The following is a 72,089-nucleotide window of genomic DNA, read 5'->3' as shown; positions in this document are numbered from 1 at the left end:
ATAATTCCAAATCAAAATACTGTACACAGTGATACCAAGTTGATTCTACTAAAATGTTAATGCAGGAATTATTAATTTTCCAGTAAACAAGATTTATAAATAAAAACTAAACCTGACATAAAAGAAAACCTGAATAGGGGTCAACATTGCATTGTTCTAGAATTATCTAAGTTATAACTAGAAATTTGTAACATAAATCATAATAAAGCATTTGACAATCATCAGATCAAAAGGTATAGCTAGATAAATTACACAAATGTCCTTAACTCAAAATAATAATCCTAATTTTCTTCCTTCGGTAAAAAAAATGATTTGTTTACAAAACTGTCACTGATTCTGGACACGATCAGCAACTAGATACAATTTTACATTACCCATATCATATTGTAACATCGCCCTCTTAGTATGATGGCTGGTTAATTGGATTTGGCTGGCGTTATCTAGGGAATGACCTCCCTCGATTTTATAGCCCGGTGGGAGTGGAAAGATAGAATATTAACAGAAAACTGAGCAAGACTATTGGGAAGAAATGGTGCAATATAAGCCCCCTTAGACAAGAAAAAAATACCAAAATTAATCTATAACAATTAATATCAGCAATTCCAATTCAGCTTACGTTATGTCAAAAGAATTTAATAGCAGTGTCTAATTTGGATTTATTTCATCAGAATAACAAGTGGCGAAAAGAGCGCAATGTCCTCGACTGACTGCATCACCTTCCTCCCTTGACCGTGTATCAACGTCTTCCTATTTCCTCGAGCCTTCCTATTCTCTACGCTTCCCGCCTTCCTGGACGTCCTAAGTCCTTATTCTGAAATCGTCACTTCTTTCTTTGGACTTCCGTATTCGGACTCTCCCGTCTCTCCCCAGAAAGCTGCTTCTCCTCGAAGGACAAAAACCCCTAAATCTCAATATGTATTACTTTCTATACGTACATAAAATTCCCTCACATACGTTACTCAGAAGCATAAATAACTATCCGAGCACTGCATAAATTGTGAACTAATCCGATAGAACATCACCTTAGCGTCACAGCGACTGGCCATAAATTAACACCTGAGAGATATATCTAACATTACCGTATCTCTTTATCTATGCTACCACATGCTCGATTGTTATTGCATAACATTCCCAAAATTCTAGCTCATAGAAATCCCTAACTTATAAGATTATTTAAGCATTAGAAAATCGGATATAAATATGTGATTTTCGTTAACTCACGATAATCAGTATCGTCCTAACCGACAAAGGAAATTATTTCATATAACCCTCCTACACATATGAAAACTTGGATAGCATGCAATCATCAATTCTATTAATGAACTAGTAACTGTAAAAATAAAGAGATAAATTGCATATCAACTATAGCATGAACAGCATTCCGTGAAATTGAATAAACGATACATAATATGGATCCTAGTCATATCAAACACATTTGCCTAAAAGAAACAATCAAAATAGAAAATTACGTGAAAAATTTAAATTGCGTACATTAATGCTGCTCTCTTTCAGAAATTGTGCGTCCTAGCAGTAAACCCTGTCTTCTTTTACAAGACAGCCACCTGGTCCCCTTTTCTTGTTTAACGAGGAAAGCACTATTCTTTTTATTCTTCCTCGAGGCCAAACTACTCCTCTCTCAGGAAATTTAAGACTAACGAATTTCGACCAAGGTCGTCACTTGAAATTCACATTACGTTCAAAGTGTACGCTGTAATTTACTCTGCCCAATCGTAAGCAGCGGTTCCTAAATTATCCCGAGATAATCATTTCTCTCGACAGAATTTAGATAGCATAGAATCTCTGAACTACGGTCATGTCAATTTCCCTTTGAAAATGATAATTTGACATTGGTTCCTATCAAGCGGTTATGGTTGGTAGCTCAAATGTTTACTTTCTCAAGACAGCGCTGCAATGCCCTGATCAAATCTCAGTGAGTCATAAATGCCAGCCTGTCAAGTTTTAACACTAACACGGAAGGGGGGGGGGGAGAGAAGAAAGGTCGAAGTGATCCTTCATAAAGACTTGTTGGGGGCTTAAATGTGATAAAATTTTAATGCTCAATGTATTCAACTTTAAAGTTCATTACTTCTTCAAAATTCGACACTTTACAAATATAATGAATTAAGAATGCAAACTAACAAACAAGCATGCAAATTAAATATAGATAACAATCACACAGAAGTTTATCTCGCTCATTTGATTTCGACTGACAACTCTGTGTGTTGGGGGGACTTGGATTTTTAACGTAGCTTTAACAATTTGTCAGTCATATCGATACCATGTCTGCTGTGTGACCATTTATAATGATGTCTAGTACTGGGGCATCATGTCCCACCCAGTCACATTATACTGACACCAGACCGACTATAACTACAGCGTAAGACACATCGCCCGATATTTTTGTTCTGGGAGGGGGCTCTTACTAACTAACAGCGTTGTGTAGCGTGTTTTGATGTCGACTAACAGTGTAACGAAAGTCAAATTTTCAGGAATATCATACACAACTGACAAAAACGACGCTATTCTAAAAGTAAAGTTATAATGTTTTTATCAGACTTTACTTACCCTTATGTCTTTTCTCTAATAAATCCAAATTCTTACCAAAAAAATGGACCTGTTTCTTTGGCCGACATTTCAACTGCCTGGAAAGCGATGAAAACCGGGAATACCGAATAAAAATATATTATGCATATTGGAACTGTAAGCAACGTTTCGTTTCGTTCAAGAAACATATCCCCCACATGAACCTGCTTCAGCATACATCGACTACCATCGCATTGCAACAAATTCAAATATATGTAAACGGAACATGAAAATGCATCCATTTGCTAGTGTCATATTATCATTCCGGCAGGATAAAGACAGCACAGTAAGTATATTAATTACATATAAATTAGTGGAAGAGTGTCGATATAGACTGCCAAGTGTGTGAGATATTCCTGAAACTTTGACTACTCATTCCGATGTCAACCGAAATCGGAACACGCTATACAAAGCCGTTACTTGGGAACTAAGACATATCACTAAAACAGAAACAACATGTACTATGTTGGAACTAAAATAAAAACAAAATTTGCTATGTCTTACATTGTAGGACTACAGGCCGACCAGTCCTAGCACTAACCTCTTAATACTGAGCGCAGCGAGTCAGCTGTTAGTACCATTTTTATAAGTATTTGGTATGACTGGGCTGGGGTTCGAACCCGTGACCTCCTACATCCGAGGCGGTGACTGATCATTAATTGGAGCATTATTTAGCAAGGTAGACTATTTACTTCCGACACGTTAAATTATCAAACATGCATTAGACCTAGATTCATATAGTCATTTTTAGTTCTGACCTTTCGGGTGTCTTCACACGCATGGCAGACCACATATTGAGAACGGTGTTTTACTGGTCATTTTCCAGTAATAACGTTGTTCGTTGAAACAACGCTATGTTAGTATAAATAATGCTATCCATTGGTAAATTATTATTCAGATTGGCATTATCAAATTTACTACACTGTTACATGTATTACTTTGAAATCACATATTTGCATCCATTTTGTATGTTGTTTTGTTATTTGGATGTTGAAACAATATACGCGACACACCGACAAAATTTGTCGCTATACAGAAATACAGAATGTCTCATCCAACCCACGCAACACACTACTGGTATCCTATTCCAGAATGAGTCGGAATTGGGTCACAATTATTACTTCCTGTTCAGAATGTAATCCCATGCTATTTTTTGAGCATTTTCTTCTCTCTCCTTTTGGTGGTGATAAAAGATTTAGGAATTCTTAGTATTGATTTATAGGTAATTGTATGTTCTTTGGAATCTGAGCATTATGGTGTGGCTTTCTGTGTATTTCTGTGACAGTGACCAGAGAGTAATGAGGAATTCATGATGTTCCAGTAGTCAAATCTGTGACACAATGCAAGGTGCTTTGTTTACAGTTCAGCACCTCCAAAAATTCCAGATAACATATGACACGAACTTCACCACAACTTTAACTTTGAGGCTACTTAGAATAAGATACGATTTATCATCATTTGGACACAGTGGAAGAATCAGTACAAAGAAATAAATGTAGAGAACATAGAGTAAACTTGTTTGTGACCCGAGTCAAGTCGCTACGAAACGACAAACTTTATCGCATCCAACTTACGCAATACACTTGATATCCTATTCCTGACTCCGCGTCCAACATATTTACCATCATACTCTAACCACAAACGCACGTCTGGTTCCAAAACTTGATTTGATTCGCAAAATCACTACAACTTCAGTACGTAATATGAACAAACTTTGGTGACTATTAATGTATTCTTTTGTGCAATATCAATTATGAATTATGATGAACAGAATATTTTGGCTGGTTTTCGCCCGCTATTGAATACTGATATCAGTGCTGTCAGTTCAACCTGCTTCATCACTCATCTGTTGCTTGTATTATTCTGCTCGTTGATAAGTATTATATTTCGCCATTTTGAATACTACATTTTGTGTGAGGAAACACAAGTCTTGCCGCAATATAATAAACTATGTTGACTATTTCTTTGTTTTGTTTTGTAACTTAAGTTACGTCTGTGGTGAAAACATCATGTCTTGACACTACAATACACTGGAGATATCTAGTAAAAGAAACGGTTTCTTCTGTCCATCTATTCATTTTATTTGGCCTTGATTGCCAACACATTAACATATCGTGCAAAGAAAACAGTAAAATGCCTTTCACAGGTTTCCTAATCATCTGAGTCCTTAATGATACAAACATAAAGATAATAACTGCTTTTATGAGTTGAAGTGCTCAAACTTGCTAAAGTCGCTCACCTTCCTGGGAAAGTAAATACCAGATTGTTATACATGGTAGCTTGGTAGTCTTTCATAATTACGTCGATTCTATCCTTCTGCTCTACAAAGATGGCAGGCCTGGAACAGAAGACCATACCCTGCACCTTGGAGACAGAACATGGAATATATAATATCCGTTAACTGGATTAAGTACTCCTCATTCAAGATTGCACATATTCCACTTGTGGGGCCCAGTACTTTGATGCTGGGGACAAGAGATTCAAACTTGTGCCAAGGGGCTGATATCGGCGGCTTCATCCTATGCTTGGGAACTATAATGGTGTGGATGAATGAAGAGCCTTGGTTGCAAGTATTGTGTCACAGCGTAATGATATTCATCCCTTGTTATCAGTCTTGTTCTAAGCAAATCATTCCGTTGAGTGCTGGTAGTCATTGCTTGTGGTTTATAACAATTCAAAACTATACCTTCTACCTCCTTGCATACAAGCAAATCTGCACTTGGCTGTCTTTATTACAGCATTGATATGTATGTGACTGAAACATTCTCATATGCGAAAAACAATTGACATAGTTCTGCTAATTGGACCCAAACAGTTTGGGTATTCGCTCTTCCACTCCTGCTTTGCTAACTATGACCTTTTTTCATACATAAATTGCCAGAAACGTCACCATGTGGATTTTATTCGAATAGTGAATTATTAGCCAAGGGTGGATCACAAAGGGTGATGTGAACTACAATTTGCCAAGTAGTACCATAAAATGAGGAACTTGTGAAACAAAGTTAGTATGATGGGGATTCAGGGACTTTACCTCCTTTACATAAGGATTAACGTTTTCAATGTATCATTAACATACCGCTGCGCATCTAATTTAACTGAAATCCAGCAATCCTTAGTACAGTAATGCTGCAGATACTCAGAAGGACAGGTAATCAGGGGCTATAACTCTTTTCAAAATGAAATAGAATGCTAGAAATTATATTTATTGACTCTTATTAATATAAACCTATATACCAGATATGGTTAAAACTAGGAATCATTGGTAAAGTAATGATGTGGAAACTATATATGCACAGTGAAAGCCAAGGCAGGAAGACAAATATTCACTTCTCTAAACAATGTCACTGAATGAACTTTCAATACAGAGCACCATATCTACATTGGTTGAAGTCTAATAATCCTTGGTAAAGGTAATCTATACAACTTAATGTTAAGATGACATAATTCGGGGTCACCACTCCCTTAATTGATATCACAGGAGTAAAATTGGACTATTTTGAGGTCTCAATCGGTGTTAATTTATATAACAAATTTAGCTGAAATCCAACATTTGCAGTAATTTTTTTTCTTGCAAAAACCAAATTGTTGACCGACGGACGTTTTGATGGATTGATGGATGTGAACCTCACTATAGATTTTGGTCATAATAAATAATCTCGAATGTGAAATGATTTGATATTGAATGTATGTAATAAGTTGAATAATTTTGCACATTGTTTGCACGCACAAGACGGGAATCATTCAACGAGTTTCCGAAATGTAATATTAAATCATTACCCATCTGAGAGTCTGTTTTTATACATCTTTTATTTCGTGGAAACGGTTTAGATAAAAAGAACAGACACAGTCAAAGAGAAACAGCCCTTCAAAATCAATACAAAATTTGACAACGATATAATGAACTTACAAGTCCTGTCCATAAATGTTAATGGAATAGACAGAAATAAACTACTTAAATTTCCAAAAGATTTAAACTATGATATTATGCTTTTTCAAGAAACACATAACGGTTTTAACAATGAAATTAAAGCTTTATGTGAAAGCCATTTAAATGGTATTCTTTTAACGAATGATTATACAGGAAATGACAAAAGGGGGAGTAGCCATTTTAATAAAAAATAAAAGAAGTATATTTTGGGGAAAAATAAATGAAGGTAGTTATTTTAAAGGAAGGCTTTTACATATTATGATTGAAAAACACACATTTTATCAACCTTTATATGCCAGCCAGTAGGGATCATACAATTTTTAGAGAAACTAACAAAATATTTAGAAAAATATACAATGGAGAATGTTAGTATTTTTTGGGGGGGGGGGGATTTTAATTGGATAGGAGAAAACATTGACATGGAAGGGGAATTAACATCAAATGACTTAAGAATTAAACCTGAGATGGAACAATTTTTAAGAGAACATAAACTAGTGGACGTTATATAGAAGATTAAATATTTTACGGAAGGAATACACATATGAATATAGAATTAATAAAGGGAGTAGACTAGACAAATTTCTATGTACATATTTTGATGAAAAATACATAAAGAAGCGGGAATATCTAACATAAAAATTTCGGACCATAAACTTATATTCATGACCATAGAAATAAAAACTAAACAAAGATGGGGAAAGGAAAATGGATGTTTAATACCTCACTTTTAAAAGATATAAATTTTGTAAATGAAATAAAGAAATAAATAGAAGATTTTAAACAAAAAGAAAATATAGACATTATTATGGAATGGGAAATTCTAAAAATGAAATTTAAAGAAATAGCAATTAAATTTTCAAATATTAAAAGTAAGAAATTAAAGTGGGAAAAGAGTATTAAATATCAATTTCAAGTAACAAATAGTAGTGATTTAGAAACAAAACTAAAAAAGAGATTAGAGGAAATTATAGAGGAGGAAATGAGAGGCAGGCAAATTAGGGCTGGGAAATTTACCCAAATTTATAAACAGGCAGAAGGTCTATATAAAAGAGAAGAGAGAAGAAAAAAAAGTGGGGGGGGGACATTGGATAAATTAAAAATAGCTGAAAATAAAGTAACAACAGATCCGAAGGAAATTATGAACTACATTAAAGACTTATTCAAATTTATATAAAACACAGGATATAGCAGGAATAACAATCGATGAATATTTGGAAAGTATCTCCTGCGAAGTGATATCATCAGAACATAAAAGCTTATGTGATGATTTCATCTCGCAGGAGGAAATAAAAGAAAGCATACAAAATGCAAATAAAGGGAAATCACCAGGAGGAGATGGACTCTCCGCAGACTTCTATATGAAATTCTGTGGGGAGTTGTCGCCCATACTTGAATGGTTATACAATAATATCCTACTTAGAAATAATAAAATGTCCGAAACAATGAGGGAAGGAGTTATAACTTTAATATATAAAGGAAAGGGAGATAGAGAAGACCTTAAAAATTGGAGTCCCATCTCCCTCCTAAATATGGATTATAAGATTTTAAGTAAGATTCTGGCAGACAGAATAAAAAAGGTATGGACCAAATTATCAATATACACCAGACATGTGGACCTAAAAAGAGAAATATACAAAATAATATTCTTAAAATAAAAACAATTTTAGATTATCTAAGAAAAGCTGCCATGGTACTTTTCGATCAAGAAAAAGTGTTTGACAGATTAGAGCATAACTATATACAAAAGGTTCTAAAACAATTCGGTTTCGGAGAAAATGTCCGAAATTGGACTATAATATTGTACAATAACATAACCTCGAGAATACAGGTTAATGGGATCATGACGGATAAATTCGAAATTCAAAGATCAGTGAGGCAAGAATGCCCACTATATATGCTGTTATACGTAATAGCAATTGAAATGCTAAGCATCAGCATAAAACTCAAAGAAATAGTTGGTATAAAAGTTTCAAATCTAAAAGATGTGAAAATGCTGCAACATGCAGATGATTGCACAAACTTTATAGAAGATCCAAATTCCTTTAAACACTTAATAAAGGAATTTGAAAAAGTTGGCAAAGCATCAGGATCGCAAATTAATCAAGATAAAACAGAAATTTTAGAAATAGGCAACTGGCGAGGTAAACACTCAGGGTTACCAGCACATCTATTTAAAAATACATTTAAGGCACTAGGTGTATACTTTGGATTAAATGAAGAAAAAGAAAACTGTAAAAAAAAATAGAAAATGAAATTTTAAAAAAATGTTGATATCTGGGCACTAACGCCGCTATGCATCATGGAACGAGCCCAAGTGGCAAAAACATGTACGCTAATATTAATTATATCATGAAGTCTATTGACATAAATAACCTTACTTTAAATAATACAGATAATCAGATTATTAAATACATATGGAATTGTAAAATGCATTAAAGTAATAAGGAAACCTTATATAGGGCCAAAGAAAGGGGTGGGATAGGAATACCTAGCCCGATACTTTTAAAAATAACAAACATTTTAAATAGGTTTAAAAGAATAAATGCAGACCCTTAATTACCGTGGGAGGGAATATATATTTACTGGTTTGTTTTTATATTAAGGAATAGGATTGATATTTATAAAAACAATTATCTTACAAAATTGCTCGAAAGCCCTAGGAAATTTAAAAGTATTAAAGATCTATTGTTTAAACATAGAGATAGAAAAGAGCTATAGGAAATTGATGAGAAACTTACTTATACTTGGATAAGAGAGGAAATAACAGGAAAAATACTATATAAAATAGAAAGAGAACATATGTATGTTAATTGAAAAAGAGCATGGGGCACTGGTCGAAACTAGGCTCCCTAAAAATTCAAAGCCTCTACTTCAAATACATGCATGATGCGTGGTTGACGGGAGAGGCGGCAGCGAGACGGCATATGCCCAAATGTCCTTTGTGTAAAAAAGGCCAATTTGATATAAAAAAAAAACATACACTGCTGCAATGCACACAAACAAAAGATAATAGAGAAAAAGTAATAACAGAAATACAAAAAAACGATACATACAAACAACAAAATATACTATATCTAGATGGTAACTTTAACAAAAACACACTTTACAAAATAAACTTTATATTTACAACAATGAAAGCATGCGGTCAAGTTATAATAATAGACAAAAAGTGATAAATTCCACCATAAGGAAAAGTACAGATAAAGACGTTATGGGACTGTGTCACATGGCGCTACGCGAAGTGAACAGGCCCATAAAAGAGTCTGGAAAAGGAACCCTTATGGCTTGGACTTTTATACAATATTACAGTTTTAAATATTACCCTTTCCTACCTTTCATTTCTCATTACTAACAATAGTACAGATCTATAGTGTACAAACCACACCGAAAGGGAAGACAATTTTCATATAGAATTATTCTGGCTCTTTGGCATAAATTTCAAATACAAGATAGACCTGCTCGAAATGGGAGACATACAAAAAAATAAAGTATAAACCCCACCTCGAGCACAGTTGAATCTTAATTTTATATGCGAGAGATAAATTTAAATACACAAATATAAACCAATAAGGTTTCAAAATTATACATATAAAGAACACTCCTCGCCAAATTTCGAAATTAAATGAACACTCCCGATGTAAACATAAACACGGGAGAAGATAAGACAACTGGGTTAGATTTGGCATACTTTGCTGTCCCAACATGGAAACAAAAATAGCACTCAGAACATACAGCACACACATATAGCAAACATGGGACATAGGAGACCCTAGCAAGGTCGACAAATTTATTAGGGAAGAGATTCCGAGAGGATAATAGAAATCATTCTCGGATGATCAACCCTATTAACAAACTAGGGAAACTTAGAAATACCCTACTCCAAAATTTCTAAACCAAAAGCTTTTAATAAACCTTTTAAAAACAACACAAACAACACCTTTGGGGGTAACAAACAAACAAACTATTTATAAGCTTTGGCTAAGTTGGGGGGGGGGGGGCATCTGTCTAGTGCCCCCCCCCCCCCAAAGAAAAAGGATATAATTTTTGAATATTGGATCTATAATGGAAATTCCTACGTAATGTCACATTGTTTGCTCGCTTTGATAAACTAGAGTGTCATGTATGTGGATTTTAATGTGACTGTTTACGATGTTTCCACCTAATATGTGTAGATTCTACTAATGCAGCATTAATGTTGTAATGTTTTACTGTGAAGTGATGATGCAGAAATGTTACTAAATCTAAGCTGTAAAGGTCTTACTATGTATATTAGTAGTTCAGGATTTGATGTTTTGTTGGGAGTTATTTGCATTATTTAATTTGGAAGAATGCTCTGCTTCCACAACGTTATCATTTATGAGACAGTTCAAAATCTTTCAAAAGAAAGGCGAGTTGATTGACTCCTATAATTTGACATTTAATGCACTTTTGTCGTGGGGGTAGGGTAGAATGTACTCTTGTTCTAGTTTTACCACCATTCCTCTATTCGTTGACAGATACAATTAATGTCAGTCCTAAATAATCCTCTGTGGCACAAATCGGCTAAATTCCGACAGACGTCTTTCTCCAATACACATACGGCAAACAATTGTGAAGACGGCCACAAAATTATTAATAGTAATACTAAAAAAGAGATTCCAGAAGGCAGAACAAGAAAACGTCATGGTTGCAGAAAAAAATCAGTAATGAGAGTACTGCCTAAGAATGTCATGGTCTTCTTTGGAGAAATAGGAGTGACATAGGTGGGGTTAAGTCAGAGTACACTGCTCAATTTACAGCCTTGCATAATGTTATTCACGGTAGATTCATTTTATCCAAGTGAGTACAACCAAAGATACTATGAGATAGAGAACGTCTACACTCCTCATACATAGTTACATCACACAATGTGAGGTAGGTCAAGCTAGTTGGCTACTATTATCAAGTAGATCATTCCGAGATGTAGGTTTTCGTGGTGAGTAGAGCACACAAACTGATCCTATTATACTACCACACTCCTCACAGTCAAATCCGTCAGTGTGAGGAAGCTCAGTTTAGTTAGGTGGCCCTGACAATGGTCAAGACTGGATCACTGATCTGCTTTCTAGTGTTTATTCATTCTTCCTTAATAGTGATTCTTTGACTCTAGTGCAAACCTATTAAGACATTCATGTGGCTGTAAACTACGTTCTCTAACTTGTGCTTTAATTTCATATTTATTGAAATAAATACAATTCATTAATGACACAACAAAAAGATATTGTTGTGCCAATGTATAATTGTTGGTGAAAGAAATCATTCAACAAACTGAAACATTTAATCTGATTTACGTATTCCATTTTGCATGTCTTACAATCCCAATACGCCTTTACCCATTCCTACCAAAGTCGTACGATACTGAAATTCTGGAATGTACGTGTCTTGGGTCACATAAATATGGTTAAGGTGATTAAAATATACTGAAATTCTGGAATTTACGTTTGTTGGGTCACATACATATGCTTAAGGTGATTAACTTTCCAGTATTTGCTTTATAATTCTTAATATTAGTGTGTCATGACACAGATGATATAATTTTATGAGTGCCAACACATCAATAAATCTTGTTTTTCACCAGGAAAGAAAGAACACAAAATATATATGTCATGTGCTTGAATTTTATATTTATTCAGCAAAATAAACTTCATTAACGACACAGGGAAACAAAAGCTGTTGTACAGATGCAACATATTAGGTGAACGAAAATCATTCAACAAACTGAAACGTGTAACCCGATTTCAAGGGTGTATTCCACTTTGCTTACAATATGAATCACAATTCAGATATGTCTTAACCCTTTCCCACCAAAGCTGTAATATATGTAAATCCTGGGCTGTATGTTTGTTGGGTCAGATAAACACGGTCAATGTGACTTACTTTCCTGTACTTGCGCTATATTTCTTAATACTACTGTGTCCAGCCACTGTAGTAGTGTAATCTTACGAGTGGCTGATCACTTAAAAATCTTGTTTTTCACCAGGATACAAACTACATGCCTCGAGTCTGAAGTTAATGATAAAACTTTTTACACACAATATTATGAGCTCAGTAACACTTTTATTAATCATGACATCAGTGTTTAAAAAGTCAAATCTTTCTGTGTATTCATCATTCGTTATATTCGGAAAACACAGATTTGTAAAAATGTTGAACGTTTCAGTTTTGCATGTATCCAGAGTGATATACAGCATATTGGTGTCAGCCAGTTCCAACTGTTATGCTTTAGAAGGCATTAAAGTGCTGCAAAATAGTTCATGAATATCATACACCAATTCAAACATGCAACCATGAATTGATACCTGTTTTTGATTGTACCATTAAACGTCATTTAGATCTTAGAGACAAATGACTCTTGAGTTGATAATCCTTAACTAGATTATAAGGTTAAGAATCATTAAAATATTAAATTTTCAATTCATGACGTTTTACCACTGAACTTGGGCATTACAATTATTAAACAATGACAGGCTATGAAGAGAAAAAATATATATGTCAGCTATCTCTCGTTTCGTTTCGGGTCGAAATAATAAGACTAGCTCGTCGATTGTGGGAATTTGTTAATGGTACGAGGTAAACCTAATACAAAACGCATACTTCGAATAGAAGACAAATACAATACAGAATATAACCGACACAAATACAATTCACAGTATACAACCCACCCACCGGCATTTATAATTTTAGCACAGAAAAACTAATTATCCCTTACCAGACTCGAAAGGAATATAAATTTCCAAAATTGTATTCAATCCCTCGCCTTTCACTTGCGTGAAATACCAGTGCTCTTTACAGCTCGCACTGCTCGAGGTGTTGTCCGTCTCAGTCTAGATTTGGAATGCATGAAACTGTTTTTCTTAGTTTGGCGGGGAAGTGATTTTAATACACCTGACGCACGGGAATTTCGCTCGCTCACTCATGACAACCACGCACATTGGTACACGACGCAAGTCATGGTCACATATAGATGTAACTACGTATTTAAATTGGAACTCTATTCATGTCTCGTATTTTAGATTTTGTCCCCAGTAAGAGATCATTCAGTATATTATTAACTTATTAAGCAACTTAATTTTCAGCTTACAAGAAAATTCAAAATCCCTTGGAAAACACTGCATTGAGGTCGACCGTCTTTTATGTAGCCCTTTACAATTAAAATGAATGTTCACGCTCCTAAATGGATTTCCAGGAAATGTCAAATTTTAGTATGGAATGCACTGCAAGACTTTCTTATGCTCAACTACCATGAAAATTAACTGACAATATTAGTTGCATACTCATTTTCTCTCTCCAACATTCTTCAAAGATATAGGTATAATGACACTGAAGTTTTTCTACCTACAGTAAGTCCTGCGTTTGACATGCTTTATAATTGGTACATTTGTGAAGTTAATGCTTGCAGTTAATTATTGTATATTTTTGAAATAAAATCTGCATTTTTCATTTCAACTATAATTATGGTCTAGCTACAATAAAATATTTTCTATTTTGTAATTTGTGATTTTAATTTTCTACCTAATCTGGACCGGAAAAAGAAACAGTTTGGTTGATCAAGAAAAAACTGTTCATAAGGTATTTAACATTTTGAAAAGAATGGAAATATTTAGTGCATCTATTTGTAAACCAAAAGGCAAAACCAAATTAAATGAAAACATGCAATGAAATAGATGGCAAATCATGACAAGACCAAGGATTTAAGTTGCACAGCCACACTCAAATGGTAACCTCAGAGTTTAATGGGCATGGAGAGATTAATTAATTGCCAAGTTATACAACCTCATATGCATTTTTATATTCTTCAGTTTACATCAGAATTTATTCTAGAAATCTGGATAACATGGTAACTGCACCATTTAATAAACCTTAGTTGCTCTAAACCTTTAAACAAGAATCACATAAAGGGACCGACTTTTAACTGGGCGAAACAAATTTCCAGGAATTCAAGATAAGACCATTTCTTCCTCTTAACTGTCAAGTGTTGAAACCATCTCATAGTTTTCAGCAAATAACAAGATTTTTAAGGTAGCTGTTGTGATACGCATCCTGAATGCCATCTTGGCGCAATTATTATATAGGATAAAGTGAATATCATTTGAAGTATTTTGGTAAAAACCCAATGCCATAATGAACATCCATTCAGGAAAACAGCGACACCAAACTGTTGGTGTAGTGATAAAAAGAGTTTTTAAGGCAGCTCTTGTTGCAGTCATATTTATTTTAGGACTTGTTTAAAAACCTTTTGACCAGCCAATCAGGAGTAATAACGATAACACTGTTTTTAAAATAATCGCCCTGGCAGCCACCTTCATTTAGAAGCTACGATATCATAAGAAGCATATAGATGAAAACCTCATCATGTTACAGTCATCAACTGAGAAAATAGTAGAGATAACACTTTTTAAAAAGTATGACTTTCCATTTATGATTAGTAGCAATAACAAGATTTTCCAGACAGCTGCTGTAGTAGCCATATTTGAAATCAGATCAGCACCACTTTAAGACTACCTAGACATTATAAAAAGCCTTGTAGTGAAAATTCCACGTCAATATGACTTCAGGTCAAGTAGAGTTGTGATAAAAATATTTTTAGGATGTCTTCCATGACAGCAACACTGGATATCCAATCAGCACAGTTAGACATCACAAGAAGAATTTAAGTTAAAACCCCACTGTGATGCGAGTATCCATAACAAGATTTTCATTATGCTTCTTGTGGTGGACATATTGGACATCAGAATGGAACCTTTCTCATCTTGAACAAACTATACATTAGAAGTTTGTTTTAGTGAAAGCCACATGCTGACATGACAGACCATTCAGGAATTGTACTGATATATGGCTGCTGTGATGGCCATATTGTACGTGTGATTTGCACCATTTTCATTTAGGACCAACTAGACGTTATAACAAGTATTTTCATGATCATAAGAAACATTTTCTTAAAAAACTCATGTTGGCACGGCCATGCATTTACTAGAAGTAGCATTAAAAAGATTTTCCTGATGGCTGCTGTGATGGCCATATTGGATGTCCGAACGTGACCATTTTCAAAGCATGACCATTTTCCCAGAGGTCTGCAAATGGATTTTTTTGAAAATTCTTTTAAAGATATTAAAGTTATATTATATTAAAGACATTATGTCAAATGTGGAAGTAATATCTAAATTAGATACAAGCTAACCCTATATACATGAAGCTGATTTTTCACGTGGCATCCACTAGAAGACTTTTTTTTACATGCATATGATATTAAATACAAAGGTAAAAACTATGTCATTAACTCACAACACGGTTAACATTGCTAGTATATGAGACATTACGATATCAGAAAATATTACACCCTCAAATGTTTGTGAATGCATGATATATTAATTTCATTTAAGGATAGTTTTCCCAAAATATGGAAAAATTAGGTCTTAGATAACAATACAATACAAATAATAGCGTTACAAATGCCCACAGTTTGTATGGCATAGTCGAACTCTACCTCCTACTAACTCCACCCCAGTACTGACCCTGGTCTCATAATACTAAATCTGTCGCATATCTAATGCATATTCCTGCTTTAACTACAATAATAAAGGTTGGTCAGAAAATATTCAAACATATCTGTTTGTGATACTGATTCAAAAAAGCCCCATGTAACGTTTGTACAGCTCACACGTATTTTCGAAACCATCACGGAGCAATACAATACTAACAAATCGCAACCACGCCTCAACTAGCACCCTGAAGGGTTATAAATCCGAGACCCTTGGGTTATGAATCTGACACACGACCTAATGAGCTTGCGCAGAAATATAGTCTTGTGTCTATATGACCTTACATTAACTTCAAACAGTTGAAGAAATATCAAGGGTTATTTTAGAAATCTATCTCTTGAGTGTCATTACTGCTGTCTAGTCCTTTTATTATATTCAAATTCAGTACGTTGACCTAGCAATGGGTTAGCACGCAATACTGACTAAATTCTTCATTCCGGCAGTGAAGGCATATTTCTCCACTGTATAGTTTACTGTCGAAATTTTCAAGCACAAATTTTGATGACAGCAAGATGCAAATTGAATAAATCCTAATAATCCTCAGATAATTCAGGTAAAGTAACAGGTGGTACAAGCACTGCACACATAATCACAAACGGAAAGAAATTTTGAAGAGCGGAAATGTAGGGACTGGCTGTTGGATGACTAATAGAGACATTCTATAACTGATGAATGTGACCTGTCAAATCATCAGCTCAGACGGACGGAGATTGGATGTGGGCTCAGTGTTTTCCTTGGGTGCCAAACTGCGTCTTTTTGCGCGTTAAAACTGTGAAATGGAAGCATGAATATAATTGTTCACACCAAATAATTCTTATTATCTATTGTAAAGTGTTGATAGATGCCGAATGTTTTAATTTCCGTATAAATTTCATAATCAATTTTACTTTCAAATGGCCCTCTAAACTGTAGTCATAATGTTGCAATGGAAGAAGGTTCCTAGAAACTGATTAACCAGTTTGATGAATACTTTAGCAACCGATACAGATCATCCATGCTAGGGATAGTGCATTTGACAGTAAGGTCATTTAATTTACGATAATCACAACATAGCCTACCCTGTATAATCACAATCACTAGACATATATCCCAGGGAGAAATGCAGATTTACATTTTATATTGTGCAAGCGAACTGTTGCCCCATCCCATTTTCTTTTCCAGACGGGTATATGGTATACTGTTTGTTTTATGGGTATGGGATTTTAAATTCCTGTATCTATTCAGTAGATACCTAAGGTTTCATGTCCTGCATTACATGAAATATCCATGTCCCATTTTGATGTTTTATTAATAATTGTTTCAGTTCCTATTTCACACAACTCGTCAAGCATTCACAGCTTTATTCATACAATTGCATACTAATAACTCGAATGCTAACATGATTTTCACAATATGGTTTCTTCTTTAAAGTAGCTGCCGTATCCCGTTTGTATTTCACAAGTTTAATATTTCATAGATTGCTACAATTGTACTGTCTGTTTATTTTCTTCTTCAGGCCTAGATTTGTTATTCTCACTGGAATCATCTCATTCATTTGCACATCTAAAGCCTTCGCTAGCAACAAAAACACTGTATTTTATGTAAGATATAATATTCCTAATTTTAACGCAATAATACCATCAATAGCTTTCCTAGTACCACTGATTTAGTTTAAGGTGTTTCAACATACTGCTTCACTACATGTCTACAAAAACCTGAAGAAACACTTTCATCACACACATAACCTAGTTCGCTCTCTTTGCTGTACCGTATACAGCTCTGACTCCACGTAAAATGTGTCATTTTTATAACTAGCTCATTATGTGGTCCTAAAACGTAAATAAACCACATTATAAACTAAAGCGAATAAAAGAGTAATAGTGATGAGAGAGAGAGAGAGTTGCATTGTTGAATACAATAGCTTCGGGTTCAGTGGCAACAAGTATCCTTTTCTACTGTTGTTGTTAGCTTTTCGGCATAAATTACGTTTCTCGTTCAAGATATCCAATCTTCGAAAGAGCGTTAGAGAATTACTCAAAGAGGTTTCAACAAACATTACATGTGTACGAGCGAAAACGTAGTGTATTATGTGACTCTTTAATGCACATAGATGTGGATACATTCCAGTGTTACTGTTGATTTAGAACACAGCGAACACTTTTTGTATCAAAATGATAGACGTTCCTTTTGAGAAGCAGCAACTCCAAAGCTCAATTTGTATTCTCTTGGTAGAACCTTTCAATCGATTTCATTTCAAATAATCCTTGAGCAAATGTTACCTTATTGATATTATCCAATATTATGTAAAACATATTTCGACTAGTCCATGCAAATTAATTGAGGTTACATATGGCCCTGACCGAAGGTTTTAAGAAGGTAGGATTTACATGCCCTTTAACTTTTGTATTCTATCCCGACGATTTGATACAATCTATATAATTAACGTGATGATGCAAACTATGGTCAAATTAAATGTAACAATGCAAGAAAAACTACCACCATTTGCAGATCCAAGTACAGTCAGCACTAACTAGGCTCTTACGGAAATACCCGAGGGCATCGTTTTGACGGATGGTTAAAACTTGCTATTTTTGAACATATGAGGATATATCACATATATGGTGATTAAATACTGAAAGAAAATTACAAGATAAAACTGAAATACTGATTTTACTGGGCAAGACGTATTTAATTGAAAATTATTCCTTAAAGTGTTGCATGCGCTCTAGATATTACCAATACTACTGGTTGTTATTTTGTGGGTACATTGTTATTTATAGTGCTTTAGATTTCGTTTCAAAAAAATTAAACAATATATATGACTTAATAACTTGAAAAGATCATGATGTTGATTGAAACTTTCTACACACAAACAGCCATGCTGAACGAATAAACGAAGAAATCTATTAAGATTTCTTTCACTAGCGTATCGCGATTTTATTCACGTTCACCAAATAGGGACCTCTGTGTGTGTGTGTGTGTGTTTACTATAAGAACAACATGAAATCCACATCTGCCTTCACATTTGAAGCGGTTTCTCAATATTTTTGTAAGGGGCGATAAATACGCGAAACTGGGTATGTGTTTTGTTATGGTTCGGTTGAAAACCCGAGTTTGATGGCACAGGGATATGTAAATGCTGTCTGGCCGAGATTTATTCATAAGATATACCAAACGAGTCCTTTCCTGGACTCAGTATAAAACAAGAATGAGAGTTGCATTTATTACATAGTCCCATTTACGCTTTCTAACTATTTTAGCTTTATTGTGTGAATAAACTTCAGAATCAATCAAAAATAACTTTGCACGGCTCTCAAAGAAGGCACCTAAGTTGTTCGAACCTGGATGTTTGTGATACGGAAATGCGGATAGAACAGCTGTACCGATCGCCAGATTAGCCATGTACACTAAATGAGTGTTTAATAAAACGATAGAGTGGTGTATCACACTTTGTGCTTCCAGAAACTTAATGCCCATAATTCCACCCCACCACAGTTTGTGTCAGTAAAACAAACTTAGGATATAATGTCAACTTTTCTATCCATAATTTCACTTCAGGTTTCTTGTATCGAATGATTTATCATCAATTGCTGTTATAAGGGTCACGTAAACAGGTGTATTGGGAATTGTGGAGAAGATGGTAAATTATCGCTCAAAATCTCATTGCAAAATAGTAGAATTATCAAAATTGTTGGTTTAAGATATCGAGCGTATATTCTGCGCCTTAGCATGTACAAAATAACTTCTCTCATCCCATTAGTCACATTATTGATACTGATTGACCTGATTTGGTGAATTCATTTCTTCTCACCTGTATATTTGTTGTTATTCTCGTGATTATTTCCTCAAAAGATTGCTTTCCCATTGGACTGTTATTTAATCGTCTTTTGCTTCTTTTATAATTTGTATTCAACTCCTGCTGTCGAGTCGTATTGGAATCGAAACAACCATGGGCAAAAAAACTAATTATCATTATTACTTCTAGGCGAGGAATCAGTTTTATTTTCTTTGATTCATTGCACAGTTAAAGACAGTTCGTTTGAGTTCTTCTAACCACTCTACCTCTCTATCGAAAATTCTGCCTGCTTCTACTCTTTCGGCAGTATTATATGTCTCACTTAAAGACTTTAGACCAACGTCAAGTTCAGACTATAACACAGAACATCACACCTAAACACAATTGTCTTAGACAATCGGGAGCGAAAAAATGCAGTGAAGCTCTTGGATTTAGTCCTTTGCTACTCATTCAATTCATTCCAAATGGAACGTGCTAACCTATTCAAAATACTTGCAAGAACCATCCCTCTCGGTCCATAATATCAAACTGTGGAAGACAATTGTCCAAATCGTTAGTTAAATTAAATTGGTGAATGTTCACTCTGGTATTGGAATTGTATAAAGATATATAGGATATTTGTCTCCCTCGACTAGAATTAAAACTCATCTCGACAACTCAGATTTATTGATGAGTCCACACAATTTGTTTTTGTGCCATTACACAGATGCTCCTCTGTGATGGCATGCATTTTCATAATACCACATGTGTTAGTATGGTTTGTGAAACGTATCGATCCGAGACAATCAACAGCTCTTCTGTTATTAACTTTCTTCTCCAATGAATTAAATTTATATTCAGTGTAAGAAAGACTTTAGTGAGCCGTAACCTCTAAGACTGCTCTTTATTTACTGCAGTTGATCATCGATATAATAATTCTCATCTAATGAGATTTACGTACAACCGAAACATTAACTTCAATGAAACTTTTAACTCACTCGTCCATTTTTTTAAGTTACTCCAGTGACCATTACATTTCAGTTTGGTTTGTTTCGGTTTCAACCTAGGAAAAACAAAGTCCAATCCAAAGTGTTGTGCAAACTGCTATTTCTGGTTTACACAGAAATGTGGAACTATTCAATCGGTCAAAGATTATCTTAATGAGTTCAGCACTCAAGTTTTTACTGCCTATTAGCAGCATGGGCTTTCAAATTTTACTTTTAAAGAACCCCAATTTCAGAAGAATCGGCCAGCTGGGGCTGCCAATATGTAACTCCTTACTGCCTCTTCAGGAATGCAAAGTACTGTTTTGATCAGACAAAATGCATGTTTTTATACCTCAACGGTTGTGAACCAGGACAAGATTACAAGATGTTTGATTGTCGATTTGACTATGGTGAAGTGACACAAAAATATATATTACTAATTTTCAAGAGTAAAAATATTTTATTAAATAAGGGTAAGAATTAACCATGAAAGAGATCCCAAGCGCTCGTACTGGGGTTAGTCCGTCTATTTCATCTTCGAGGTGGCTGGCCTTGTATTTACAAAAAAAAGCAGGCCCATAGATGACTTGAAGAATACATTTTTGGCCTGATATGTAGAGAAAAGTAGTGAATATTATTTCATATAATGTTGGAAAAAGTAAAAGAAAATAAAAATTCTGGTTTTTAAGAAAGCCCCATGCTCCCTCTTCCCTCTGACCCACACCTTCATTTGGCTGCTCCCTCCCCAAAGAGGAATTAAGGATGGCAGAAACCGAAAAGACAGCTAGACAAACAATGGTAGAATGAATGCATGTAGTTTATATGTATCGAAAATTCACCCAAGAATTTTGTCAATATAGTAAGTAACAAGGCTGATTCAAACAATCACAACAAAATTAATGCTTCTGCTATATAATTAATTAGTTATGCTGTTTTTCATACAAACATAGTGACTAATTATTGTTTTAAATAATATGACTCAATATATTTATTATTTGTTTCTACGTAGAACTCTACCCAGTCCAGCGATCTCTACGCAGTAGGAATATCTGCGTATGTTTAAGCGTTTCACCTTGAAATCCACTATCAAATGCACAATGTAAGGTAAGGGGGTATTTTCGTCGAAAATTCGTGAGATTAAATTCTTAGATGTTTGGTTCTATTTTCTTTCCATACAGAAATCTGCAGCGTAAGTATCTACTAATATAGTATGGTAAATATGTATGTACATTCTGTCACCCTTCAAAACGTGTCCTTTTGTTATGATGATTTGAGCGTTTATTTGAACTAATTTCCAGAATCGGTACATCTTCCTACAAATTTATGACATGAATCAACTATGTATAGGGTGTTGAAAACACGTGTACTCTTGAATACATCCATGCCTATCGCCACAGAAGTGTACATCCTTTACAAAATATTCGCATATTTTGCAACATTTACTATACTATAAAAACAATGAAACTTATAAAGGAGGCGTAGAAGAAGGGATTGAAAAAATGTCTGAGCAGCAACGCATTTTATCAATTGCATCTGGAAAAAAACCCAGCTGGAAGACAGTGTGCAAAGCGATTTATTTTTCAGTGTCTCTTTCAGAATCGGTCTTGGAATGTTGTGTAGACGCTACTGATGGTGTTTTGGATTGATTCAAGAATATTTAATGGAATGCCAGAGATGCGTAACATTCATGAACGTCTCTAATAATTGCCATGGTTACGTGATATCTTTCAATATAGAAATATAATGCACATACCAAAAGCTACCCTACTGATTGAGTTAATTCTACACAGTTTTCCAAAGTTGCCTTGAGCTCTTGTACATCATTTGGTGAAAGCAACCATTTATTTTTGGATTAGGTCTATTTAGGTTCTGCCTATCTGATTATTGTTTCTTTTTGTTGTTTGGTGATTTTGATGTTTGTATGTTATTGAATGAAGTCTGAGCGGATATTGTTTGTCTGTGGTTTGTAATGTCGAGTATTTGAGTTTGCTGCTTAATTGTTGGTGGGCAGGTACATGTTTCGGTCTGTGCGTCCTTAGTTGTTTTCGAACTGGTCTTCACTATAGCTTCAACAGTCTTTCTGGCCTCTAAAAAGGGATATTGGATATGGATTTCACCCTTTGTATTTCCTTCTTCTGTTCTAGGTGTCCAGTTCTTTGAATTGCTGTGACGTTCCTTTCCGCAATTGGTGCAGTGTGGAGTGGCTTTGCGCTCTGATTCACGACGAGATGGGTCTACGCATCGGACATATACTGGGCTTTTGGAGCAACTGTCATCATGATGGCCATACTTCTGATACTTGGAAAATCGAAGTGGGTATAGGATGGATATCTCGATCTTAACTTGTATAAACCAACATTTACTACTTCGGGTGTTGTTGGTCTGTTGAACGTGAGTGTAATGGCATTGGTATCCGGCAAATTTTCGTTACGTTTGCTACGAATTCTACGGCTGGAGTGACACGTTAATTTTTCATGCCTTCGATGATTTCTATGTAAACATACAAGTAGGTTATGTGGCTACCAGAACGCACTATTAGTGACTTCAATCAATCAAGATAATGCTGCTTTAATGAAATATAATGGAAACAGGTCTGAAAATTTACGAGAGATGAATTCCTGAGAAAACAGTTTCACTGACTCTGTGCAAGCAATCTCAGCACCGTTTAATGACCAGATAAGAAGACTCTCGGCCTCAGAAGTTCCAATTAGTTTATCATGCGAAAGTGACGCCATATAAGTAATAACTTGCAGGTTATATCTTCTTGATTTTCTCTATGAATATATTTGTTGGCCAGTTGAAATTCCTATATCTTTCCAGTCAGTCTTTGGCAACGTCTGGTCTCTAGCCCCTGAGGCAAAGGATGGTAACGATTTCTGTCACAAGCCTATCAGCAGCATACTTAATGATAATGCATGGATGGTGTAGAGAAATCTTGTTTTCCCTTCCTTGAAACCGCAAAACGCTTTTCATACGAGAATCACAATATTATTTTACAAGGATATTTTATGGCTATTAATAGTTATCTTTAGAGAGAGAGAGAGAGAGAGAGAGAGAGAGAGATTGTATCGCGTCTCCAGCGAGGGCAAACTGGCTTAAATCATTCCACTTACCATCCAAGATCTTGACTCTAGTGTACCCTGGATGAGCTCTATGTGTATCCATCACCACAGTGGCCATTTTATTGCCGTCTATCTCATCAGTCTATCTGTCATTACAGAGCTTGAATATCCCCTTGGCTTTATACAAAACATCCGTTTCAGACGTTTCACCCGATATGCCTTCGGCACAGATTACAAGAGTAGTGGTATTTCTTTACTGACAAAATTCAGAAGGTTTGTTCCTGTTACATGGATTCTGACTTGTTCTTTTGTTTTTTGACCTACATATTCTGTGTACACTATCGTCATTTTTAAATAGAATCATCACGCTCATCTCTGTAAAGCTCCATGATTGGTCTTTCAATTTTATTCCTCAGTTCCTCGAGAAAAGTTCGTAAAGGCTTCCATATATGCTATGCTGTTTCACTAATCCATGCTATTATCTATTTATTATCTATCTCATTAGAGTCTCAACTACGCATCGGAAATATGTATCGATTGAAGATATTTATCTTTCGTTTTGAAAGATGTGACACAAGAATGGTTCATCATGTGCTTAATATATCAACTGAATACACATTTTACCTACGATTATGAATTTCAATTTCAATCCATTTTTCCGCTTCTAACATTTTGAAACGATCTGCTAGTTATTATTCAAGGTTGTAGGTGTGAAGAAGAATCGGGGTTTCCTACCACCACCACCAGAATGAAACAGCAACATCTCATGTACGACTTTCGAAACTGTCACTTTCTATCCAGAACGAAACGACATATATGCTTAAGGGAATGGAACATCTCAGCAATAATGAGGTTGTAGATATATTACTATGTACAGTGGTGTAAGGGGTGCTCATTGAGGTGTACTACCTCTGGTGGGGGGTAGCAGCCGTACTCCCTTGGGAGTAGATAATCCACCTTTGGTCTCCACTTGGCGCTCAACTCTCACCTGTTGCTCCAGGAAGCTGTAGCATGCTCAACGGCCACACCACAGGCGACGGCTTCGACTGGCCGGCCAAACTAGGCTTAGGGTAACCGCTGAGTTTCAGACCCCCAGTGAGTCAGGGATTGTCACCCATTGTATGTGAAGACTGGAATCGGCAGACTGCGCGGAGGAACCATCAGCTGGTCAACGGGCAGAAAGGCGGACCCAGCAAAGTGATGTGGTCATCCACTGCATCCAGTCTCCATTCCAGCTGTCTTGACCACGTCTTGCAACTGAACAAAGTGGAGCCTTGACGTGAGAATGAGGCTGACGCAGTACAACTCTTCCTCACGTTAATCCAACTCAGGCGCAGGTCATTTATGTCATCACCCATGCCCAAGTCCTGCGGCAATTGGCGAGCTGCGACGCGGCAGGTGTGGATGCATTGGCAGCCGTAGTGTCGGACCTGCACACAGGAGCCTCAGGCCATATGGTCGTCTTCCATTGATCTGAAGCAGAAATAGATGTCGGCAGCCGTCTGAGCGACTAAGCAGTCCTCTTCAGGATAGCGCTGCTTACCTCCATAGCCTGAGGAAGGGGCTAGAAAAGGTGCCCTAAAAAAGCTTGCTTCATCTACCCCGACCAGCTTACCATGGCTGGAGGGAATCCCATTCTTGCGGTCGAAACACAAAGAAAACCCAAAAGGTTCCACTCTTGGTGCGTGGAACATGCGCACTCTATTGGAACTTGCAGAGGCTGACAGACCAGAGAGAAGAACTGCCCTGATTGAAAAAAGAACTTGCTCGCTACAAGATAGAGATAACAGCCCTAAGTGAAACTCACTTGGCCGACGAGGGCCAACTGACTGAAGTTGGAGCTGGTTACACCTTTTTTCTGGAGTGGACGTGGCACCGATGAACGTCGGGAGTCTGGAGTTGGGTTCGCTGTCAAGTCGAGTTTGGTGAATAAGCTGTTCATCTTACCAAAGGGAATTAATGACCGGCTTATAATGCTGAAGCTACCCTTACATGGAAAAAAGCAAGCCATACTCATTAGTGCTTATGCACCAACCATGACCTACTCGGAGGAAGCCAAAAACAAGTTCTACCAAGGTCTGGAAACTCTGAATGCTTCGGTACCAAAGTCAGACAAGCTGATTATTCTTGGTGATTTTAACGCCAGAGTTGGCGCGGACCACATCTCGTGGAAGGGAGTTATTGGTAGACATGGAATTGGCAACTGCAACAGCAATGGACATCTACTCTTGAGAATGTGCGCAACATTTCATCTCCTAGTCACAAACACCATCTTCCGTCTGCCTAACCGCAATAAAACAACTTTAATGCACCCACGCTCTAAGCGTTGGCATCAGATCGACTACATCTTAGTTCGTTGGAATGACAGGCAGGATGTCCGTGTGACCAAGGCCATGTGTGGTGTTGACTGCTGGACAGACCACAGGCTACTGATTTCCAAGATGAATCTTAAAATTTAACCTCCTAGACGTCCGCAAGGAATTAAAGTCCCAAAACGACTTAACGTCTCCAGACCGAAAGTCTGCAACAATGAGCAAGCTGTGTCTGAAGCTCTGACAAGCCAGCTAGAAACCACAGACTATAATACCAACGACATAGAGAAATGCTGGATGGCCTTCAAACATCTGGTGTATTCCACTGTATCTGAAGCCCTTGGAGTCACTGCGCGAAAGCACCAAGACTGGTTTGACGAGAACTGTGATGAAATACAGTCGCTGCTAGAGGAGAAGCATCGTCTCCATCGTGCATACAACATCGACCCCAAGTCCGCTGCAAAGAAAAATTCCTTCAGCAGAGTCCTCTAAGCTGCACAGAAGAAACTACGTGAGATGCAGGACACGTGGCTGAGCCGAAATGCTGATGATATCTAATCCTTTGCTGACAGACACGACATGGAGAATTTCTTTAGTGCTATTCGTGATGTATATGGCCCATAACATCAGGCACAGTCCCACTCTTGAGCTCCAGTGGCAACACTCTCATAACCGAGAAGGAGAAGATACTGGATCGCTGGGCGGAACACTTTGACGGTATTCTCAACAGACCCTCTTCCATCAACGATGAAGTGATCAACCGTCTACCACAGGTGGAGATCAACGATAGGTTGGCTGACCCTCCAACAGTGCTGGAAATTCATAAGGCCATTGAGCTCCTGTCTAGTGGAAAAGCTCCAGGAGAAGACTCCAGCTCTGCTGAGATCTACAAGTCTGGTGGGCCTAAGTTACTGGGAAGACTAACAGAGATTGTTCTGTTGCATGTGGAAGATGAAACGCATACCCCAGGAATTCAAAGATGCATCCATCATCCACCTTTACAAATGCAAAGGCAATCGCCAATCCTGCGACAACCATAGAGGAATCTCTACTCTGCATCGCTGGCAAGGTCCTTGCCAGGCTACTGCTAAACCGACTCACAGAACACCTTGATCATGGCCAACTGTCAGAAGCCAGTGTGGCTCCAGAAAGGAGAGAGGTACCATCGACATGATCTTTGCTGCCAGGCAGTTGCAAGAAAAATGTCTTGAACAAAATGTCCAGCTAAACACTTCCTTCGTGGACCTGATTAAGGCACTCGACACTGTCAGCCGGTATGTCCTTTGGAAGATCATGGCCAAATTTGGATGTCCAAAAGTCTTCATTGAAATGGTGAGACAGTTTCATGATGGCATGCTTGCCAGAGTCCAGGACCTGGGTAATTATTGCAAACCCTTTGCAGTCACGAATGGTGTGAAACAAGGATGCGTCTTAGCCACACTCTCTTCAGCTTCATTTTCTCCTCAATGTTGATGGATGCTTTCAAGGACAGCGATGTTGGAGTAGGTCTCCGATACCGTCTGGATGGGAAGTTGTTCAACCTGAGGAGGCTCCAAGCCAAAACTATAGTCCAAGTAGTGAACATTCGCGACCTGCTGTTTGAAGATGAATGTGCCCTCAACTCCAGCACGGAGGCAGGCATGCAACAGAGCACTGACCTTTTTTTTTCCACAGAGTGCTCCAACTTCGGACTCTCCATCTCTACTAGCAAGACTGATGTTTTGCATCAGCCAGATCCTGGAGAAGATTACCTGGAACCATCCATCACTGTCAATGGCCACAAGCTCATAAATGTAGACAGGTTCACATACCTCGTCAGCACACTCTCACAAGCAGTCCACATAGACGATGAGGTCAACATTAGGATTGACAAAGCCAGCATAGCATTTGGTAGACTCCGCTCAAATGTCTGGGATAGGGGACGCATCAAGCTTGCCACCAAACTCAAAGTCTACGCAGCGGTTGTTCTCCCCACCCTCCTCAATGCTTGCGAGACATGGACTGTGTATAGCCGCCATGTTAAAAAACTGAAACACTTCCCTATGAGCTCCCTGAGGAAACTACTGAAAATCAGATGACAGGACAAGGTACCAAACACAGAGGTGCTCACTAAGGCTGGCATGACAAGCATCCACACCATGCTCTGCAAGGCACAACTCCGATGGGCTGGCCATGTTGTCCGCATGCCGGTAGAACGCCTACCTAAGAAGGTCTTTTATGAAGAGCTACAACAAGGCAAAATATCTCACAGTTTTCAAGAAAAGAGGTACAAGGACACAATCAAGGCTTCGCTGAAGAACCTAGGCAGTGATCCTAATAGCTGGGAGAGTGTCGTTGATAACCGATCTGCTTGGCGCAGTCACGTCAACGCTGGTGCAGAAGCCTTTGAGCAGAGAAGACTGGTGGACGCAGCTGAAAAACGTGATCTGCGCAAATCCAGGAACAGCAGTTCCGCAAATCCCGGCCAGCAAACTGCACATCCATGTCCCCACTGCAACAGACTCTTTCGGGCCCGGATCGGACTGATCAGCCATCTCCGGACCCACCCCCAGTGAATCGATGACATTAAATGGATCTCACCGACAGCAATGGACGAACATCATCATGACTATGTACAATGGCGTGTTGGTTTAGACTGCACTTTGACAATCAGTTCCAAGAATCTTTCAGAAAGAAAGTTCTGCATAATAGTTTATTGATATTCAGATATATCATGCAAGTCAAGTAAATCCAAATTTGAGATAATACATGAGTGTTTTGAATTTATGACCACTTTCATCGAAAATAGCATGATACAGTAATGCAAATAGGATTAACATGGTGAGTCGCTTTGGTATAGCCAAATATCACGTGTAGTACTTAAAAAGTCAACATTTCTAAATTATTAAACTTATAAAAACTGTCACTTAAATATACACGTGCAATATGGTTTACAGAAAAGGTTTAATATGAGCTAAATAGGCAATTTCATGCTCAATGTTAATAGCAATAGATCATAGCATTGAGCTATTGCATTGTACTTTTTCGTGTTGCATAAAGACTAAGCAAAATGCAGCGAACGTTACATGTTTCATATGTATCGGACCTTGCGTACAATGCATGTGGCAAACAGCATAATGACATGTAATATGGCTGCCACAATGGTTTTCTTCCAGTCAACCCTGTCCCATGACTGACAGTCGTAGTACTCATATATATGTAACCCAATGACTATCAAACGTTCCGTATTGAAAATACAGTTGTTGTCCATACTGTTATTAACTAAGTCATTTCCTGAACGTTCCTGGAAAGCATACTGTGACATGCCTTATTTCCTTGTCTACGTTTCATATATAGTTTACTCCTTTACTTCTCCGCTTGTAGTTCTGTGAATTTTAATCCCCCGAAAATTATATCATGGTCTATTATCAGGTCTTAGTTCCTAACACCCGTCTAAAGACAAAAGTACTTGACATCAGCTAATTATTCGAAATAAGCCTTATATAGTTTTAGTTTCAGTGCAAGTATGGGGACATTCGTATTTATATGTTTCCGCTAATATGTAAGAAAGCACCTCTCGAAGAGCAAGATTGTGGTTGAAATTAAGAAAAAGAAAATTTTTAACAAAATTACAAACTGATCTTGCAAGATATAAAGGATATTTGCTTGAAAGTAGTGAATAACGGATATAAATCATCGAGTGGATGAAAATACTAGAGTTTTTCACCCACGAGATGAAATGCATTTGCTATTCACTCGTTTCAAGCAAATACTCGTTTTATTTTATGCTCTCGCATACGTTGGCTACCTAAAAATTGTGACACAGTGAATTAGCAGATTTCTTACGGTAATATCAGCTGTTTACCGTACATGTTCTGCTGTGCTATGTGTACCTGCGCACATAATTTGTTCTACATCAGATTGATAACAATTAACTGATATTTCCAGAATAACAAACTACAAGTTTCAAGGATAACAGACAGGGATTATGAATATGAAAACAACCACAAGTAATTCATCAATGTATAATTGGTTTTTTATTAGCGCGCAAGAAAATATTTAAAAAATTAAACGAAAGTGAAATTGACGAGACGCCATTTTTTAACATTCGAATAGGTAATAACGGTGAGTGAATGAAGCTGAATTTGGCTAACATAACAAGACTACAGGATCATGTGAGAACCTTTTAAACATATATACAGCATCTAGAGGACATAGAAATATATTTTATTCACTGTCGGTGTCACTGGAAATAATACGTCTCCATTTCCTCGGCTGTGAAGACACACTCCCGCTGCTCTTCGCATTTTTACCACTGACGTACTGTGTAGTCTGTGAAAGCGACTGAGATTCGCTTCTTTGCTGAAGGTGTATATGGACGTAGCCGTGAATAATTGCATTTGTAAGAATACCATGTGCAGGAATTGATTGACATTCTTTTGTAGAGGAGCTGACGGTCGCTGGTGCCATTGGTGGGGCTGTTTCACGTATGAAAGGCTGGAGGACGTATGATAACTCATGTACGTTAGACAAAATGCTTGAAATATTTCTACTTTGGGCGGGGTTTAAGTTACTGTAGTTATTTAATGAGTTGATGTTTTTGTGTTCGAACTATTTGATTCGCAGGAATTCCTTCATCATTGAGCTTCTGGATGAGGTGTTTCCGAACACTATAAATAGAAAGTGTAAATTGTAAATAGCATAAATTATAATTACATGTGTGTAAGTGATATGTACATGTAGGTGTTCATAGCTTACAGTAGTTTTACATTTTTCCTTACTTACTTACTTACACAGTTTCACCAAAGTACTTGCTATGATACAGGTAAATTGCATTATTACTGTATTTGTTAACTTGTTACAACTGTCTTCATATAATGCTACGGTGCAGATGAGAATTTCAGATTAGCAAAGGTTATCTATGATATTTTAAATTGAACAGGATTACTTCAATGAGATTGCATCTACTTAAATTTGATGACATTTGCATGTGGTAAATAAGTACATGTATTTAGAATTTACCTGTAAGGAGTTATACGCATATCAGTACCTGTATCACTGTAAGTCATCATTGTCTTCATGATCCCATATAATTTCTTGATCTCCATAGGTGTCTTTTTGTACCAACACTATCCAGGTTTGGGGTTTGCCACATTTATTGAGAGCACAAAGGGACTCTCAGGGCCATTCATATCTGCAGGATGCTTGTTTCTATAACGTTTGTAAAGACCTACAGGGTCTTTCTGAGGGATGTCAGGTATGGCATATGCTCTTGGTTTTGCTAGTCTGAAAAAATAGAATGAATGACTTCATTAGATTTAATTCACTTGTACACATGTACAATCATTTGTTTTAATGACAAATTAAAAACTTGATTGATTCAAGGACGATGCGTTATTTTCTTTTCAGATCTCTTCAACTCGTTCAGCTTTAACAAGGATAATGAACTGAAACCTATGCTTGCTAACTTGAGTTTTTTGGGGTACTTTGCTATTTGATTTGAAGTAAACCAGAAATTCATTAACCAGCATAGTGTTTAATGTGCAGCACTGGCAATGAGTTTTGACACTTCTTGTTACATCAGAGTGACGGAAGAAAATAAAAGGTTTTTTTTCTACCAGGTAAAACTTTTCAAACTGGCTTACTTTATACACTAAACAAAATTCCAGAAATGTATGACATTAATTCTTTTTACATCGTGCACTTATTCATTGTAATTATATGCTTTAATTATTTTAACATTATCCAAAGTATTTGCAAGGATCCATGACATGCATTACCTTATATTTCCTTCATTCACTCCGGTTCTTGTTTTTGTCTGTCTTTCAGTATTATGCACAATATACTCCTGGTTGCTGTCATCTACTTGAAGGGATATGTCACCCCACTGCAGGTTGTGTGTTCCATTTCCTGTTCGCATTCCAAAGTGCATGGTACAGATGAGCCACATTGAATGTAAAGGAGCAGTCGGATTGTCAGCACCTAGAGTCTTAGCCTCATACATCGTATGTAGGTCCTGGTCAGAAATTGGGTCTGATGCCCTCGATTTGTTGCCTTTTCCCAACTTCTTTAGATCCTTCACCTTCATTTTTAGAACAGATCTACTCTTGTCAAATTGAATGTCATTTATTATGGAAACTCCATATGATTTTGTGCGTAGATATCGATCAAATGATGATATCATACCTCTAAGGGATGATGGTTCAAAAAACATCACCTCCTTTTTTCCTGACAGATAAGATGAAATGAGAAATGTGTTGGTTTAGATCTAATGATGGGATAAACTCTGGGAATCTTTGTTCCCCTTCACTCTGAAGAAAAGCCACGAACAATTTCAAGTCATCTTCAGTTTTTTCTTGGTGTTAATATTTGCCTGTTCTTCCAAGAAAACATCCACATCTTCAGAAGTCACTTTCTTAAATCTGTCACATTGAAAGAAATTTTTGGCTGTATCATTTGAAAGTCTATTTCTTGAAGATTTTCATCGTCACTTGTCACATCTGACAATAATAGTTCTACTCAGTTTTTCCATTTTTATTTTGGTTGCAGATGCCACAGAAGTGACAATGACATGTACACAAGGAACATTAGTTCAGTGACAGAAAATGAAAGGGAGGTAAGTATGTTCTGACCCAAACAAGTAGTTAACTACAGTGAAATATAAATATTATTTTAATTAGAAAATATAGTAATTCGCTGCTTAGCATAAAATAAATATGAGTAACTGCATACTTAAGAAATGGATTCATCATATAGTACTGAATGAAGGTACAATTCTCACTAATCGTGAATGGAAAGTTTAGCATCGGCAATGAGCTTAATGACGATGACTATGACATGTATACATTTATATATCCATGTAGTTTTCTGCAGTGGATTCTATGGCGTGATCGAATAGGCCACATGTAGGGAAAGTGTTGACTCTCTTTTTGCAATTAGATATGCACATATTAGTGGTGATTTAGTGATACCTTTTGTATTTATGATAAATAGTTATTGACATTGTTTTGTGTGATATTTGACCACTAGGTAAGTTATTAGGAATGTTATATTCTTCAAATTTTTAACTTCGCTGATCACATTTAGGACAATAGTACAATGAATGATAAAGAATCCTAGAAAGAAAATAAAATGTTGAGGCGATGAAAATAATAATGGGTGCAACCAAAAGTGCATCTCCTTCACAATTGTACCAAGAAACTAGGTGGGAAATTCTAAACTCTCACTGCTGTAAGTATAAACTGCTTCAGGTATTTAAAATTTACCATGGACTAGCTCCCGCACCGTTATTTACAGAACATGAAACCTACTCCATTCAATCTTCAAACGATTCTCGTCCCCCCCCCCACACACACACAACAATGTGTAGAGCAACCTTGTTCTATAATTCATTCCTGCCTTCAAAGATTCGCATATGGATCGTGTTACCCGTTAATGTAAGAAAAAACCTTCATTACATAATTTTAAAGCCTACTTTAATTGCGACAAAGAAACCACTCAATGTTAATACTATGCTGGCGACAGAATGTCTCAGATCGTGCATGCTAGGCTAAGAACAAATTGTAGTAATTTAAATTACGATTCGTGTATCTAATAATAAGTATTCCTCCCTTGGTGAAATTGAGAATGCAAAACATTTCTTTTAGGCTGTTCCACGTGTTCAAATCATAGATATCAAATCCTAAACACATTCCGTTGCGCTTTTATGACTGAAATATTATTATTCGGCAACCCTATGTTAACTAGAAAAAAACAAACAAATATTTTCAGATGTGCAACATTATATTAGTAGACTAAGATATTTACTTAATTGACGGCAGTCACAACCATTTGAGTCGCAATTAATTAGCTCTTATTCATTGTTATGCTTTGTCTGTTGTTGTTGTGGGGTTGAACGCCATTTTTCAGCACATGATAGGCTATGCATGGCGGCCAGTATTTATGGTGGAGGAAGAACCTGGGAAAATCCTGGGAAGAACCACCGAACCACGAGAAGCTACTGGCAAGCTTTCTCACGTACCCACATTGGCCGAATCCTAGACCCGAACCCACGCAGGCAGAGGTGAGATGACAGTGATCCGTAACGGAGAGCGCTTTAGACTACTCGGCCACTCTGGACCCCTGCTTTGTCTGTGTGTGCATATTTTCTTTATAACCATTGCTACCGGCATGGAGATCCGTTATGTTATATTTTCTTTCTTGTTACAGTTGGGGAGACAGTACTAATAAGCTTATGCATTCTACTGAATCTCCCAGATATTATGATTGTAATAGTATTTGACAATGTCTCTAAAATAAATATGGTTTAAACTAACTAAAGAAATGAGATGATGAGGTGCTTTAGAAAGCATTATGCATGGAGTTCAATTTCGCATGACAGAAAAATTAGAACAAAATCTTATATTTTTTACATTTTGCTTCAAATCCATATAAGGGTACCAATAAAGTGGGTAGAGATACACATAAGATAAATTAATTAATACAGTCAGAAATGTTAATTATCAATTGAGACAGATAGATAGATAGAAGTACGTCATAGACATAAATACGAGTGAGAAGAGAATATGAAACTATTCCACACGGTTCATTTGTGGATTATCTAATTTGTATGACTGAACATTTTGTCATTATTATAACCAAAATACTTATTCATTTGTGTCATTGACTTCGTCATAAATAGCTGCTTATGGGGCATCACTTATATACTTATATTTTAGACATTTCTTCACACTCAGACTACCATCCCCACCTACCTATACTGAATTGAGCATTACCAATAACCCTAAAAATACATACATTGGTGACCGGAGAATATGCTTATAAATGCACCTTATCGACCATAGCAATCGACACTTGATCCAATCCTTTCAAATATGGATGACAGCTAATTGAAAACGTCTGGGGGAGGGGGTCCCTACAGCATTCACATAAAGGAACTTCACGTATTATCTTCTGTTAAACACAGTACATTAATTCCAGGTAGGTAATCGTTGTTTGCCTTGTTTATTCAATGAGTATATTTCAGGCGTTCAATGCAAAGCTTTAAATAAAATATGTGCCATTATAGAAACAGGTAATTATATACGGTACTGGTATTGTATGAAATCAGATAATGTATGTAACAGTGGACAGGTGGATTATCTTTAAAGATCTGTTTTAATAAAGTTTGGAATAAGACCCCCATAACAGTACTTGAAATTTCTTTAGGGTGAAATATTATCTATAGCGTACATATAGACTCAAAAATTGATAATGGCACAAATCCAAAATGGTTTCCCAACATTTCGGGCTAAGCAGACTCTTCGTCACGGGAGAAAGAAATTACAAAAGAAACACTTATCAAACGCTTACAAAGCATTCTGGACTCCTACATGTTAGAATCATTGAGGGCAAGTTACAGCAAGACATATATCAGTACAAAGTTGTGCAGGAATAATAGACAAGCGGGTTCTTGTGTCTGACACAAAATGGATCACCAATATGTTTTCACCTAAATTCTAAACTAAAAACAAAGAATGAGACAAAGCGTGGGTAGAGATCGACATCAGAAATTATAACCTGGTAGAGTTATGCAAGGAGGTTTCGAAAGAAAGATGTTAAAACAATTATCTGTCGGGGAAATTGGTTTGAACAATAATAATAATAATAATAATAATAATAATAATAATAATAATAAAGACAATAAATCATTTAAAAAATTACTTAACAGGGTGGATTTTAGCATAAACATTGCGTCATGAGCAAAATTAATGACTGTAATTTCGACGAGACTGCAACGAGAAGGTAAGATGTTTCACTTAGGCCGAATTCCCAATGAGTTTTGTAGTGTCCAGTTTCATTCCTTACGTGTTTGTTCTCTGTCTGTCCACCCTAAGTTAGATTTAGCTGGTAGCATCTCGAGCGACTCCACTGATCGTCCATCTGAGCAGTGCCAGATTACCCAAAAGGACGACTAGGCACAGGCAAATGGGCCCCATGCCTTTTAGGGGCACCGCGACAACGGATCAACATAATATTGATAAGATATAATTTGCGAGGGAAACCCCAAGATTTCTACTGCCTAAGGACTGCCTAAGGGCCTCCACAGGGTTTAATCCAGTACTGCATCCCAGTTGTCGTGTTAGGCGAATTTCGCTTTGATTTTGCTGTTAATGTGGCTTTTGTGATTATTCGTTCGCTTTCTGAAGTCAATGATTTTGCAAATATTTGATGGCATAGATCTTGCATGTCAGAAGATTGATCGTGTAATTAACTCCGGTTGTCGAACTTTTGAAATATTTGGTCTCAGGCATATGTTTACAAATGTGGCAAAAGTTTGACCAAATAAGACGTTGGAAGAGATAAATCAGCTCGACTGTCCTTGCAGGCTACGATACCTTCCACAAACGGGATGTTGGTGTATAAGGGACATACATCCATGGTGACAAGGAGAGTGTTATTAAGAACGTTCGTTATTGTTGTTTTGCCACGAACGGTGGAAGGCGAACATCAACGAAATCAAATATTTTCTCAGTGGGCTGTCTGTGTCAGGAGATTATTAGCATTCCCGGGTTATCCTCTTTGTGTATTTTAGTGAGTAAATAAAAGCTCCCTGATTTGTAGTCCACACTAGGAGGTAAGTTAATATTATGTGAACAATGTGTCTTGCTTTATGCATGTCTCTTAATGTCTGATGCACATTTTCAGCATGTTCAGTTTTTTTATATTTTTCTTGTTCCAAAAATCTCTGGTCTGAAAGTTGGCTGTTCGCCTCATCGATATAGTAAGACGTATTCATGATAATAACACAGGACCCCTTGTCTGCAGGCCTGATGACAAAATCATCCATCTGGCTCAGTTTTTCTAGCGACTGTCTTTTCTGTGGGTTAGACTTTTGGATTGCCTCTGTTCGCGAGAATTTATCTCACTTTCTACCACGGACAAGAGTGCCTCTAGAGCTGGAGCTTTACTAGGGTGTGGAATGTAATTGCTTTTAGGTGGTGTCTCTGAGGCTCATTAGTTACCACGCTAGAATATCCAGCCTCATCCCTAAATTTTCTTTAAGACTTATTCTTCAAGCAAAACTCATGAAGCCTTCTTCCAATTCCAGTACATTGCACATTTTCATCTGGAGAGGAGACTTATGTCTGAGTCACAAAACTTAACTGATGACATGTTTGCAAAAGTGTTCACATTCTGGGGTGATGGAATTTTTTTTCTTCCAGCAAAACTTTCATTTTATTTTTTATTCCTTCTATCATGATAACCTGTTCGGCCTTTTTCAGTCTAACATTATCTCTAGAAAAGTTGTTGTTTCGTGTTACTGATAGTTGCCTTTATAGGCTCGTTGAAAACGTATTCAATTTGTCCATATAGTTATGAAATGTGATTTTCATCGTAATGATTTCGGTGAAGTTTAGAATGAAATTTAGTACCTGACTCCAACTGCCTGGTTATATGTAAACATTTAGCTTGAACGATTTCCAGAAGCTTTAGAGCAATGGAATGAAGAACATAGTTTCATCTTTTCAATAAAGATGCAGAAGTTTCCCCCTGCAAATTCGAATTTTCAAAGCAAATGGGATAGTTTTGTTTTCCAAAGTAGGTTATATAACAGCCAAATGATGTTCCGCTCTGACTTTCTATTTACTGAGAGATCCCAGATTGGAGAAAGGAGACGTAGTGTCCATTTAGAAGAAGGTTATATATATATATATATAAAGCTAAGTATCGAAAAAAAGAGCGAAAGCCAACATGTTTTGTACAATGCAACAAAGAATTTATTTCCTTAGAAAGAAATTAAATTTCGGTATTGTTGATATGCCTTTAGTGGCTTGCATTGTGGATGTGTGCCAACAGCCTTTTAATGAATCACAATAATATGATCCAAGATGTCCTTGTTTTAATTTAATATTTCAAATTAATGTTTCTGTTCAAGAATATTGAGCACTTTGCAATTATTATGAATAATAATTTGAATGAACCCAAATAAAACTAAACTGAACACAACAAACATTCTGCTTCAGATGTTATAGCAAGAATGAATACTTGTTCAAGTATTAGGACGAAGGTAAAAAATTCATTTCTTGAAAATTCTAAGTTGTCAACAAGATAAAATCTGTTATCAAAATATAACTAAAACATGGTAAACATTAGGGGAATACCAGTGTTCCTGAGTCAGATTAAGATAATGATCTTAATATCTAAACTACATTCATAGAAAAATATATAAAACGTGTATTATGTTGTAAACAAAGCAACTATCCTAGTCATATAGACATGGACTTGATTTTGGACAAGGTCAGTTAAAAAATACAATTTATACATAACAGATAATCATGATGATAACATTAGCAAACAAAACAAATTAGATACACATAAGACTGTTATGAGAATTTATATTCAAGACAAATTTAAAGGGTCTATGCTGCAAATAATTCAAATATACTGCTTATTAAAACAATTGTATACCTGTGGTGATCTTTAATAAATCCAACCAATGACAAAATAATATATATATATATATATATATATATATATATATATATATATATATATATATATATATATATATATATATATATATATATATATGTACATATGTGTGTGTCTGTGTGTGTGTAAAGTCATGAAAATGTCTCGATGTTTTATTAAATATCATCATGATATCGAATATTTATGATATTTCGCTGATGTACCTGGAATATTACGCAATGCATGAGCATCATCGAGATTGCTATTTCATCTGGACGTCAATAACCAGATGCACGGGAAAAGCTAAAAGGGATTCGTTTCAAAAATCGTTCCATACTTACAAATGCTGGATATGTGTCTACTATTATAGTATGGAATCTACCTATACACTGCATCACCCCTCAAAACTCGCCCTTTTGCAACAATGACTTGATTGTCTCTTTGAAGTAGTTTCCAGATTCGGTATGTCTTCTTAACAATTGATGACATGAATCACCCAAATGCAGGATGTTGAAATCTTTTGTTGTCTTGAGCACTTCCACGTTTTCTGCCACAAAAGTTTGCATCTTATTCAAAACAGCTTCACATTTTGCAGCATCCCCTGACCTGAAGAAACAATGAAATTGCATAAAGAAGGCATAAAAGAGGGGATGGATAAATAAAGTATCTCCGCCGTAGGGCTTTTCCTGAATCGTGGCTGGAAAAAGACATGACAAACATGGCAAGATGACAGCATCCAATGCAATGTAATTTTTCAGCGTCTCATTCAGAGTTGGTCTTGGAGTGATTAGTGGATAATTATCATCTTTTGGTGTCTTGGATCGATTCCAAAACGTGTAATGAACCACCTGAGATGTGTATCGTGTCTGAACTTCCTCGGTGATTTCCAAGGCTTCTTGATATCTTTCTATGTAGAAATAAAATGTACATAGCAGAAGCTTACTTGTTGAGTGAGTTAATTCTGCATATTTTTTCAAGCTTTCTTCGACCTTTTTTGTGCCAGATGGCGAAAGTATCCCATCCATTCCTGAGTCAGATTGAGATTCGCAGAAGATGACAATTGATAATATGGCTTCCAGCTCTTGTTCAAGGAACTTGCAGACATCTGGGAACATGTCCTTGTCGTCACAACATTTCAGCTCATTTATTCCTTGCATGAGCTTATCTTTGCTGTCCTTCATGTTCGAACCCTTTATTGAGTTGTAAATGAAATGGCGAGCTATGCTAAGACTATTTATCATAATATGATAATAATATATATCATTCTTGCCCATCTGCAAAAGTTTTTCTTTGATTAGCATCCGAAAATATTCTTCTCCTGCTACGGCATACATTTTTAGCTCTTTATGAAGTATACCAAGTGTCTCCTCTGCTTCGACTGCCTTGGCATCCATCATATTATTTTCGGGAATGAAAAAATTTTGAATACACTTTTCTTCGACACATGTAATTAGTTTTGATAATGATCTGTCCATACATGCCAGTAGATTCTGTGGCTGCCAGAAGGTACTATCAGTTTCTTCAATTAGCCAGAACATTGCTGATTTAATGAAATAGGATGAAAATAGATCTGGAAATTTAGGATAAATGAATGCATGAAAAAAGAGTTTCATACACTCAATGCAAGCAATCTGAGTGCCGTTTAATGACCAAATAAGAAGACACTCCGCCTTGGAAAATGAAATTCTCCATTCCAGTTCCAAATCTGTCCCGCGCGAAAGGCGATGCCCTATAGGTACTAACTTGCAGCCAACCGCCTTAATCTCCTCGATCAATTCTTTCGTTGGCCAGTTAAAATTCCTCTTTCTTTCGAGCCACTCTTTGGCGACTTCTGGCCACTCACCCCTGAGACAAAGCACAGTATCAATTTCTGCCACATCCTTACCAGCAGCATATCTAGCGACAGTAGATGGACCATGAGAAGAAATCTCATTCTTCAATCCTTGAAGTGGAATTACCTTTTTCATATGATTATCCCAGTATTTCTTAACAAGAATGTTTGACAGGTATTTAGAGTTATCTTTACCAAAAGTTTCGCAAAGAGATCGCAGCCCATCTTCAATGGAGGCAAATTCACTCAAATCATTTCAATCGCCTTCCAAGATTTTAACTCCTGTGTACCCCGAATGAACTTCATCTGTATCCATAACTACATATACCACTGTATTGTCACTTTTTAATCCAATCTGCGCTTCATTAGATAGTGTGAGTATCCCGCCAGCTTCATACATAAAATCAGTGTCAGACTGTATACTTGATATACCTTCGGCACGGCTTCCTGAGTAGAATATTGGTACCTTCCAAATTTTATTCATGACAAAATTTAGAAGCTTTGTTCTCATTACACGTTTTCTACTACATTCTATTGTTTGTTTAACATATTCTACACTCTCAGTCTCCATCTTGTAAACCAGATCGAAATGTTAAGGCGTATAAAGCTCCATGTTATTGTATAATTTTTCTTCCACAATTCGTCCAGATATTTTGCATACAGGTTTCCAGAGAGCCTATTTATATCATAAACTCTAGGATTAAATTTCCATATTCCATGTATGTCTCCAGTTATAGCCGCTTTTAAAGTTCTGCTCAGTTATAGTTCAAGTTCGTAAATACGAAATACAAACTTGATTCCCATTCCAGATCAAAGAGTTTTATCTCCTCAGAGAATGTTTCGAAATAATCACATTCTATCCAGATCTAAACCGACTGTTAGGCTTAATAGATTAACACAGCTCACCGTTTATGTAGTTTCGTATGCATATATCTCTTTGTAATGGTTTAGACAACAGTTCCACAATATTTCATAAAATCTTTGACAATAGTACTGAATAAAGGTTTGTTCATGTCCGTTAAGTTCATTCACACTCGACAGACTCTTATATGTGTCATTGATTTTCTTTGTTCGCGACATTTAAATAGAGGAACTTCAAATTATTTTATATTGAAAGACGGATTGCATTCCAGGTAGATAATCAATGTGTTCCTGACTTACTTGTGATATTGTGTAATGAATGTCTTCGTGGAATTGTTATTATACAGTTGGGAAATATTTAAGGGCCCTAATTTCTGTCAGATAAAAGATCGTAAGTAGTATAGTTTGTCATTTGATAGTCTAGGTGAATCCCATGTAAAACATTGTGTATGACTCAACTTTACACACTCCAGCCAGAAATGCTGGAACTTGAAGACTTGGCACTGCTCAGCAACCACCAGTTCAAGCTCACCCTGTTGTCAAACCAAATGATGTAGCTAGCCACTTATTACAAGTGGCAAAAGCACCCCTGGAGAGACAGCACCAAGGTCAAGTACGAGATGAATGGTGACAATACTGCCGATGGAAGTCAGATGAACTAGATCAAAATACTCCAGAGGCATTTACAGCAACATAACTTGAAACAGTGCTATGCAGCATCAAATCATCAGGATATTTTAACATCCTGTCTGAGTTCTTGAAGCATTATGGCCCGAATGCAATGGAATGGCTTACCGCTTCTTACACCTGGGTTGTTTGGGAAAAGTGCATGCCAACTTTGTGGTGCCAGGCAAAGATTAGTATGATCCCAAAGCCTGGAAAAGAGTTATCAGCTGATCTCCTTGCTTTCACTCTGTTTTAAAGTACTGGAGCCCCTGAATCACCAGAGAATGTCATAACTGTTGATCAGGCAGGCTTCACACATGGCAGTAGCACTTGCAATCAAGTCTCTGTCTTTACTAAATTTGTTGAAATTTTTTCACAGGAACATTCAAACTTGAGTTGTTTTCCTTCATTCAGTCAACAGTGGTAACATGGAGAGTTTCAAAATGTTGGTTAAAATATATAAGTATTCACACCTCAGCATAGTTAGTTTATTGTATGCAAGTATTTACACCTCAGTATATTTAACTTACTGTATGCAAGTATTCACACCTCAACATAATTAGTTTATTGTATGCAAGTATTTACACCTCAGCATAGTTAATTTACTGTATGCAAGTATTCACACCTCCGCATAGTTAGTTTACTGAATGCAAGTATTCACACCTCAGAATAGTTAGTTTATTGTATGGAAGTATTTACACCTCAGTATAGTTAGTTTATTGTATGAAAGCATTTACCCCTCACTATAAATAGTTTATTGTATGCAAGGATTCACACCTCAGCACAGTTTATTGTATGCAAGTATTTACACCTCAATATAATTAGTTTATTGTATGCAAGTATTTACACCTCAGTATAATTAGTTTACTGTATGCAAGGATTCACACCTCAGCATAGTTTATTGTATGCAAGTATTCACACCTCAGTATAGTTAGCTTACTGTATGCAAGTATTCACACCTCAACATAATTAGTTTATTGTATGCAAGTATTTACAGCTCAGCACAGTTAATTTACTGTATGCAAGTATTTACACCTCAGCATAGTTAATTTATTGAATGCAAGTATTCACACCTCAGAACAGTTAGTTTATTGTATGCAAGTATTTACACCTCAGAATAATTAGTTTATTCTATGCAAGTATTCACACCTCAACATAGTTTATTGATGCAAGTATTTACAGCTCAGCATAGTTAGTTTATTGTATGCAAGGATTTACACCTCAGTATAGTTAGCTTACTGTATGCAAGAATTCACACCTCAGCATAGTTAGTTTACTGTATGCAAGTATTCACACCTCAGCATAGTTAGTTTATTGTATGCAAGTATTTACACCTCAGAATAATTAGTTTATTCTATGCAAGTATTCACACCTCAACATAGTTTATTGATGCAAGTATTTACAGCTCAGCATAGTTAGTTTATTGTATGCAAGGATTTACACCTCAGTATAGTTAGCTTACTGTATGCAAGAATTCACACCTCAGCATAGTTAGTTTACTGTATGCAAGTATTCACACCTCAGCATAGTTAGTTTATCGTATGCAAGTATTTACACCTCAGTATAGTCGCAGTTTAAAATAAAATCTTAAAGGAGTGCAGCCAGGAAAATTACCTTTGCTAAACTAACTGATCTGATACCAATAACATTAAAACTTCTAAACTGCCTTGCCAATTACATCAGCAAAGGAGATGATCATACACTAATTACCTATAAATATGTGTATTCTTTAATAATTGTGAACATAACTTAATCTGTGCTGGCCTTTAAAAGACATGTCATACATTTATGCACTACATAAGCTTACCTTTAATAGACCTGTTATACATGATTTCAAAGAAATATTTGTCAGTGTCAGTCATTGTATTGTGTCACGCTCGTATTCATTATCAATATCTGGACTAAATATTTAGATATAATTTATCATTTATAAATCTTGCCTGGCTGAGTTTGTGAAAAGGCCAGGGTTGAATCATAGTCATAAGCAGTCTGTATTCAAGCATTCCTTTATTTTGTTTAAAACAGTTAACTGAATATTATCCACAAAGATCTAGGTTTGTCTAGGATCCGCTTTCTAGATTTGTTTTATAATTATAACACAAGGCAGGGCTGAGCAATTTTTTTTAACCACTAGTCCAGGACAAGTGGTTTCAGAAAATTAATTTGTCCCACCTTTCTCTTCACTAGTCCCACCTTACTCTTCACTAGTCCCACCTTACTTTTCACTGGTCCCAAAATGGTAATCACTTCCCGAGATTTGATGAGACGTAAGTACTTAATCCATAGAAGAAAAAAAAATATAATATACAACATAATTATTTCTTAAAAGAATTTAATTTTTCAAAAACATTGGTTGTTATACATTTGGTTTCTTCAGGTTCATGTATATATGTTTTAGCTGATGGATTTGAAAATATGTCCATGTATATGTCTGCCACCTGCACCAGCACTAAGCCAGCAGTTGATAACTGTGTCTGGGTTAAAATCCTCAAGCTTTGGTCCATTTGCAGAAATGTTCATTAGCATTTGTAAACTCTTTTGGTTTAAGGAATTCCTTAAAGAAGTCTTTATTAAGTTCATTGAACTAAATCCTCGTTCACACTCAGAAATAGCTAGCGCACACTCAGTATCTGTCTTACATTTTATCCCTCCATTTTCAAATTTGCCTTCGTCGAATCGCCGTTATTACCTTCCTGCGAAAATAATTTAGCAAACTCATTTTATCCACAGAGTAACTATCAGCTTGCTTGACAACTACTTCTAAAGTGATCGTAACATCAATTTTCTCCTTTAAATACAAACTGAAACAGCTCATTAATTAGCGTAATTGTTTCTCTTCAAACACAATATCACACGTGGACGTTAATCATCTGTATAATCAATTATAAATTAAAGAATCATTACTGTCATTTAATCAGTTCATAAAGGAAACCAACAATGATGTCAGTAGAGTACCTTTCATTACTTTAATTACACTGACTCGCTGGATTAATATCATAGTGAGCCGCACGATATGATCTAGACTGAGTAAACTCACTGGAACAAAACCGCTTACAACACTGCTAATTGATCATACTGGCTTTTTTTTGTTTGACGTGTTTTGATTTGCCGATAATTTGGTCGCTTAGCCCAATATGCAGTCAAACGTTAACAGGATGTAAATCATGTATACGCGAAGAGGTGTAGAATCAATTATTCAGTACGCCCAGAGAGCATGATTGGCCAAATAAAGGCAGATATAGTGATTAAAGCACAAAAATAAGGACTAGACCAACTTTTTTAAAAAGCACTTGTCCCGGACTAACGACTTGGAAAATTTTACTTGTCCGACTTCAAAAATGACTAGTCCGGGACGTCGGGCTATGGGATTTGCTCAGCCCTGCAAGGTGTAACAAAATTAAATTTAGTGGCAAAATAATGATGATCAATAATTTTTACATATCTTATGATTATGCTAAATGGTCATTCATCATAAAATATTTAATGAGTACCACACAGTAACAATTGTTTCATTCTATCCTACTAATTGATTTTTGAGTTGGGTTTAAGTTATTAATAAATCTTAGTTTTATGGCTATTTGGAATTTGGTTTTGAGGTTTGAAGCATTTCTGTCCTTCTTATCAATGTACTGTAGCCAGGACAAAATAGTTGGAATAACCTGGAGGCCATATGATAAAAAAGAAAGAAAAGAGAAACAAAATAAAACATCTTGCTACATCAAATTAAAAGTATGAAAGGACCTTTGTTCAACATCAAGCTTATGCACTGAAAAAATACAGATTACAAACAATTGCACACATCTAGTATCATTAACATGAAGAAAATAATGATCAACAAATGAGATAACATTTTTCTAGTACTGTCGGTTTAAAAGGTCTCAGTACTGTCTTTGTCATATTGTCTTTGTGTCCTTGATAGTCTGTGCTATCCTGATGTGTCTGCACCAATCTTTGCCTGTCTTTGCAATGTCCAGTAGGACTTAAATAAAGGTCACCATAAAAGATCTCAATCTAAACAAACCATCCTATATTTTTCTGTAGATTATTAACTATTATTATGCACCTTTGAGAATACAACTGTCAAAATATCTAAAGGGGGGTGGGGGCTGAAGTTGTTTCGGTGGGTCATACAAGTATAATGGTATAAACAACACAATCCATAGGGGGTGGAGCTAAAGTGTCGGGAATACTTTATTCAGAAACAAACAACAAAGCTGTGATTGGTGCATTATGTATGAAATGTATCGCATGTTAGGTAAAATAAAAGTTGTGTCATTTGCTATATGTGAGGTTAAGTCAGTTTATAGTAACATGATACTTTGTATTTTTCGTGATATTTTTTAATGTGATACACATCAGACTGATGATCAGTGGAAATGCATCTCTTTTTACAAGATTACCCAAGTCTAGTTCTAGCAGAATTACCTCTCTTAAATGCAGTGGAAGATAGTTCTCTCGTGATACCTACAGACCCACTCTCCACTAGTCCTATAATTAAGACTCCTTCCCTGATATTTGTGTTTTGGGGGCTTTTGAGACCCCAAACACACAAATATCAGGGGAAGCGTTTCACAATTTGTAGGACGACCCCAACCACTTCATACTATACAATTCCTCTAGTCACCAGGGGCTCGTTACAAAGAAAATCAAGGGATGGAGGTATTCTAACCTGTAATAATATAACACAAAGGAAGACACCGGTCCGCACCCCTCGGTAGTTCCAACACTGCTAGTTTATCCTAATTGCGTCTGCTAATTTCCAACTTAGGCTTGTTGTAAGCAAGAATAGTTCAATTTTCAAAACAGCTCGACACACTTCGTTCAATTTGTGATATAATGGAGAAAATGCAATAATTGTTTGACGATCTTGACGTCTGGACAACAACCCAACTCGAATTGCAAATTTGCATTCAGACAGTTTTGGATTTCACCATTGACCGGAAGGTAAGATCCGAACAAATATCGTCAATGGTGAAATCCAAGACTGTCCTAATGCAAAATTGCACTTTAATGCAACGACACGTATAAAAAAAATAAAGGAAGAACTGGATATATTTTCTGTTTATCCTAAGAAAACCTCACACGGCTACCTGTTACCTAATACGGCTTGGTCACGAGTTACGGTGACGCAAGGCATAATTACATCATACTCAAATATAGTAATCGTGCACTGCCAGAAACCAGTAAGATCTACCATTGACAAAATAGGTTGTAGCTGACACACTGAGAGAAGAATTTACGAGTGAAATCGAAAATCCTGATGGCTGACTAGTCCTACCTGTAAGACCTGACGCTGATGTAGCACCTAAACAAAATCAAAATGTGCAATGTCTTACACGTAGGACTAATGACTGACGTTATCTGTCTGAGAAAATGTTTAAATGAAAATGAAGAAAAAATTCAACTCAATTCTCGTAGACAAAGTATTAGAATCTAAAGGGTGTCCAAAACAAAGCAAGAAATTGAAGGAAGAAGAAAGAAATAAACGAAAGATAAAACACCGATGAATTCGTACTTAAACTGGCCGGTGATTTCACTATTAGTGATATCAACAGAAGCCACACGGTTGGATCCTTGTAACAGGAAAACAGGCCGATCCTGGTTAAATCTGTGAACTATCACAAATATTATGAGATGATGAAGCCCATTCCTAAGCTGTAATCCCTTAATTATTGGTACAAAATCTACAGGAATTAAGACTTGACAAGCACTTGGGCAATAATTGAGAGGAAGGCAAGATAATTGAAGAAAACTGGAAAGATGTGAAATTCGTGAACTTGGGATGGAGCTATTTTTATTAAGAAGGAATATGATTCAGTTTCCATCATAACAACATGGGCAACGACGAATAAACGGGTCAAGGAACTCGGCTTCAAAGTTCTAATTAGGAACACTACCCTGTTTATTGAGTTCACAACAACACAGCAACACGAAAATCATAGCTCCAACCAAACTCGTACCCTTACTGACTCTAATGATATTGACGACGAGGGTGATGATTCCATAATGTCATTGTAATCATATTGTTATCATAATTAATTTTTTACCTCATAGACTACGTGCAGTCTCCTAATTTGTTACATGTATGATACTGATAGTTAAACACATTCTAATGAGCATTCTTATGTCACGTGTTTAGGCTCGAATAAACAGTAACAAAAGAAAGAGTGAAAACAACAAGCTTTGAAAAATACAATAATTTATTTCCCTGGAAAAATTATGTAAACATTTAGAAATATGAACTTACGGTTTTATGGAATCAAATCCAAAATTATCCAAGAATAATCCAAGAATAACTTTTTCGAAGACATAATAACAAAATGTTCTGCTGATTTCAAGTTCGAATCCCAGCGAAGAATCCAAGATGGAAAACGATGACGTATGCTGCAATCTGTATTTGTTATATTATTACAGGTTAGAACCCCCATCCCTTGATTTTCTTTGTAACGAGCCCCTGTGGCTGGTGCCATTGGTGGGGCTGTTTCACGTATGACAGGCTGGAGGACATATGATAATGCAGGTACGTTGGGCAATGTTTGAAATATTTCTGCTTTGGGCGGGGTTTAAGTTACTGTAGTTATTTAATGAGTTGATGTTTTTGTGTCCTGATATTTAAACTATTTGATTCGCTGGAATTCCTTCATCATTGAGCTTCTGGATGAGGTGTTTCTGAACACTATAAATAGAAAGTGTAAATTGTAAACACAGTATAATGACATGTATGTAAGTGATATGTACATGCAGGTGTTCATAGCTTACAGTAGTTTTACATTTTTCTTTACTTACTTACAGTTTCACCAAAGTACTTGCTATGATACAGGTAAATTGCATTATTACTGTATTTTTTAACTTGTTACAACTATCTTCATATTATGCTAAGGTGCAGATGAGAATTTCAGATTAGCAAAGGTTATCAATGATATTTTGAATTGAACAGGATTACTTCAATGAGATCGCATCTACTTAAATGTGATGACATTTGAATGTGATAAATAAGTATTTAGAAATTACCTGTAAGGAGTTATACGCTTGTCAGTTGGAGAGAGACCTGTATCAGTCATCATTTTCTTCATGATCCCATATAATTTGTTGATCCCCATTGGTGTCTTTTTGTACCAGCACTGTCCATGTTTGTGGTTTGCCACATTTATTGAGAGACAAAAGGGACTATCAGGGCCATTCATATCCGCAGGACGTTTGTTTCTATAAAGTTTGTAAAGATCTGCAGGGTCTTTCTGAGGGATGTCAGGTTGGTTTTGCTAGTCTGAAAAAATAGAATGAATGACTTGATTAGATTTTATTCACTTGTACACATGTACAATGATTTGTCATAATGACACATTAAAAACTTGATTGATTCAAGGACGATGCATTATTTTCTTTTCAGATCTCTTCAACTCGTTCAGCTTTTACAAGGATAATGAACTGAAACCTATGCTTGCTAACTTGAGTTTTTTTGGGTACTTTGCTATTTGATTTGAAGTAAACCAGGAACTCAATAACTAGCATAGTGTTTAATGTGCAGCACTGGCAGTGAATTTTGACACTTCTTATTACATCAGAGTGACGGAAGAAAATAAAAGGTTTTTTTTCTTTCTACCTTGTAAAACATTTCAAACTGGCTTACTTTATACACTTTATGCATGGTACAAATGAGCTACATTGAATGTAAAGGAGCAGTCGTATTGTCAGCACCTAGAGTCTTAGCCTCATACATCGTATGTAGGTCCTGGTCAGAAATTGCGCCTGATGCCCTTGGTTTGTTGCCTTTTCCCAACCTTTTTAGATTCTTCATCTTCATTTTTAGAACAGATCTACTCTTGTCAAATTGAATGTCATTTATTATGGAAACACCATATGATTTTGTGCGTAGATAGCGATCAAATGATGATATCATACCTCTAAGGGATGATGGTTCAAATTCATCACCTCCTTTTTTCCTGACAGATAAGATGAAATGAGAAATGTGTTGGTTTAGATCTGATGGTGGGATAAACTCTGGGAATCTTTGTTCCCTTTCACTCTGAAGAAAAGCCAAGAACAACTTCAAGTCATCTTCAGTTTTTTTTTTTGGTGTTAATATTTGCCTGTTCTTCCAAGAAAACATCCACATCTTCAGAAGTCACTTTCTTAAATCTGTCACATTGAAAGAAATTTTTTGGCTGTATCATTTGAAAGTCTATTTCTTGAAGATTTTCATCGTCACTTGTCACATCTGACAATAATAGTTCTACACAGTTTTTCCATTTTTATTTTGGTTGCAGATGCCACAGAAGTGACAATGACATGTACATAAGGAACAGTAAGTAGTTCAGTGACAGAAAATGAAAGGGAGGTAAGTATGTTCTGACCCAAACAAGTAGTTAACTACAGTGAAATATAAATATTATTTTAATTAGAAAATATAGTAATTCGCTGCTTAGCATAAAATAAATATGAGTAACTGCATACTTAAGAAATGGATTCGTCATATAGTACTGCATGAAAGTACAATTCTCACTAATCGTGAATGGAAAGTTTAGTATCGGCAATGAGCTTAATGACGATGACTATGACATGTATACATGTATATATCCATGTAGTTTTCCTCAGTGGATTCTGTGGTGTGATCGAATAGGCCACATGTAGGGAAAGTGTTGACTCTTCTTTTTGCAGTGAGTTATGCATATATTAGTGGTGATTTAGTGATACCTTTTGTATTTATGGTAAATAGTTATTGACATTGTTTTGTGTGATATTTGACCACTAGGTAAGTTATTAGGAATGTTATATTCTTCCAATTTTTAACTTCGCTGATCACATTTAGGACAATAGTACAATGAATGATAAAGAATCCTAGAAAGAAAATAAAATGTTGAGGCGATGAAAATAATAATGGGTGCAACCAAAAGTGCATCTCCTTCACAATTGTACCATGAAATAGGGTGGGAAATTCTAAACAATCGCTGCTGTAAGTATAAACTGCTTCAGGTATTTAAAATTTACCATGGACTAGCTCCCGCACATTTATTTACAGAACATGAAACCTACTCCATTCAATCATCAAACGATTCTCGTCCTCCCCCCACACACACACAACAATCTGTAGAGCAACCTTGTTCTATAATTCATTCCTGCCTTCAAAGATTCGCATATGGATCGTGTTACCCGTTAATGTAAGAAAAAACCTTCATTACATAATTTTAAAGCCTACTTTAATTGCGACAAAGAAACCACTCAATGTTAATACTATGCTGGCGACAGAATGTCTCAGATCGTGCATGCTAGGCTAAGAACAAATTGTAGTAATTTAAATTACGATTCGTGTATCTAATAATAAGTATTCCTCCCTTGGTGAAATTGAGAATGCAAACAGTTTCTTTTAGGCTGTTCCAAGTATTCAAATCATAGATATCAAATACTAAACACATTCCGTTGCGCTCTTACGACTGAAACATTGTTATTCGCAGTGTTTCCCTTTACGCACATTTGTGCGTCAGGGACACATGCTGGAAAAAAATTGATGCACACATTTTGTTGCCATGCGTTTTTTTGACACAAGGGATTTGCATAATGCAATCAGGATTTTTTATTTAATATCCAATGCATTGTACGAAGGGTGGCATCGTGTATACTTCGAGCATAGGCATTGACTGGTTCCCCGCTTTGTTTACTCCATGTGTTGGGCTCCTCTATTCGTATAGCGGAGTGGAACGCAGGGAACATACGAAATAAGGAACCAGACTAGCATAGGCAATGTTATGACGGAGTAGCTTCCCCCAATCTCGCGAGCTCTCACACGATTTCTATTTAGCTCAGCAAGATGTCATCTTGATGTTTAACCTCAATGCTTGTTGCACTAGAAAGTGATCTCCAGATTAAAAGGTCGTGCACTAAAACTCATTAGCGAAGAAAGTGAAAGAAGCAGAACACAAAAGAGTAACTGTGGATCTAACTTTAATGAAAAATGGAGAAAATAATTCCCTTGACTGGAATACGGCACGATTACCGGTGTGACTTCTGATAGCGTGATTGCGAAGACTGCAGAAGTGAATGATCCTTTTGTGACAGGGTTAAGAATTTTAACAAATCTGCTCTCGTTCGCCACAAGATATCTGGAGAACACATTATAACCCAAGACATTCTTTCACAACAAAGAAATCAGTAAGCTTGCCGAGACAAATGCGTTTATTTGGATTACACAGTCAGGGGGTCATTGCAGATTTTGTTGGTTTATAACTTTGCTGCAATAAAAGAAAGACCTTAAAGTTCAAGTGAAACTTATAAGAAACAAGATGAATCATTAGCCTCCTTCATTTTTGGATAAATTTGTTCTAGGACGAAGTACAATGAAACCGATTATAGTACACATTTTATGACAGGCTGTAAAGTGACTGCCATTCGGTTAAAAATATTTATTAGGCTTTTTGTATTGGCTTGTATGTAATAAGATTATAAGGAGACTGTTAAAATTACGATTTTAAAGGAAAAGTTAACTAATACCATTATTCTTTGAATAGACAATGCATTTGTTTGTTAACTGTGCTTGTTAGTTTATTTGTATGTTTAGAGAGAGAGTATGTTGTGCAAGTGGCAATATCCTATTTCAAGCTGAAAAAGTACGAGTTGGATGAAAATTTGTCAATATATTTTTGACCCCCACATTTTTTATTTGACCCCCAGTTCTGACACCAAGGGTTTTTTTTACCATCAGTTTTACACCTCTGGGGGATACATTGTATTCGGGAACTGTATGTTAACTAAAAAACAACAAATATTTTCAGATGTGCAACATTATTTTAGTAGACTAAGATATTTACTTAATTGACAAAACTCACAATCATTTGAGTTGCAATTAATTAGCTCTTATTCATTGTTATGCTTTTTCTGTTGTTGTTGTTGTGGGGTTTAACGCCACACGATAGGCCATGCATGGCGGCCAGTATTTATGGTGAAGGAAGACCCTGGGAAAACCCTGAGAAGACCCACCGACCCACGAGTAGCTACTGGCAAGCTTTCTCACGTACCCACATTGGCCTAATCCTAGATCCGAACCCACGCAGACAGAGGTGAGATGACAGTGATCCGTAACGGAGAGCGCTTTAGACTACTCGGCCACTCTGGACCCCTGCTTTGTCTGTGTGTGCATATTTTCTTTATAACCATTGCTACCGGCATGGAGATCCATGATGTTATATTTACTTTCTTGTTACGGTTGGGGAGACAGTGCTAATAAGCGTATGCATTCTACTGAATCTCCCAAATGTTATGATTGCAATAGTATTTGACAATGTCTCTAAAATAAATATGGTTTAAACTAACAAAAGAATGAGATGCTTTAGAAAGGATTATGCATGGAGTTCAATTTCGCATGACAGAAATATTAGAACAAAATCTTATCAATCTTACATTTTTTAAATTTTGCTTTAAATCCATATAACGGTACCAATAAAGTGGGTAGAGATACACATAAGACAAATTAATACAGTTAGAAATATTAATTATCAATTGAGACAGATATATAGATAGATAGAAGTACGTCAGAGACATAATTACGAGTGAGAAGAGAATATGAAACTATTCCACACGGTTCATTTGTGGATTATCTAATTCGTATGACTGAACATTGTGTCATTATTATAACCAAAATACTTATTCATTTGTGTCATTGACTTCGTCATAAATAGCTGCTTATGGGGCATCACTTATATAATTATATTTTAGACATTTCTTCACACTCAGACTACCATCCCCATCCACCTGTACTGAATTGAGCATTACCAATAACCCTAAAAATACATACATTGGTGACCGGAGAACATGTTTTAAAATGCACCTTATCGACCATGGCAATCGACACTTGATAAAATCCTTTCAAATATGGATGACAGCTGATTGAAAACGTCGGGGGGGGGGGAGGGTTCCCTACAACATTCACATAAAGGAACTTCACGTATTATATTCTGTTAAACACAGTACATTAATTCCAGGTAGGTAATCGTTGTTGGCCTTGTTTATTCAATGAGTATATTTCAGGCGTTCAATGCAAAGCTTTAAATAGAATATGTGCCATTATAGAAACAGGTAATTATATACGGTACTGGTATTGTATGAAATCAAATAATGTATGTACCAGTGGACAGGTGGATTATATTTAAAGATCCGTTTTAATAAAGTTTGGAATAAGGCCCCCAAAACAGTACTTGAAATTTCTTTAGGGTGAAATATTATCTATAGCGTACATATAGACTCAAAAATTGAAAATGGCGCAAATCCAAAATGGTTTCCCAACATTTCGGGCTAAGCAGACTCTTCGTCAAGGGAGAAAGAAATTACAAAAGAAACACTTATCAAAAGTTTACAAAGTATTCTGGACTCCTACATGTTAGAATCATTAAGGCCAAGTTACAGCAAGACATATATCAATGCAAAGTTGTGCAGGAATAATAGACAAGCGGATTCTTGTGTCTGACACAGAATGGATTATGTTTTCACCTAAATTCTAAACTAAAAACAAAGAATGAGACAAAGCGTGGGTAGAGATCGACATCAGAAATTATAACCTGGTAGAGTTATGCAAGGAGGTTTCGAAAGAAAGATGTTAAAACAATTATGTGTCGGGGTAATTGGTTTGAACAATAATATTAATAATAATAATAATAATAATAATAATAAAGACAATGAATCATTTAAAATATTACTTCACAGGGTGGATTTTAGCATAAACTTTGCGTCATGAGCAAAATTAATGACTGTAATTTCGACGAGGCTGCAACTAGAAGGTAAGATGTTTCATTTAGGCCAAATTCCCAATGAGTTTCGTAGTGTCCAGTTTCATTCCTTACCTGTTTATTCTCTGTCTGTCCACCCTAAGTAAGATTTAGCTGGTAGCATCTCGAGCGACTCCACTGATTGTCCATCTGAGCAGTGCCAGATTACCCAAAAGGACGACTAGGCACATGCAAATGGGCCCCGTGCCCTTTAGGGGCCCCGCGACAACGGATCAACATAATATTAATAGGATATAATTTGCGAGGGAAACCCCAAGATTTATACTGCCTAAGGACTGCCTCAGGGCCTCCACAGTGTTTAATCCAGTATTGCATCCCAGTTGTCGTGTTTGGCGAATTTCGCGTTGATTTTGTTGTGAATGTGGCTTTTGTGATTATTCGTTCGCTTTCTGAAATCAGTGTCAGAAGATCGATTGTATTATTGACTGGACATCCCAGCTTCTGATTGATCGTGTAATTAACTCCGGTTGTCGAACTTTTGAAAGATTTGGTCTCAGGCATATGTTTGCAAATCTGGCAAAAGTTTAACCAAATAAGACCTTGGAAGAGATAAATATGATCGACTATCCTTGCAGGCTGCGATACCTTCCACGTGTGGGATGTTGGTGTATAAGGAACATACATCCAGGGTGAAGAGGAGAGTGTTATTTGGAAGGTTAGTTATTGTTGTTTTGCCACGAACGGTGGAAGGCGAACATCAACGAAATCAAATATTTTCTCAGTGGGCTGTCTGTGTCAGGAGATTATTAGCATTCCCGGGTTACCCTCTTTGTGTATTTTAGTGAGTAAATAAAAGCTCCCTGATTTGTAGTCCACACTAGGAGGTAAGTTAATATTATGTGAACAATGTGTCTTGCTTTATGCATGTCTCTTAATGTCTGATGCACATTTTCAGCATGTTCAGTATTTTAAAATAGTTTTTCTTGCTGTAAAATCTCTGGTCTGAAAGTTGGCTGTTCGCCTCATCGAAATAGTAAGACGTATTCATGATAATAACACAGGACCCCTTGTCTGCAGGCCTGATGACAATATCATCCGTCTGGCTCAGTTTTTCCAGCGACTGTCTTTTATGTGGGTTAGATGTTTGGATTACCTCTGTGCGCGAGAATTTATCTCACTTTCTACCACGGACAAGAGTGTCTCTAGAGCTGGAGTCTTACTAGGGTGTGGAATGCAATTGCTTTTAGGTGGTGTCTCTGAGGCTCATTAGTTACCACGCTAGAATATCCAGCCTCATCCTTAAATTTTCTTTAAGACTTATTCTTCAAGCAAAACTCGTGAAGCCTTCTTCCAATTCCAGTACATTGCACATTTTCATCTGGAGAGGAGACTTATGTCTGAGTCACAAAACTTAACTGATGATATGTTTGCAAAAGTGTTGACATTCTGGGGTGATGGAATTTTTTTTCTCCAGCAAAACGTTCATTTTATTTTTTTATTCCTTCTATCATGATAACCTGTTCGGCCTTTTTCAGTCTAACATTATCTCTAGAAAAGTTGTTGTTTTGTGTTACTGATAGTTGCCTTTATAGGCTCGTTGAAAAAAAATTTAGTCCCTGACTGCAATTGCCTGGTTATATGTAAACATTTAGCTTGAACGACTTCCAGAAGCTTTAGAGCAATGGAATGAAGAACATAGTTTCATCTTTTCAATAAAGATGCAGAAGTTTCCCCTGCAAACTCGAATTTTCAAAGCAAATGGGATAGTTTTGTTTTCCAAAGTAGATTACATAATCAGCCGAATGATGTTCCGCTCTGACTTTCTATTTACTGAGAGATCCCAGATTGGAGAAAGGAGACGTAGTGTCCATATAGAAGAAGGTTTTATATATATATATATATATATATATATATATATATATATATATATATATATATATATATATATATATATATATATATATATATATATATTTACAAAGCTAAGTAACAAAAAAAGAGCGAAAGCCAACATGTTTTGTACAATGGAACAAAGAATTTATTTCCCTAGAAAGAAAATAAATTTCGGTATTGTTGATATGCCTTTAGTGGCTTGCATTGTGGATGTGTGCCAACAGCCTTTTAATGAATCACAATAATATAATCCAAGATGTCCTTGTTTTAATTTAATATTTCAAATTAATGTTTCTGTCCAAGAATATTGAGCACTTTGCAATTATTGTGAATAATAATTTGAATGAACCCAAATAAAACTAAACTGAACACAACAAACATTCTGCTTCAGATGTTATAGCAAGAATGAATACTTGTTCAAGTATTAGGACGAAGGTAAAAAATTCATTTCTTGAAAATTCTAAGTTGTCAACAAGATAAAATCTGTTATCAAAATATAACTAAAACATGGTAAACATTAGGGGAATACCAGTGTTCCTGAGTCAGATTAAGATAATGATCTTAATACCTAAACTACATTCATAGAAAAATATATAAAACGTGTATTATGTTGTAAACAAAGCAACTATCCTAGTCATATAGACATGGACTTGATTTTGGACAAGGTCAGTTAAAAAATACAATTTATACATAAAAGATAATCATGATGATAACATTAGCAAACAAAACAAATTCGATACACATAAGACTGTTATGAGAATTTATATTCAAGACAAATTTAAAGGGTCTATGCTGCAAATAATTCAAATATGCTCCTTATTAAAACAATTGTATACCTGTGGTGATCTTTAATAAATCCAACCAATGACAAAATAATATATATATATATATATATATATATATATATATATATATATATATATATATATATATATATATATATATAAAATTGACTTTACAACCAATTCTCTCCATCTCTCTCTCTCTCTCTCTCTCTCTCTCTCTCTCTCTCTCTCTATATATATATATATATATATACATATATATATATATATGTATGTACATATGTGTGCGTCTGTGTGTGTATAAAGTCATGAAAATGTCTCGATGTTTTATTAAATATCATCATGATATCGAATATTTATGATATTTCGCTGATGTACCTGGAATATTACGCAATGCATGAGCATCATCGAGATTGCTATTTCATCTGGACGCCAATAACCAGATGCACGGGAAAAGCTAAAAGGGATTCGTTTCAAAAATCGTTCCATACTTACAAATGCTGGATATGTGTCTACTATTATAGTATGGAATCTACCTATACACTGCATCACCCCTCAAAACTCGCCCTTTTGCAACAATGACTTGATTGTCTCTTTGAAGTAGTTTCCAGATTCGGTATGTCTTCTTAACAATTGATGACATGAATCACCCAAATGCAGGATGTTGAAATCTTTTGTTGTCTTGAGCACTTCCATGTTTTCTGCCACAAAAGTTTGCATCTTATTCAAAACAGCTTCACATTTGGCAGCATCCCCTAACCTGCAGAAACAATGAAATTGCATAAAGAAGGCATAGAAGAGGGGATGGATAAATAAAGTATCTCCGCCGTAGGGCTTTTCCTGAATCGTGGCTGGAAAAAGACATGACAAACATGGCAAGATGACAGCATCCAATGCAATGTAATTTTTCAGCGTCTCATTCAGAGTTGGTCTTGGAGTGATTAGTGGATAATTATCATCTTTTGGTGTCTTGGATCGATTCCAAAACGTGTAATGAACCACCTGAGATGTGTATCGTGTCTGAACTTCCTCGGTGATTTCCAAGGCTTCTTGATATCTTTCTATGTAGAAATAAAATGTACATAGCAGAAGCTTACTTGTTGAGTGAGTTAATTCTGCATATTTTTTCAAACTTTCTTCGACCTTTTTTGTGCCAGATGGTGAAAGTATCCCATCCATTCCTGAGTCAGATTGAGATTCGCAGAAGATGACAATTGATAATATGGCTTCCAGCTCTTGTTCAAGGAACTTGCAGACATCTGGGAACGTGTCCTTGTCGTCACAACGTTTCAGCTCATTTATTCCTTGCATGAGCTTATCTTTGCTGTCCTTCATGTTCGAACCCTTTATTGAGTTGTAAATGAAATGGCGAGCTATGCTAAGACTATTTATCATAATATGATAATAATATATATCATTCTTGCCCATCTGCAAAAGTTTTTCTTTGATTAGCATCCGAAAATATTCTTCTCCTGCTACGGCATACATTTTTAGCTCTTTATGAAGTATACCAAGTGTCTCCTCTGCTTCGACTGCCTTGGCATCCATCATATTATTTTCGGGAATGAAAAAATTTTGAATACACTTTTCTTCGACACATGTAATTAGTTTTGATAATAATCTGTCCAAACATGCCAGTAGATTCTGTGGCTGCCAGAAGGTACTATCAGTTTCTTCAATTAGCCAGAACATTGCTGATTTAATGAAATAGGATGAAAATAGATCTGGAAATTTAGGATAAATGAATGCATGAAAAAAGAGTTTCATACACTCAATGCAAGCAATCTGAGTGCCGTTTAATGACCAAATAAGAAGACACTCCGCCTTGGAAAATGAAATTCTCCATTCCAGTTCCAAATCTGTCCCGCGCGAAAGGCGATGCCCTATAGGTACTAAATTGCAGCCAACCGCCTTAATCTCCTCGATCAATTCTTTCGTTGGCCAGTTAAAATTCCTCTTTCTTTCGAGCCACTCTTTGGCGACTTCTGGCCACTCACCCCTGAGACAAAGCACAGTATCAATTTCTGCCACATCCTTACCAGCAGCATATCTAGCGACAGTAGATGGACCATGAGAAGAAATCTCATTCTTCAATCCTTGAAGTGGAATTACCTTTTTCATATGATTATCCCAGTATTTCTTAACAAGAATGTTTGACAGGTATTTAGAGTTATCTTTACCAAAAGTTTCGCAAAGAGATCGCAGCCCATCTTCAATGGAGGCAAATTCACTCAAATCATTCCAATCGCCTTCCAAGATTTTAACTCTTGTGTACCCCGAATGAACTTCATCTGTATCCATAACTACATATACCACTGTATTGTCACTTTTTAATCCAATCTGCCCTTCATTAGATAGTGTGAGTATCCCGCCAGCTTCATACATAAAATCAGTGTCAGACTGTATACTTGATATACCTCGGCACGGCTTCCTGAGTAGAATATTGGTACCTTCCAAATTTTATTCATGACAAAATTTAGAAGCTTTGTTCTCATTACACGTTTTCTACTATATTCTATTGTTTGTTTAACATATTCTACACTCTCAGTCTCCATCTTGTAAACCAGATCGAAATGTTAAGGCGTATAAAGCTCCATGTTATTGTAAAATTTTTCTTCCACAATTCGTCCAGATATTTTGCATACAGGTTTCCAGAGAGCCTATTTATATCATAAACTCTAGGATTAAATTTCCATATTCCATGTATGTCTCCAGTTATAGCCGCTTTTAAAGTTCTGCTCAGTTATAGTTCAAGTTCGTAAATACGAAATACAAACTTGATTCCCATTCCAGATCAAAGAGTTTTATCTCCTCAGAGAATGTTTCGAAATAATCACATTCTATCCAGATCTAAACCGACTGTTAGGCTTAATAGATTAAAACAGCTCACCATTTATGTAGTTTCGTATGCATATATCTCTTTGTAATGGTTTAGACAACAGTTTCACAATATTTCCTAAAATCTTCGAGAGTAGTACTGAATAAAGGTTTTTTCATGTACATCAAGTTCATTCACACTCGACAGACTCTTTTATATTTGTCATTGATTATAAAGGTTTTCTTTGTTCGCAACATTTAAATAGAGGAACTTCAAATTATTTTATATTGAAAGACGGATTGCATTCCAGGTAGATAATCAATGTGTTCCTGACTTACTTGTGATACTGTGTAATGAATGTCTTCGTGGAATTGTTATTATACGGTTGGGAAATATTTAAGGGACCTAATTTCTGTCAAATAAAAGATCGTAAGTAGTATAGTTTGGCATTTGATAGTCTTTGTGAACCCCATGTAAAACATTGTGGATCACTCAACTTTACACACTCCAGCCAGAAATGCTGGAACTTGAAGACTTGGCACTGCTCAGCAACCACCAGTTCAAGCTCACCCTGTTGTCAAACCAAATGATGTAGCTAGCCACTTATTACAAGTGGCAAAAGCACCCCTGGAGAGACAGCACCAAGGTCAAGTATGAGATGAATGGTGACAATGCTGCCGATGGAAGTCAGATGAACTAGTCAAAATACTCCAGAGGCATTTGCAACAACAGAACCTGAAACAGTGCTATGCAGCATCAAATCATCAGGATATTTTAACATCCTGTCTGAGTTCTTGAAGCATTATGGCCCGAATGCAACGGAATGGCTTGCCGCTTTTTACACCTGGGTTGTTTGGGAAAAGTGCATGCCAACTTTGTGGTGCCAGGCAAAGATTAGTATGATCCCAAAGCCTGGAAAAGAGTTATCAGCTGATCTCCTTGCTTTCACTCTGTTTTAAAGTACTGGAGCACCTGATTCTCCAGAGAATATCATAACTGTTGCAATCAAGTCTCTGTCTTCACTAAATTTGTTGAAAACGGTTTTCACAGGAACATTGAAACTGGAGTTGTTTTCCTTCATTCAGTCAACAGTGGTAACATGGAGAGTTTCAAAATGTTGGTTAAAATATATAAGTATTCACACCGCAGCATAGTTAGTTTATTGTATGCAAGTATTTATACCTCAGAATAATTAGTGTATTGTATGCAAGTATTTACACCTCAGTATAGTTAGTTTATTGTATGCAAGGATTCACACCTTTGCACAGTTTATTGTATGCAAGTATTTACACCTCAGTATAATTAGTTTATTGTAAGCAAGTATTTACACCTCGGTATAATTAGTTTATTGCATGCAAGGATTCACACCTTAGCATAGTTTATTGTATGCAAGTATTCACACCTCAGTATAGTTAGTTTATTGTATGCAAGTATTTACACCTCAGAATAGTTAGTTTATTTTATTCAAGTATTCACACCTCGGCATAGTTTATTGTATGCAAGTATTCACACCTCAGTATAGTTAATTTATTGTATGCAAGTATTCACACCTCAGTAGTTAGCTTACTGTATGCAAGTATTCACACCTCAACATAATTTGTTTATTATATGCAAGTATTTACACCTCAGCGCAGTTAATTTACTGTATGCAAGTATTCACACCTCAGCATAGTTAGTTTATTGTATGCAAGTATTCACACCTCAGAATAGTTAGTTTATTGTATGCAAGCATTTACACCTCAGAATAATTAGTTTATTGTATGCAAGTATTCACACCTCAACATAGTTTATTGTGTGCAAGTATTTACAGCTCAGTATAGTTAGCTTACTGTATGCAAGAATTCACACCTCAGCACAGTTAGTTTACTGTATGCAAGTATTCACACCTCAGCATAGTTAGTTTATTGTATGCAAATATGTACACCTCAGTATAGTCATAGTTTAAAATAAAATCTTAAAGGAGTGCAGCCAGGAAAATTACCTTTGCTAAACTAACTGATCGGATACCAATAACATTAAAACTTCATAACTTCCTTGCCAATTACATCAGCAAAGGAGATGATCAAACACTAATTATCTATAAATATGTGTATTCTTTAATATTTGTGAACATAACTTAATCTGTGCTGGCCTTTAAGACATGTCATACATTTATGCTCTATATAAACTTCCCTTTAATAGACATGTTATACATGATTTCAAAGAAATATTTGTCAGTGTCAGTCATTGTATTGTGTCACGTTCGTATTCGTTCTCAATATCTGGACTAAATATTTAGATATAATTTATCATTTATAAATCTTGCCTTTCTGAGTTTGTGAAAAGGCCAGGGTTGAATCATAACCATAAGCAGTCTGTACTCAAGCATTCATTTATTTTGTTTAAAACAGTTATCTGAATATTATCCACAAAGATCTAGGTTTATCTAGGATCCACTTTCTAGATTTGTTTTATAATTATAACACAAGGCAGGGTTGAGCACATTTTTTTAACCACTAGTCCAGGACAAGTGGTTTCAGAAAATTCACCAGTCCCACATTTCTCGTCACTAGTCCCACCTTACTCTTCACTAGTCCCACCTTACTTTTCACTGGTCCCAAAATGGTAATCACTTCCCGAGATTTGATGAGACGTATGTACTTAATCCATAGAAGAAAAAAAAAATATAATATACAACATAATTATTTTTAAAAGAATTTAATTTTTCAAAAACACTGGTTGTTATATATTTGGCTTCTTCAGCTTCATGTATATATGTTTTAGCTGATGGATTTGAAAACATGTCCATGTATATGTCTGCCACCTGCACCAGCACTAAGCCAGCAGTTGATAGCTGTGTCTGGGTTAAAGTCCTCAAGCTCTTGTTCATTTGCAGAAATGTTCATTAGCATTTGTAAACTCTTTTGGTTTAAGGAATTCCTTAAAGAAGTCTTTATTAAGTTCATTGAACTAAATCCTCGTTCACACTCAGAAATAGCTACCGCGCACTCAGTATCTGTATTACATTTTATCCCTCCATTTTTAAATTTACCTTCGTCGAATCGCCGTTATTACCTTCCTTGCGAAAATAATTAGCAAATTCATTTTATCCACAGCGTAACTATCAGCTTGCTTGACAACTACTTCTAAAGTGATCATAACATCAATTTTCTCCTTTAAATACAAACTGAAACAGCTCATTAATTAGCGTAATTGTTTCTCTTCAAACACAATATCGCACATGGACGTTAATCGTCTGTATAATCAATTATAAATTAAAGAATCATTACTGTCATTTAATCAGTTCATAAAGGCAACCAACAATGATGTCAGTAAAGTACCTTTCATTAATTTAATTACACTGACTCGCTGGATTAATATCATAGTGAGACGCTCGTTATGATCTAGATTGAGTAAACTCAGTGCAACAAAACCGCTTACAACACTGCTAATTGACCATACTGGCTTTCTTTTGTTTGACGTGTTTTGATTTGCAGATAATTTGGTCGCTTAGCCCAATATGCAGTCAAGCGTTAACAGGATGCAAATCATGTATACGTGAAGAGGGGTAGAATCAATTATTCAGTACGCCCAGAGAGCATGATTGGCCAAATAAAGGTAGATATAGTGATTAAAGCACAAAAATAAGGACTAGCCCAACTTTTTTAAAAAGCACTTGTCCCGGACTAGCGACTTGGAAAATTTTACTTGTCCGACTTCAAAAATGACTAGTCCGGGACGTCGGGCTATGGGATTTGCTCAGCCCTGCAAGGTGTAACAAAATTAAATTTAGTGGCAAAATAGTGATGATCAATAATTTTTACATATCTTATGATTATACTAAATGGTCATTCCTCATAAAATATTTAATGAGTACCACACAGTAATAATTGTTTCATTCTATCCTACTAACTGATTTTTTAGTTGGGTTTAAGTTATTGATAAATCTTAGTTTTATGGCTATTTGGAATTTGGTTTTGAGGTTTGAAGCATTTCTGTCCTTCTTATCATTGTATTGTAGCCAGGATAAAATAGTTGGAATAACCTGGAGGCCATATGATAAAAAAGAAAGAAAAGAGAAACAAAATCAAACATCTTGCTACATCAAATTAAAAGTATGAAAGGAACTTTGTTCAACATCAAGCTTATGCACTGAAAAAATAAAGATTATAAACAATCGCACACATCTTGTATCATTAACATGAGGAAAATAATGATCAACAAATGAGATAACATTTTTCTAGTATTGTCAGTTTAAAAGGTCTCAGTACTGTCTTTGTCATATTGTCTTTGTGTCCTTGATAGTCTTAGTAAATGCTATCCTGATGTGTCTGCACCAATATTTGCCTGTCTTTGCAATGTCCAGTAGGACTTAAATAAGGTCACCATAAAAATCTCAATCTAAACAAGCCATCCTATATCTTTCTGTAAATTATTAACTAAAACATAGCATGCACCTTTGAGAATACAACTGTCAAAATATCTAAAGGGGGGTGGGGGCTGAAGTTGTTTCGGTGGTACATACAAGTATAATGGTATAAACAACACAATCCATAGGGGGATTGGTGCATTATGTATGAAATGTACCATATGTCAGGTAAAATAAAAGTTGTGTCATTTGCTATATCTGAGGTTAAGTCAGTTTACAGTAACATGATGCTTTGTATTTTTCGTGATATTTTTTAATGTGATACACATCAGACTGATGATCAGTGAAAATGCATCTCTTTTTACAAGATTACCCAAGTCTAGTTCTAGCAGAATAACCTCTCTTAAATGCAGTGGAAGATAGTTCTCTCGTGATACCTACAGACCCACTCTCCAACACAGGGGCTCGTTACAAAGAAAATCAAGGGATGGGGGGAGTTCTAACCTGTAATAATGTAACACAAAGGAAGACACCGGTCCGCACCCCTCGGTAGTTCCAACACTGCTAGTTTATCCTAATTGCGTCTGCTAATTTTCAACTTAGGCCAGTTGTACGCAAGAATAGTTCAATTTTCAAAACAGCTCGACACACTTCGTTCAATTTGTGATATAATGGAGAAAATGCAATAATTGTTTGACGATCTTGATGTTTGGACAACAACCCAACTCGAATTGCAATTTTGCATTCGGACAGTCTTGGATTTCACCATTGACAGGAAGGTAAGATCCGAACAAACTCGAGTGCGCAGTTCCTCATTAAATATCGTCAATGGTGAAATCCAAGACTGTCCTAATGCCAAATTGCACTTTAATGCAAGATTTAATGCAACGACACGTATAAAAAAAATAAAGGAAGAACTGGATATATTTTCTGTTTATCCTAAGAAAACCTCACACGGCTACCTGTTACCTAATATGACTTGGTCACGAGTTACGGTGACGCAAGGCATAATTACATCATACTCAAATATAGTAATTGTGCACTGCCAGAAACCAGTAAGATCTACCATAGCCAAAACAGGTTGTAGCTGACACACTGAGAGAATAATTTACGAGTGAAATCGAAAATCCTGATGGCTGACTAGTCCTACCTGTAAGACCTGACGCTGATATAGCACCTAAACAAAATCAAAATGTGCTATGTCTTACATGTAGGACTAATGGCTGACGTTATCTGAGAAAATGTTTAAATGAAAAGGATGAAAAAATTCAATTCCTGCAGAGTCAACTTGACAATTTAGAATAATATTCTCGTAGACAAAGTATTAGAATTTAAAGGGTGTCCAAAACAAAGCAAGAAATTGAAGGAAGAAGAAAGAAATAAACGAAAGATAAAACACCGACGAATTCTTACTTAAACTGGCCGGTGATATCACTATTATTGATATCAACAGAAGCCACACGGTTGGATCCTTGTGACAGGAAAACAGGCCGATCCTGGTTAAATCTGTGAACTATCACAAATATTATGAGATGATGAAGCCCATTCCTAAGCTGTTATCCCTTAATTATTGGTACAAAATCTACATGAATTAAGACTTGACAAGCACTTGGGCAATAATTGAGAGGAAGGCAAGATAATTGAAGAAAAATGGAAAGATGTGAAGTTCGTGAACTTGGGATGGAGCTATTTTTATAAAGAAGGATTATGATTCAGTTTCCATCATAACAACATGGGCAACGACGAATAAACGGGTCAAGGAACTCCGCTTCAAAGTTTTAATTAGGAACACTACCCTGTTTATTGAGTTCACAACAACACAGCAACACGAAAACCATAGCTCCATCCAAACTCGTACCGTTACTGACTCAAATGATATTGACGACGAGGGTCATGATTCCCTAATGTCAATGTAATCATAATGTTATCATCATTAATTTTTTTTCTTCATAGGCTACATGCAGTCTCCTAATTTGTTACGTGTATGATGCTAATAGTTAAACACATTCTTATGAGCATTCTTATGTCACGTGTTTAGGCTCGAATAAACAGTAACACAAGAAAGAGTGAAAGCAACAAGCTTTGAAAAATACAATAATTTATTTCCCTGGAAAAATTATGTAAACATTTAAAAAATGTGAACTTACGGTTTTATGGAATCAAATCCAAAATTATCCAAGAATAATCTAAGAATAACTTTTTTGAAGTCATAACAACAAAATGTTCTGCTGATTTCAAGTTCGAATCCCAACGAAGAGTCCAAGATGGAAGACGATGACGCATGCTGCAATCTGTAGTGTTATATTATTACAGGTTAGAACCCCCATCCCTTGATTTTTTTTTGTAACGAGCCCCTGTGGCTGGTGCCATTGGTGGGGCTGTTTCACGTATGGCAGGCTGGATAACGTATGATAATGCAGGTACGTTAGACAATGTTTGAAATATTTCTGCTTTGGGTGGGGTTTAAGTTACTGTAGTTATTTAATGAGTTGATGTTTTTGTGTCCTGATATTTGAACTATTTGATTCGCTGGAATTCCTTCATCATTGAGCTTCTGGATGAGGTGTTTCTGAACACTATAAATAGTAAGTGTAAATTGCAAACAGTATAATTACATGTATGTAAGTGATATGTACATGCAGGTGTTCATAGCTTACAGTAGTTTTACATTTTTCTTTACTTACTTACAGTTTCACCAAAGTACTTGCTATGATACAGGTAAATCGCATTATTACTATATTTTTTAACTTGTTACAACTATCTTCATATTATGCTAAGGTGCAGATGAGAATTTCAGATTAGCAAAGGTTATCAATGATATTTTGAATTGAACATGATTACTTCAATGAGATCGCATCTACTTAAATGTGATGACATTTGAATGTGATAAATAAGTATTTAGAAATTGCTTGTAAGGAGTTATACGCTTGTCAGTTGGAGAGAGACCTATATCAGTCATCATTTTCTTCATGATCCCATATAATTTGTTGATCCCCATTGCCAACTATCAGGGCCATTCATATCCGCAGGACGCTTGTTTCTATAAAGTTTGTAAAAATCTGCAGGGTCTTTCTGAGGGATGTCAGGTATGGCATATGCTCTTGGTTTTGCTAGTCTGAAAAAATAGAAAGAATGACTTCATTAGATTTTATTCACTTGTACACATGTACAATCATTTGTCATAATGACACATTAAAAACTTGATTGATTCAAGGACGATGCATTATTTTCTTTTCAGATCTCTTCAACTCGTTCAGCTTTTACAAGGATAATGAACTGAAACCTATGCTTGCTAACTTGAGTTTTTTGGGGTACTTTGCTATTTGATTTGAAGTAAACCAGGAACTCAATAACTAGCATAGTGTTTAATGTGTAGCACTGGCAGTGAGTTTTGACACTTCTTGTTACATCAGAGTGACGGAAGAAAATGAAAGTTTTTTTTTTCTTTTTCTTCCAGGTAAAACATTTCAAACTGGCTTACTTTATACACTAAGCAAATTTCCAGAAATGTAAGACACTCATTCTTTTTACATCATGTACTTATTCATGGTAATTCTATGTTTTAATTATTTTAACATTATTCAAAGTATTTGCAAGGATCCATGACATGCATTACCTTATATTTCCTTCATTCACTCCGGTTCTTGTTTTTGTCTGTCTTTCAGTATTATATACAATATACTCCTGGTTGCTGTCATCTACTTGCAGGGATATGTCACCCCACTGCAGGTTGTGTGTTCCATTTCCTGTTCGCATTCCAAAGTGCATGGTACAGATGAGCCACATTGAATGTAAAGGAGCAGTCGGATTGTCAGCACCTAGAGTCTTAGCCTCATACATCGTATGTAGGTCCTGGTCAGAAATTGGGTCTGATGCCCTCGGTTTGTTGCCTTTTCCCAACCTTTTTAGATCCTTCAGCTTCATTTTTAGAACAGATCTACTCTTGTCAAATTGAATGTCATTTATTATGGAAACACCATATGATTTTGTGCGTAGATAGCGATCAAATGATGATATCATGCCTCTAAGGGATGATGGTTCAAAAAACATCACCTCCTTTTTTCCTGACAGATAAGATGAAATGAGAAATGTGTTGGTTTAGATCTGATGGTGGGATAAACTCTGGGAATCTTTGTTCCTCTTCACTCTGAAGAAAAGCCACGAACAATTTCAAGTCATCTTCAGTTTTTTTCTTGATATTAGTATTTGCCTGTTCTTCCAAGAAAACATCCACATCTTCAGAAGTCACTTTCTTAAATCTGTCACATTGAAAGAAATATTTTGGCTGTATCATTTGAAAGTCTATTTCTTGAAGATTTTCATCGTCACTTGTCACATCTAACAATAATAGTTCTACTCAGTTTATCCATTTTAATTTTGGTTGCAGATGCCACAGAAGTGACAATGACATGTACATAAGGAACAGTAGTAGTTCATCGACAGAAAATGAAAGGGAGGAAAGTATGTTCTGACCCAAACAAGTAGTTAACTACAGTGAAATATCAATATTATTTTAATTAGAAAATCAAGTAATTCGCTGCTTAGCATAAAATAAATATGAGTAACTGCATACTTAAGAAATGGATTCATCATACAGTACTGCATGAAAGTACAATTCTCACTAATCGTGAATGGAAAGTTTAGTATCGGCAATGAGCTTAATGACGATGACTATGACATGTATACATGTATATATCCATGTAGTTTTCCTCAGTGGATTCTATGGTGTGATCGAATAGGCCACGTGTAGGGAAAGTGTTGACTCTTCTTTTTGCAATTAGTTATGCATATATTAGTGGTGATTTAGTGATACCTTTTGTATTTATGATAAATAGTTATTGACATTGTTTTGTGTGATATTTGACCACTAGGTAAGTTATTAGGAATGTTATATTCTTCCAATTTTTTTACTTCGCTGATCACATTTAGGACAATAGTACAATGAATGATAAAGAATCTTAGAAAGAAAACAAAATGTTGAGGCGATGAAAATAATAATGGGTGCAACCAAAAGTGCATCTCCTTCACAATTGTACCATGAAACAAGGGTGGGAAGTTCTAAACAATAGCTGCTATAAGTATAAACTGCTTCAGGTATTTAAAATTTACCATGGACTAGCTCCCGTACCGTTATTTACAGAACATGAAACCTACTCCATTCGATCTTCAAACGATTCTCACCCCCACCCCCATATGAAGAGCAACCTTGTTCTATAATTCATTCCTGCCTTCAAATATTCGCATATGGATCGTGTTACCCGTTAATGTAACAAAAAAAAAACCTTCATTACGTAATTTTAAAGCGTATTTTAATTGCGACAAAGAAACCACACAATGTTAATACTATGCTGGCGACAGAATGTCTCAGATCGTGCATGCTAGGCTAAGAACAAATTGTAGTAATTGAAATTACGATTCATGTATCTAATAATAAGTATTGCTCCCTTGGTGAAATTACGACTGAAACATTATTATTCGGCAACCCTATGTTAACTAGAAAACAACAAACAAATATTTTCAGATGTGCAATATTATATTAGTAGACTAAGATATTTACTTAATTGACTGAACTCACAACCATTTGAGTCGCAATGAATTAACTCTTATTCATTGTCATGCTTTGTCTGTTGTTGTTGTGGGGTTTAACGCCATTTTTCAGCACATGATAGGCTATGCATGGCGGCCAGTATTAATGGTGGAGGACGAACCTGGGAAAACCCTGGGAAGAACCACCGAACCACGAGAAGCTACTGGCAACCTTTCTCACGTACCCACATTGGCCGAATCCTAGACCCGAACCCACGCAAACAGAGGTGAGATGACAGTGATCCGTAACGGAGAGCACTTTAGACTACTCGGCCACTCTGGACCCCTGCTTTGTATGTGTGTGCATATTTTTTTATAACCATTGCTACTGGCATGGAGATCCGTGATGTTATATTTTCTTTCTTGTTACAGTTGGGGAGACAGTACTAATAAGCTTATGCATTCTACTGAATCTCCCAGATATTATGATTGTAATAGTATTTGACAATGTCTCTAAAATAAATATGGTTTAAACTAACTAAAGAAATGAGATGATGAGGTGCTTTAGAAAGCATTATGCATGGAGTTCAATTTCGCATGACAGAAATATTAGAACAAAATCTTATATTTTTTACATTTTATTTTAAATCCATATAAGGGTACCAATAAAGTGGGTAGAGATACACATAAGACAAATTAATTAATACAGTTAGAAATGTTAATTATCAATTGAGACAGATATATAGATAGATAGATAGATAGATGTAAGCCATAGACATAAATACGAGTGAGAAGAGAATATGAAACTATTCCACACGGTTCATTTGTGGATTATCTAATTTGTATGACTGAACATTTTGTCATTATTATAACCAAAATACTTATTCATTTGTGGCATTGACTTCGTCATAAATAGCTGCTAATGGGCATCACTTATATAATTATATTTTAGACATTTCTTCACACTCAGACTACCATCCCCACCCACCTGTACTGAATTGAGAATTACCAATAACCCTAAAAATAAATACATTGGTGACCGGAGAACATGCTTATAAATGCACCTTATCGATCATAGCAATCGACACTGGATCCAATCCTTTCAAATATGGATGACAGCTGATTGAAAACGTCTGGGGGGTTTTCCCTACAGCATTCACATAAAGGAACTTCACGTATTATCTTCTGTTAAACACAGTACATTAATTCCAGGTAGGTAATCGTTGTTGGCCTTGTTTATTCAATGAGTATATTTCAGGCGTTCAATGCAAAGCTTTAAATAAAATATGTGCCGTTATAGAAACAGGTAATTATATGCGGTACTGGTATTGTATGAAATCAAATAATGTATGTACCAGTGGACAGTTGGATTATCTTTAAAGATCTATTTTAATAAAGTTTGGACTAAGGCCCCCAAAACAGTACTTGAAATTTCTTTAGGGTGAAATATTATCTATAGCATGCATATAGACTCAAAAATTGATAATGGCGCAAATCCAAAATGGTTTCCCAACATTTTGGGTTAAGCAGACTCTTCGTCAAGGGAGAAAGAAATTACAAAAGAAACACTTATCAAAAGTTTACAAAGTATTCTGGACTCCTACATGTTAGAATCATTGACGGCAAGTTACAGCAAGACATATGTCAATACAAAGTTGTGCAGGAATAATAGACAAGTGGATTCTTGTGTCTGACAAAAAATGGATTAGCAATATGTTTTCACCTAAATTCTAAACTAAAAACAAAGAATGAGACAAAGCGTGGGTAGAGATCGACATCAGAAATTATAACCAGGTAGAGTTATGCAAGGAGGTTTCGAAAGAAAGATGTTAAAACAATTATGTGTCAGGGTAATTGGTTTGAACAATAATAATAATAATAATAATAATAATAAAGACAATAAATCATTAAAAAAAATTATTTAATAGGGTTGATTTTAGCATAAACTTTGCGTCATGAGCAAAATTAATGACTGTAATTTCGACAAGGCTGCAACGAGAAGGTAAGATGTTTCATTTAGACCAAATTCCCAATGAG

General features: G+C 36.0%; 2 protein-coding genes and 2 pseudogenes across 2 annotated transcripts; all 4 read right to left on the bottom strand.

The window, feature by feature from the left end:
• Positions 1 to 30,199: 30,199 nt before the first annotated feature.
• On the bottom strand, positions 30,200 to 32,945 carry LOC149782465 (uncharacterized protein KIAA1958-like). The gene is made up of 3 exons (XM_089933879.1): positions 31,942 to 32,945; positions 31,212 to 31,447; positions 30,200 to 30,831 (listed from the first exon to the last, which is right to left on the bottom strand). The coding sequence occupies exons 1-2, from the start codon at positions 32,373 to 32,375 to the stop codon at positions 31,291 to 31,293; spliced, it is 591 nt and encodes a 196-aa protein (XP_089790005.1). The 5' UTR covers positions 32,376 to 32,945; the 3' UTR covers positions 30,200 to 30,831; positions 31,212 to 31,290.
• A 5,820-nt stretch (positions 32,946 to 38,765) lies between these two features.
• Positions 38,766 to 40,581, bottom strand: LOC149782464 (uncharacterized). The gene has a single exon (XM_089935142.1). It carries the CDS (start codon positions 40,579 to 40,581, stop codon positions 39,016 to 39,018), a length of 1,566 nt encoding a protein of 521 aa, XP_089791268.1. The 3' UTR covers positions 38,766 to 39,015.
• Positions 40,582 to 40,701: 120 nt separating this feature from the next.
• Positions 40,702 to 50,204, bottom strand: LOC149782463 (uncharacterized; annotated as a pseudogene).
• A 16,747-nt stretch (positions 50,205 to 66,951) lies between these two features.
• The window catches only part of LOC149782462 (uncharacterized protein KIAA1958-like), a 9,003-nt pseudogene continuing 3,865 nt past the window's right edge, over positions 66,952 to 72,089 (bottom strand).

Source organism: Sinohyriopsis cumingii, chromosome 15, assembly GCF_028554795.1.
Source record: "Sinohyriopsis cumingii isolate HCF-2022 chromosome 15, ASM2855479v2, whole genome shotgun sequence".
Lineage (NCBI taxonomy): Eukaryota > Metazoa > Mollusca > Bivalvia > Unionida > Unionidae > Sinohyriopsis > Sinohyriopsis cumingii.
This window is presented reverse-complemented; position numbering and strand designations above follow the sequence as displayed.

What these genes read in the sequence shown, in the direction of transcription:
- LOC149782465 (XM_089933879.1), bottom strand. Translation starts at nt 32,375, where the DNA reads ATGTTTTTTGAACCATCATCCCTTAGAGGTATGATATCATCATTTGAT. An exon ending in GTGAATGAAGGAAATATAAG is followed by an intron (nt 31,448 to 31,941) that starts GTAATGCATGTC and finishes CTATTTTTTCAG; the next exon opens with ACTAGCAAAACCAAGAGCAT.
- LOC149782464 (XM_089935142.1), bottom strand. Translation starts at nt 40,581, where the DNA reads ATGAAAAAGGTAATTCCACTTCAAGGATTGAAGAATGAGATTTCTTCT.